Below are 72,089 nucleotides of genomic sequence, written 5' to 3' on the forward strand. Positions count from 1 at the left end.
CTGGCTCTCTAACTCGCCTGGATTGCTTACTTCTTGTATGCTTTCTGCCTTATGGAAATACAGCTAATTGACCTCCTAGTATTGTTTTTTTGGAAGTCAGTGACTACTGTCAATTGTTTGGCTACCAACATTCTTTTTTTGCTCAACAGAAGAAAAAAAAAAAATCTAAGATTGCAACAATCTTAGGTTGGGTAAAAATGATTTTGCATTTGCATTTTTGGGTGAACGATCCCTTTAAGTGTTTTTTATTTTTTTTATTTCATTCATATATTATCTGAAAGTACATTTAAAAAAAACTGATTAAAATTTTACGTACTACAAGTGGAAATTCAATACAGTTCAGCACACATCTGTTCCACAAATTTGACCACAGGGATTTGCATATGCATATGACATCAGTGCTCTCAGCCTCCTGTCACAAGCCTCTGTACATCTCTATACAAGACAGAGAAAAGCTTGACCAGCCCAGATCAGGTGGCGCTCATAATAACCCTGATGAAGGTAGTTCACCCCGTGTCCATTGCACTTCTGAATGCCCTCACACTCACCCTCCCAAACATCCTCACATCTTTCTCTTGAGAGCAGATGGGCCTTAGAGCACAGACAATTGTTCCCTGTCGCACACCAGGTTGAATCCATTAGCTGACAGATTAATCTAGAGGTCAAACTGGCCAGCAAGAGGAACATCACCTAACAGCATGCTGATTAATGATGCTGTATATCTCTGAGAATAACTTAGTGATACATCATACTGCAGGAATCAATACAGTTTTCAATTTCAACAGAACAACATGCATTTATATAGCCACGCACTTAGGTTTATTGACATGCAAAAGACAAATGACCTCCCCCAAAAAGCCTGAGAGCAAAAATAGAAAAGTAAAATTTTAAATGCTGTTCTAATGAAGCCTTCATTGTAATTTCACGAAAACATTTTATTGTTGGTTTGAAGGTTACACAGCAAATCTCTTGTTTTTTGAATACATGGATAGATTTGAAGTTTTAATGTAGGGATTGCTGATTGTTTGCTTTGAGTGTTTGGCATCTGCTTGTTGCCTCAGCACACTTCCAAGAAGACTGCAAAATGCCTTAACGTAAAAGACAAAACAAGATTTAAAATAAGCTAAAGCTCAAAATTAGTGCACAAAATGTTTATGCCTTTATTAAAAATTTGTTGTTATTAAAGGACACTTTTTATTTGACAATTTCTTTAGTGTGTAATTTAGCCATGCATGTAAACAATCTTCCAAGTTATAAAGCACAAAGTCTGCTTAAAATGGATATCTTCTCTCTAACTTGCCTGCAATCATATACTTCCCTGTTATATCATTGGTGAAAAACAGTGTGTGATTAAAAAAAGATGAGGTTGTAAATTAGCATAATATGGTCACTTTAAATATTATAATATATCCATTTGTCAAAATATGTGATCCATCAATATATTCACTTCTTGAAACACCTAGAATTATGGAATTTATGCATTTGGTATTTTAATATATTTCTAGTCTAATTTCTATACAAAAAATATGAAAGCAGTTTTGTCATTACAGCAGAAATATCTCAGTTTTCGGTTGCAAGCATTTTTGTGTGTTGGTTATTAGGTCTGTGTTAGAGCTTTGTTGTCTGTTCCAGCTATTTTCCACATGTAGGTGTCTGCAAGTATGTTGCCAGGTTGTTCTGAGTCATTGTAAGGGCACTGCTAAGTGGTTGCCATGCAGGCAGACAGACAGACCGATATAAAAAGACATGGCTTACTCAAGTCTCAACAGAGCGCAGGATCTCATCCGTTGCTTGTGTGGAATCAAAGTGTTTGCTAGATTTAGCAAGACTTTGAAGCGCTCATCCTTCAAGTACACTTCTGCAGAAGAGCTTTCAAGCAACACATCTGACATTACAACTGAAAGAAAGCAGCATTTATAAAAGCGATAGTTTATATGCAGATGATTTGTATGAGCTTCAAGTATTTATGTGTTCTAATCACCATCATGAAAATGACTCATTTGTTTTTGGGCTAATAAAGGACAATACCTATATTTATTTATTTATTTATTTATTTATTTCGGTTTGGTCATTTACAGATCATTCAATCCAATCATTCAAAACATAAACACAATGACCTGGTGCAGGCAGAAGCTAAAGCTTATTGTGCCTGCCCTTAACTTTAAAATCATAAATGCAACACATTAATGACAACATCTGTTCATAACATTAACATTAACACATTAGTGGACCAGTGTCCACCACACCAAAAGCAAGCCGCTTTAATTAATTTTCATTCTGTTGAATATTTTTCCATTGTTATTCTCTTGTAAATATTTTTAAACTGAAAAATAGACATGGCTTGTTTTAACTCATTACAGCAACTATTCCATAATTTAACTCCTTTATTTGATAAACAGTGTTCTCTTAATGTAGAATGTACTTGTGGTTGATTAAATATACATAGTCCTCTGAGATTATAATTACTTTCTCGCTGGGTAAATAATATTTGCAAGCATTTAGGAATTTTATTATGTTTAACTTGGTAAATAAACTTTGCCGTGTACAAATCAACTAAGTCATAAAACTTCAAAATTTTTGATTGAAGAAACAGTGAATTACTTGGTGAATTGTAAGGTGCATAATTAATTAATCTGATAACCTTCTTTTGTAATAGGAAAATTAAATTGGTTCTAGTTTTATATGTATTTCCCCATATTTCAATACCATACGTTAGGTATGGTGTGACAAGTGAACTATAAAGTAAATGTAGTGCATTTTTGTTCAAAATACATCGCAACTTATACAAAATTGCAATCGTTTTTGATACTTTCTTTTGAACGTTTAAAATATGCGGTTTCCATGTCATTTTACAATCAATAATTACTCCAAGAAATTTTATATGATTTACTCTTTCTAATTCATTTTCATTAATAGTGATCCTAATCTGATTATTTATCTCTTTATTACTAAATACCATAAATTTCGTTTTATCTAAATTTAGTGATAATTTGTTCAAATCAAACCAATTCTTTAATTTATATAATTCTTTCTCTACCACCAACACAAGCTCTATAAGATTTGGGCCAGAACAATAAATTGTTGTATCATCCGCGAAGAGAATAAAATTAAAAATATCCGATACTTTACAAATATCATTTATATATAACAAAAATAACTTGGGGCCCAAAACGGAGCCTTGCGGAACGCCACAATTAATTCTCTGAAAGCAGGAGGCTGCTCCATTTAAATAAACATATTGAAAACGATCTGTTAAATAATTTTCTAACCAAGAATATACATTTCCCCTAAATCCATATTTTTCCAGTTTATATAATAATATTCTGTGATCGATGGTATCAAAAGCTTTCTGTAAATCTAAAAAAACTCCGATTGTATGTAATTTTTTATCTACTGATTGTGATATATTTTCTACCATTTTAACAACTGCCATTGTTGTTGACCTATGAGCTCTGAAACCAAACTGATATTCATTCATTATATTGTTCACTTCAACATAGCTATCTAATCTTTTAACAAATAATTTCTCTAGTATTTTTGAAAATTGTGACAACAGAGAAATAGGTCGATAATTACAAAACAAATGTTTGTCGCCACCTTTATAAAATGGGAGAACTTTTGATACTTTCATTTGGTTTGGGAATATACCCGTTTTAAAGGATTGATTACAAATATATGTAAATGGATAAATAACATTTTCAATAATATTTTTAACCATAAACATATCGAACCCATCATTATCAATTGACTTTTTATTCTTGCAGTCTTTCACTATTTTCAATATTTCATCTTTATTGGTTGGGTTTAAGAAGAATGAATTTGGACTTTCATATGTAACCCCAATTTCCATTCCATTATTTGGAATGGGTACAATTTTCTTTGCTAAATTATTGCCTATGTTTACAAAATAATCATTAAACTCTTTAACCATTTCCTCTGTATGACATATTGTATCGTTGTCTTTTTTAAAGTAATTAACACTATCCATATTGCTGTGTTTTTTATGTATTAAATCATTAAGTACCTTCCATGTTCCCTGAATGTTTTGTCTATGTTGTGTCAGCAATTTTGTGTAGTAATCTTTCTTATTATTTCTAATTATATTCACTAGTTTATTCTTATACGTTTTATATTTGCTTTCAGCATCTTGAGTTCTGGAATGTATAAATTTCCTGTATAATAAATTTTTCTTCTTGCAGGACTTTATAATTCCTTTAGTAAACCACGGTTTCTGCATATTGCATTTGTATGTTATCGTTTTAATTGGACAGCATTTATTATAAATTTCTAGTAATCTCTCCAAAAAAATACCATAAGTCTCATTTGGATTTTCATAACTATAAATCTCATCCCAGTTACACTTATTTAATTCCATTTGCAGTGTTTCAATTGCTTCAGATGTTCTATGTCTCACTGTTCTTGAATATATAGTTGGACCTAATGGTGTTTTAAACACATTTTGAAAACATGCAAAGACAGGCAGGTGGTCACTAATATCAGTCATTAGAATACCTCCATCAATTTTACCAATATCATTTGAAAATATATTATCAATTAATGTTGCTGATACTGTTGTTATTCTTGTTGGCTTTGCTATTACTGGGAATAATGTACTATTATAAAAAGCATTAATAAATTCTGTGGTCTTCTTATGTCCACCTGGATTAAGCAGGTCAACATTAAAGTCACCACAGACAATATTTGTCTTATTTCCATTTGAATTGAACATGTTCCCTATAAACCCATTAAAAATATCCAATGATGAACCAGGTGTTCTATATATACAGCAAACAATTATATTCTTTTGTTTTTCCATACGAATCTCAACAGTAACACATTCTAATATATTTTCAATAGTGGTTGACATACTAGCCATTATATTACATTGGAGACTTGAGTCCACATAAAGAGCGACTCCACCTCCTCTCCTATCTTTTCTATTCATTACAAACATTTGATATCCCTCTAATTCTACATCTGCTAATTTGTCTTCGTCCAGCCATGTTTCAGAAACAGCTACAACACTAAATTTTGGCAACAGGTTCAAAAAGTCTTTGATTTTTGAAAAGTTACTCCACAAACTCCTACTATTTAAATGTATTACAGAAAAGGCATGTTTCATATTCACTCCTCTCTTAAACTGTTCTTCCGTATAATAGTGACAATTTGGCTGACTACACAAATATTTATCCGGATCAATATCTCTTTCAATGTCATACTTACTATAATTTCTATCATCTATCTTGTAATCATCCATATGTAATATATTGTCATCATCAATTTTACATACTGCCATTTATAAAAAATAGACTAATGTAACAAAAACAAACATAAACTAAGCTAAATTCTCTACAAGTCCGTAAGATAGTCCACATGTCCAACAACAAAAGAAGTAAATCTTCATAAAGTTCATCACCCATTTTTGCAGAGAGAATTGTAATCTTCTTATCTTGAAAAGTAGTCTTATCAACACTCTAAAAATGGCTGGGTTAAAAATAACCCAATTGGCAACCCAGCACTGGGTAAATATTGGACAGAACACATGCTGGGTTAAAGTAACCCAGCATGCTGGTTTACACATTTTAACCCAGCATGCTGGGTTATTGAGAAAACCCAAGATAGAGTCATTTTTACCATTTGTGGGTTTGCATTTTTATGATTCTGGGTAATTCTTGCTGGGTTATTCTCATAATTTCACTTTTGCTTAACAAAGCAATCATGGATTAATAAATAATGAAGAATACAGGTTATTTAGACTGTTAAAAATATTTTTAATGCCATCTGACATTCAAAAATTTGTACCAATGACAAACAACATGGAATTTTCCCTTTTTTTGTTTCCAGCAAATGCAAAATGAATAAATAAAAATCACAGAAATACAGTTGCAATAAATAAGAAAATTATTTCTGAATGACCTGTGTCTAGCTGTTTAACTATTACATTTTGAGATTTTTAGCTATTTAAATACACAGTGAAATGACATTGACAATTAACATTCTTTAAATTTAAATGTAAAATCATTTAAAGATGTCCTTAAATTTATATCAAGTATATAAAGACTCCTACGTAGGTAGATGTGCACTACTTAGGGTAGTTCAACATATAGTTCACCCAAAAATGAAAATTCTGTCATTTATTACTCAACTTCATGTCGTTACAAACCCGTAAGCCCTTCGTTCATCTTCAGAACACAAGTTAAGATATTTTCGTTGATATTCGAGAGCTTTCAGACCAGGGTGAATAATTAGTGACAGTTTTCATTTTTGGGTGAACTATTGTCAAACACTTAAGCTCTGAAGCAAAGATCTACACCTGAGAGCAGTGTACTCTGCTATAGAGCCTGTCAACGGAAGGACAATTTTCAAAAGGAATTGCTAATCATATTTTCAATTGCGTTTTCCACATGTGACAAATTGTGACAATCCAAACACAATTGCAAATCTTGAACAAAAACACTGTTTCAAAAACACTGAACAAAAATTACGGTTTCAGTTTTCATGACTGCACAGTGACTGCCAAATTTCAAATGGAAAAACAAAGTCAGTTTGTAGCTGTATTTTCCATGTATTATGAGTAATAAGCCTGTCATATTGATCAAATACTGCATCATAGCAGCTTTACAGTATTAAATAGGAAAATAGTGTGTAATAATGCAAAGGGACAAAAGTAAACACTCAGTTTTCAGTTAAAGTCAATTCGTCATTGATTCAGTGATGTATCGTCCCTCTGTGCGATCAAGTGGATGATATCGCTTGATATTAATTGTCCCCAACTAAAGAAAAACAAGGAACCAAAACTCCATCGGTGACAGAATGGAGAAAAATCCTTGGGAGAAACCAGGCTCAGTTGGGGGGCCAGTTCTCCTCTGACCAGACGAAACCAGTAGTTCAATTCCAGGCCGCAGCAAAGTCAGATTGTGCAGAAGAATCATCTGTTTCCTGTGGTCTTGTCCTGGTGCTCCTCTGAGACGAGGTCTTTACAGGGGATCTGTATCTGGGCTCTAGTTGTCCTGGTCTCCGCTGTCTTTCAGGGATGTAGAGGTCCTTTCTAGATGATGATCTCCATCTGGTCTGGATACGTACTGGATACGGGTGGCTACGGTGACCTTGGAATAAGAGAGAAACAGACTAATGTTAGCATAGATGCAACATAAGAACAAGTACATGAGGTTTTATGAATTACCATGTCTGTTTTTTCACTGTGTCGCACATGTTACCTGCCAAAACTCAAATGGAATCTTTAGCATCTGAATTTCCAATGCCTCACATTGAAAACTGTCAATTTTTGTCAGAGGTGGGACCATGCTATGGAGAGTGTTTGTATTGGGAGGTGACGTCACTCAAAGACAACTGTGCAAAATGCTTTGAACAATGGAGGTTAAGGCACCACTAAAGACAGCTGCCACTCCGAGAGATGTGTGATAAAGAACAGACAGTGCAACCCGGATCTCCCTATATTCTTGGCACCTCACACAATAAATAATTCTGTCATTTTTACCCCAAATGCAGCTACTATCCCCTGCTAACCGTTAGAGCCACATGGTACTATTGGTCAATATTCACCATTAACCAAATGCTTTTCACCTGAGGTATAAAATATAGGGTAAGATGCAGCTAGGTAAATAAGAGTAGAACTGCAATGTTGTTTTGCTGACGTGCATCAGAGTGCAAACAGTGAGAGATTTGGGGTAAAAACTACAAAATATCTCCCAATACAAACACGCCCCATAGTATAGTCCCACCCTTGACACAAATTGACAGCTTTCTGTCTAAGGCATCTGAAATACAAATGCTTTTCAATTGAGTTTGGACTATTTCACAATGTATATGTCCACATTTGGAAAAATACAATTAAATATACAATTTGCAATTCCTTTTGAAAATAGTGCAGAATATCCTTACCTGTCCATTAATTATGATCAATGCCTGAGAGATCTGCTGTCATTTTTAAATCGCCACAACAATTGGATGGGGTTTTGTGGACTCTGCTCAGTTAAGGAATTCCATGTTTGTTCCAACCTTTAAAATAAAGTTAAAAAAAAAGAAAAAATACAAATTGTTTTAATAACAGTGATTCAGTTCAATTAACTGTGTGAAGTTAATCATGAAATTGACCCATCATGATTATTTGTTAAATTCACCTATGAGTTGGTCTACAGAAGCAGAATTTGCTCTAGTGATTGGCTGAAAGGTGTGCTTTCAAACTGTCTAATCAATGGGATGTTCCAGTCATTATAAATCACAGTTTTATGTTAATATGCTGGCTATATCAAACACACACAGTCACTGGCACAGATAAGGGAGATCACACTGCATGCGCACACAGACATTTCTATGACAAGTCACGTAGGTAAAACAGTCCATATATAAAAACTTATAGATGTACCAAAGTGATAAGGACAAGTCAAAAACACGATCTGGAAAATTAATATATGATGTTTACGCTCATAAATTATATCAAAAATATATGTGCGTTTAAGTTACGTGAGGGTTAACGTTAGTTGATTATCACAGACAAACAATTATGTAAAATGTATAATAAACACGAACTTACCGTTAGACGCCTCAATAAGACTGCACTCGACGAGTTTTTCTCTCACAAATGTATCCATGCGCTTTTCTGACAGGAAAAAAACACATTTTGAATTATAATTTGTATGTAAAAAGACTTTATAAACCACAAAAGCATCAAATCACTTCACTAACGCGGCCAGCGTCACTCGCTGTGCGTGCGCGCACTTTGAAATGCCCTGAGACGTCGATTCTTTTCCGGGAATCACTTTGTTCGAGAATTACTGAACCGGTTTACTTGAACTGGGTCGTCGGTTCGACTATATTGTACGTAATTTGTATGATTTAAATGTCGATATGGACAACTGCAGGCGTTTACATTAGAGCAGAAAGTCGTATTCACTTTTTGAACTCATTTGACTCACTTAAATATCAAATTCGCTTTTCAGTGTCAGAAACTACTTTTTCCTCTATTTTCACAGGTATTCGCATATTTCAGCCATCAGTCACTGTCTGAAACTTAATAAAACTTTATTAATCTGTCGTCTCAGATACCTTAACACGATTATGCGAGTCGCGTAACGTAGGTTGGCCGTTTGAGGTAAACAGTTCATCATTTAACGTAAATGTTGGCCTGTAGACGTTTAACAGTATTGTTGCTGCAAAAAAAAGTTACAATTCTGCCAATTTAAAATAATTATTATTGAAAACATTAAATAAACTTACCTTAAAACAGTTGAAAGCCGTGGCTTTGCCCCGTTGTTCTTCCAAAGTGACAGTTGGGGAGCGATTTAAACATCTTCAAGGCGCGTTAAATAACCCAGCGCTGGCCTGAAACAACCCAGCGACGCAACCCAGCAGGGTTAACCCAACACCTGGTAAATTGAAACTACCCAAAAGTGTTTAAAAAGAAATTAAATAACCCAACAAAATGACCCAACAGACTCAACCCAGCATTTTGGGTTAAAAAATAACCCAGCCGTTTTTAGAGTGAACGGTATTGAATATGTATCTCATACAGTTTGCAATTAGAGTTACTTGAACTGTTCCAGGTCTTTTGTTTCCCTTACCATGATCACCTTTGATTCTTCTGGCAACCCATTTGTACGGACCAAAACACGACCATTTCTGGTCCATGTCGCCTGTATCTTCTTTTGTTTCCACAAACTCCTCGCTTGCCTCGCAATATCTGCGTTCTTTCTGGTAAGGTGTTCGTTGATGTAAACGCCACTTCCCCTTAACTTGCGTGCTTGTCGCAGTAAGTCATCCTTGCGCTTTCTGTTCGCAAAGCGAATTACTATCGCCGGATTAGCAGGCTTTTGCTTACTGGGAAGCAGGTGACAAGCCGATATATCCTTCATGTCAATGGTAATGTCCTTTTTTGCAAGAAAAGTTTCCACTTGTTGCTCCAGTGTTTGCAGCTCCTCTACCGGTGCGTTTTCCCCGTCCATAGCACGCCCAGTGCCAGCTGCAGCTACTCGGGCATAACTTCGATGCTTTGTTTCCAATCCATTAATGATTACTTCGTCTACTCGCATATACTGTTCTAGGTCATCAATTCTTCTCTCTAACCCATTTATTACCTCATCCTTCTCCGAAAGAAGTATTTTTAGATTCTTCACTTCATCCACCAGCGTCACTATCTTAGCTTGCTGCTGCGTCAGGGTGAAGATGTCTTTAGACATAAAATTTAGCGATATCTTCATTTCTTCCAACTCATGGGTTAATTCAACTTGTGGATCTATTCTCTTAGGCGGCATGTTTTGCAAGTATTGCTTCGTATAATTGCTTCGTATAATATGTGGGGTAGGATGAAAGAGTAAGCATGGAAGACGACACCAAAGAATATTGATGAACTCTGGGAGGCATGCAAGACTGCTTGCAGCATATATCCAGCATTTGTTAAGCACTGGGAAACAAATTTGAACCACCAGAAACCATTTAGCAAATATCTAAAAGAGGGGGTTTTGTTGATGTTTTCATAAGGGATGGAAAAATGTTGCTGAATGTACGTTACTGAACACAATGATGTATCTCTGATTCATGTTAAAACAAGCAAATGTTGACCAACAGAATATGACTGCAATAAATTCTCTGCATATTGGCAGCTATCAAAAGGGGCTGTTGTATTAACATGGGACAAGGAACAACAGACGGATAGTGATTTCAGGGTTTCTGGCATGATGAGGCCTATACAGGCAAAAGTAGTCTTCAGTTTTTGAAGTGCAGCAGCAGTTCTTCAGCCTGGATTGAGATATGTAAAGGATGTGGACATGGCTGGAGCAATGTTCTCAGCACAAGGATAAGCACTTGATATGAGCACCATGATTGAGTTTCTGTGAGCCGAGGAGGATCCAGAAGCTGAAGTGAGGAGAACAGACACCACATTCCTCCTCTTGTTATCTTCTGAAAAGGTATCTTTAATGTTTTTGTTGATTGCATGATGAATTCGGAAATGAGTGGTGCCTTGTTGTCCATTTGGATCCAATACAGGATCTAAAACTAGGGCTTCAACAAAACATGAGGTATTTCGGAGTACTAGTATTACACTGACGACACGACACCATCTGCTGGTGATGAATACAAACTTAGACTGCTGCTTCAGGAGCCAATCAGTTGCTTAATGGAGCCTCTAAATGTGACTCAAGTTATTTTCAGAGAGATAAACCATGATGTCTGAAAATCAACACATTGGTACTATAAGCTAAAACATATGAAATACCTAAAATTGTAGCTAATATCTAGGTACACACTGTAATTGTGCTAGTAAAGCTTTTTTTCCTGAATGAAGCATTGTTTTTGAATGAATCATTAGAATGAATGATTCAATGACTCACACGTCACCACCTACTGACTTTTTTATTCCTGAATGAATCGTCTGAATATTGACTCACTCATAAGACTCACTTGTTGTCACCATAATTATGACTTTTCAATTTACCAAAGCCTTTTTTTCCCTTATGTGGAGGCAGTTGGCCTCCATAGTCAAATAACCTACTGAATTGAATGCTTCAATCTTCTGACAATGGCAGTCTCATGTGCAGTCTCTCTCTCTCTCTCTCTCTCTCTCTCTCTCTGTTCACTACATGTTTTTCTATCCTGGTGGGGACTTAAACCTTGATACATACATAACTCATGGGGACTTTAGTTTTTATATTAATAATTTCATCATAATTGTACATTTTTATATCAATCACTATTTCCCCAATTATTTTAATGTTTTGCTTTCTTCTGGTGTTACATGGTTTATCAAAATAACAATAATAAAGGCTAATTATAATAACAACTTGCCTAAAATTAGTTGCAAATACAGATTCAATTTGACTAAGGATACTGAGCTCATCTCTGATCGAACACAAATCAACATGCTTTTGCTCCGCTCAGCCAATAAATCATCATTCACCATCATTACTCACATGTATTATTATCAGCGCATCTCATCACCAGATGTGGGAGGAAACCACAGGAGTTCACTTTCAAAGCATTTCAACACACAGCATCTTTCAGTTCGGTCTGAGGAACCATTCAGTTCTTTGTTCTTGATGATTTCGGTGGTCTCTACAAAAATGGATATTTATCCAAGCAAACATCTACATGCACTTGTGTAATTATTTGGATCTGAACTGAACTGAACTGAAAAGTATCCTGAGTTTCGCAGCATCTTTAAGGAACGTCATCTCCCAGCAGTCAAGCATTAATCAGCAGATTGACTTCACCTGTGCTCCTGTTTAAAGGCCGTTGAGAGTCCATGCAGGAAGCTTAGCTGTTGACCAATGGGAATTGTGCTTGCTCTCTGGAGGACTGCAGCACACAAGTTGGTGGTTGAAGTGTTGCTGAACAGGAAGTTGCAGTGTAAACTTGACAGAGCTTCAACAGACATGAGGGTCTCTTATCAGACTCTAGTCTTGCTTTTCTTAGCAGGCTTATGCTCACTCGGTAAGACCGTTTTATTTGCTTTTCCTTCAATTCTTTTTTCTTTTTGGTAGATATAGATGTTTACTTTTGTGTGTGTTCTTGTGAAGATGTACTGCAGGGTCATGGCTAAGATGTAGTCAATCCAGTTGAGTAGTTCAGAGTTGGGTGTTCACTTGCTATCTAAGGAACCCTGTTTGCATTTGTCTTTGGCATCAGAGAGCTATCCGGTTCACACATTCTTCAGCAGACCGATCCCAGGGACTCTCCAGAACGTCAGTAAGAATGACACTGGGGTGAAGGAGGCCGTCCTGACTGGAACCGACTCCTTTAATAATAAATCCAACGATGCCTTCCTGTTCAGAGCATCGGCTGTTGATGACGCAAAGAGACAGGTATAACTCAATCTTTCCATACGTCTCACTGTGTGCTGTATACATGCGTTATCCGGTCTTTGCTCTGCCGTAGATAGATAGTTAAAGGAATCCGCTATATTCTGGAAGTGGAGATCTCACGGACCGTGTGCAGGAAGAGGGGCAACACTGACCTCGACAACTGTCCCTTCCAGACAGACCGTCTCTTACAACAGGTGTGTGGGTGTGTGTGTGCTTTTTCTATTGAGCTAGAGAAGTTAAAATGGCTTTCTGGTTCTAAAGTAAAGCCACATCTTGTGCCATCATCAATGTGTCACATCTTCCTCCGTGATTCACTGTGATCAATGCATTTATCACTGTATTCTCTTTAAAGACATTGCTCTGGAGCATCACCATGCATCTCATGATTAATCATTTCACTCAACTCCGAATCAAACCTCCCATATTCTGACAAAAAACTCATTCTGTCTTTGTTTTTCTGAAAGAATGGCTGGTTCGGGGGAACATCTGTTTAATTCAAACTTCCTTTCCTTCGTAATTTGTAGTTAAGATCATTAAAAGCTTGGTATACATTTCTGTGGGGGGAAAAGTGAAGGTGTTATATTGAACATTTTATTATTCAATCTGTTTCCAATATTGAGCATCAATAATAAGAGTAGCAAATCGCATATTAAAATGATTTTTTGAAGGATCATGTGACTCTAAAGATGCTGAAAATTCAGCTTTGCATCACTTCCCAAATTTCAAGTTTTTTTTTTTATGACCATGTAAAATATCAATCCGGAAAATTACATTAAGATTCTTGCGTCAAACTGTCCTGAAGTTATAAGTGAACACTCACTGTTTATTTTGTGTGTGTGTGTGTGTGTGTGTATATATATTACACATTTATTTATTTTTTTCTCTTCTAGACATTCTTCTGTCACTTTGATGTCTGGTCCATTCCATGGATGAAGAAAATGTCAACAACCGATTTTGAATGTCGTTCAAATGAGATCTTCTGAAAATAGTATTTCACCTGAAATGTCATGCTTAATTGAATCGCAAACTGGCTGTGAAAATAAAGTGAGGTGCAGTGAACCGTGCAGTGATTGGATCTCATGTACAGTGACCTTCAGTTCATCAGATGCTGAGCTTGTGTTGACTCTGTGTGTTAATTATTCAGTGAGCTTCTCTGATGTGCAGAAGCAGCTTTGTGCACCTACCGTAGATCAGGAGCCATCGCCTCAATCTCCCTGGCCTCTTTTCTTTTGAGCAAACTGGCTCTAGAAAGACACCAGCATTGATCAAACACACACCTATCAGGCTTGTATGAACCGAATTGGGGTTTTCTATTGATTTTTACGGGGTTTTTTTTTTTGACTACTCCTTTACTATGTGTTATTGGAAGTGTGCATGATTTGTCCTAGATTCATCGCTCCATATGGCCATTAGGTGTTCTCAACCGGACTGGTTTCAGAAGCCAGATTTGGATTGGACATGAAGCCATAATCAGACAGAAGTGTCAAAATTGTCCTTCAAAATAAAACATTACATGCTTCTATATTAAACCAGTCATCTATGTATATTTGAAAATGTAATTTTTAGAATACACTTTAATGTTTAATAAAACACGAGTCTGAACTTTAGTTTAGTTTAAGCATTATATTTTATGTAACGCATCCAAATGTTTATCCTCAACAAATTAGTTTGAGATCAAACAACCAACAAGTTCAAGACACAAAATCTTACTTTAATCATTAGTTTTAATTCCGTGCAACTTCCACTGACTCCAGTTCATGGCATCAACTTTGTTGCTAACATCATGCTTTGTTTAAACCACAGAAAATGTACTCAACCTCAGGCTATCCAAGACATAAGAGTTTGTTTCTTCATCAGATTTGTAGTTATTTTAGCATTGCTACATTTCCTTACTGGTGGATCTTCTGCAGTGAATGGGTGCCGTCATAATGAGAGTCCAAACAGCTGATAAAAACATCCACCATGAAGGCATTTTAACTTCAAACCAATGTTTGTAGCCAAAAGAACAATCCATAATCACGCTCCTGTTGTCATGTCACATTAAAATCATCCCACATATTTGTTTTAAACTGGGTTTTTTTGTAATCGCTTGATCTGTGCAGATTTCTCTTCTGATTCAGGCAAAACTTTTTCACTGGAGAAAACATATGGATCAATGACTACTTTAGCCAGAAGCAACAATTTGATGTTTGAACGTCATAATGGATTTGCTTCTTACAGTTTTTCACTTCCCAATACATTAATTAACAGACTAGAGTCGTGTGGATTATAGTGGTGTTTTTTTTATCAGCTCTCAATCTGACGGCACCCATTGACTGCAGAGGATCCATTGATGAGCAAGTAATGAGATGCTACATTTCTCCAAATCTGTTCTTTAGAAACAAACTAATCTACATCCTTGATGTCCTGTCGGTGAATTATCAGAAAATTTCAATGAACTACTCCTTTAATCCAATTTATTTTGCTTTCCCAACTAGGCAATACTCCATTTATTTTTCCATTTAACACGGTTCTTTTTGTCCTCAATGTTGTCCCACAAAGTGAGCTGTAATCCACCAGTTGAGATCCACTGTTACTGTATATGACATTATTGCTGATAATTCTTATAGACATCATATAAATATGAATGGAAAACACACAGATACTTATGTAAAGGTGTGGTAAATCCTATAAAGCCAGCAGCATTTATCTCATTTCAGCAACATATACAAATAATAATGATGACACATAAGAACAAAATGAATTCTTTCAACCATTCAATTGAAAATAAACCAAAACATTTTTAAAGCCAGAGATAATTATAGCTGTGTGTTTCAGGAGATTCATTTTATAATGAAATGAAAATACCCTTTCACTTCCCCAAAACTGCCACCCACAGAAATTATTATTGTTTTTACCACTTTCATATCACAGATGATGGCAGCTCTATTTTAAGAGCCAGACGACGACTTTCGGTGCAAATTAAACAAGGACAAAACCTGCAGAAATTCTGTCACAAGGGGAAAAAACAAAAATAGCAATGGCACATCTTTTGATTTCAAAAACAGCCAGTCAGAGAGATTATTATGCTAAAAAAAGAGAGTCGCCTACATGGGTTAATGGAACAAAAATAGAGGCATCTGTCAGAGCTAAATGAAGAGAATGGTGATCAAATGAAGGGACTGTGTTTGTTCAGTGCTGACTGTGACATGGAAGATGTTAATATGTGTTCTTGTAGATGTTTGCCAACGGTAATTGCTTGGAAATCTGTTAGTTTGGAAGCCAGAGTGAAATGACTCAAGTGGAGCATCTGTTAGACTGGTGACGTGTTCACACTTTGCTCAGATCCAGCTTGCACAGATACGGCGAGCGGAAGGAGCCCAGGTACAGGTGGCCGTTGTACTCGTGTGCCTCGCTGATGTACGCCGCCACCATGCCGTGTGGGTCGTGGAAGCTGCGCACGCATGTCCCGCCATCCTGCAGCTCCACCACCAGACTGTAGCGCGGCACGAACTTCAACAGAGTGTCCTGACTGAAGAGCTGAAAAACACACAACACGTGGAGAAGCACATTCAGTTTAGAAACATATATGCAGTAGGAAAGAGTAAAAACACACTGAATTAAGAAAAACAGCTGCATCAAAATGACAAAACGTGAAACGTTTTATTTTTTAAATCTCTGTTTGTCAATTTGAAAAGTGATTTACTTTTCACGTAGGGCCAGGCAGGTTTGGACAGCTTTTTTCCCTTAAAGTGACAGTCCACCCCAACATTAATCACTTACCGTATTTTTCGGACTATAAGTCGCACCTAAGTATAAGTTGCATCAGTCCAAAAATATGTCATGATGAGGAAAAAAACATAAGTTGCATGTATTTAGAACCAAGAACCAAGAGAAAACATTACTGTCTCCAGCCTCGGGAGGGCGCTATATATCTTCAGTGTAGACTACAGGAGCATTGAGTAGCATAGGACGGTAATGTTTTCTCTTGGTTCATTTCGAATCAATTTTAATAAAAAAAAGTCGCACCTGATTATAAGTCGCAGGACCAGCCAAACTATGAAAAAAAGAGTGACTTATAGACTGGAAAATACGGTACTCCCATGTCGTTCCAAACCCGTAAAAGCTTTGTTTGTCATCGGAACATAATTTAAGATATTTTGGATGAAAACCGGGAGGCTTGTGACTGTCCCAAAGATTGCCAAGTAAAATACACTGTCATGGTCCAGAAAAGTATGAAAGACATAATCAGAACAGTCCAACAGCCATCAGTAGTTCAACCGTAACGTTATGAAGCAACGAGAATACTGTACTGTACGTGAAGAAAGCAAAAATAATGACTTTATTCAACAATTCCTTTGTCAACAGTCTCCTCTGTGTCTCTCTGCATCAGTGTATGCTGCATGCTAGAGTCCAGCATGGGTTCGATGGGTGACCCGCAAATTTGGCTGAAACGGGTGAAAAATATCCAATGGTATTGAAACGTCTGTTTACTCCATTAATAAAGGAGTCCAGACATTGGAAAAATATCAGTCCACATGCGTTTTATATTTAATAAGAGGGAAATAGACATGCATGCATGACACAAAAAATATTTAACTTTTAGGTAACAAAATATTTTTTAGTAATTCTGTCAATTACACTAAGGTTATTACATTGTCTGCTATATATTTGCTTCTTATTTATTAAATATGGGCAATTGATTTATAAAACATTGATCAGAATTAAGATAAAATGTATAAAAAATGAATATCTTTTAAAAAGAGTTTTCCATAAATAACTTCTGTATGACCTGGCAATAAAATTCGAAAAAAGTGTGTCTAATGTGATTGGCTTAACTGATATTATTTCGGGTGGGGGTCGGGTGTCGGTTCTATTTTAAGCGGGTACGGCGGGTGCGGATTTACAAAATCGGACCCGTGTAGCTCTCTGCTGCATATGCTCTTCTGTATCAGCCACGGCACTAGGATACGCGGTTTCTACATGTATTTAACTTTGATTTGAAAGAAAACAGCGCATCCTTGTGGCGCGGCTGACACAGAAGAGCGTATGCAGCATACACAGATGCAGAGAGACACAGAGGAGACTGTTGAAAGGAAAAGTAGAATAAAGTCATTATTTTGTTGCTATTTTTCTCACATTTTGTTCCCGCCGCTTCATATAAACCAGATTGACAGTGTGATTTACTTGGCACTACACTCTTCTCTTTATTTGTCTATTGGAAAATTGATTCATTTTGCTCATACATTTAACTGCATTTTAAACAAAGCTGAAATAAACAGCTATAAATGTCTATTTATTTGTCCATTTGAAGTGATTTATTTATTTATTATTTTAGTGTTACATTTAACTACATTTTTAAGCAATTTAAATAAATGGCTGTAAATTTTAATTTAGTTCTCTATTTAAAAATGTATGTATTGTTTTATTTAAGAGTTATTTCTAAACATTTAACTACATTTTAAACAATTTAAATAAACAGCTATAAACGTCTTTTTGAAGTGTGATTTATTTCACGGTTACATTTAACTCAATTTAAATAATTATCCATATATTATTGTATTTTACTGTTACATTTACACCAATTTTAAACTGTACATTTCAATAAACATCTACTGTATAAATGTCTATTTATTTGTCTATTCAAGGTGATTTATTATTTTATTGTTACATTTTAAAAAAATGGAAAAATCTCTTTAAAAAACTGTAAATATTTTTAAGATTTACATTTAATCTGGCCTTTGAAAAGTTATTATATAATGTTTTTAAAAATTAGAAAAATAAATCAAATAATGGTCATTAATAATTCTACCTTAAATATGAGTTTCTTTAACCAGGGTCTTTGAGACAGGAAGTCCAGCATGGAGAAGCCAGGGTTGGGTCTCACAGCAGACATGGAGACCCAGTATCCACCGGAAGAACTGCGCCGAATGTTGTCCGGAAACCCCGGGAGGTTGTCAATGAATGTATCCATACCTCCTTTATTAAGACCAGACACATGCACTCTGTGAACAGATACAGAACACATATTCAATATGCAGCAGTGATGAACTGATATTTCAGCTAAACCCATAAATCAGTCGGTGTTTGTTGTTTATGAGACCATCAACTCTCGAGTTATTTGCAACGTGACAATTTTGGTTCTAATTCATAAGCAACCTTCAGTTCATCAATGAGAAGAGCCAGAGTCAACATAAAAGTCCTGCCGTACCCCGATGAGCACGGACTTACAGTGCATTGATATTACACAGACCACACACGCAGTCAGAGAAACACGCTATGCATCTCTCCACACAGGAAGCTTAATGATGGAGCCTGCTGCCTTGGCAACTGCATGCACTCATCATTTATCCAGGTAAGAGAGCGGCCTGTGCCTCGAGCAGACATGAGCCCTCAAGAGCAGTGAAAGAGCACTGCGTGATTCAAGAATTCAGCGGTGAGAGGCGGGAGAACTGATAACAAATCAGCCCAAACACAGGGACAGAATGTTTCGAGTTCACTGATGCACACAACAGAAATGAATCCGTCAGATCTGTATCAGAGAGCAACACGAGCATCTCTTGCCTTGAGGGATGGAAATATACTAGTGCTCAAAAGCTTGGGGGGATTTTCTGATGCTTGTAAATCTCTTATTCTCCCCAAAGGCAGCATTTATTTGATTAAAAATACAGTAAAATCAGTAATGGTAAGAATTATTATTACAATTTAAAATAACAGCTTTCTTAATGAATAAATTGTCAAATGTAATTTATTGCTGTGATGCAAAGCTGAATTTTCAGCATCATTACTCCAGTCTTCAAGTGTTACATATGACGATTTGCTGATCAAGAAACATTTATTATTATTATTATTATCAATGTTTTAAACAGTTGTAGTGCTTATTAATATTTTTGTGGAAACCGTGATCAACTACCATTTAAAAGTTTGATATAAGAACAAAAATAAATAATAATAATTTATGTATTCCACATATTTCAATTCTACAAGGATACATTAAATTGATCAAAAGTGATGGTATATACATGTATAATGTTAGTTATATAATATATAGTTATATAATGTTTTTAAAGAACAGTAAAAAAAAATTATCACAGCTCCCAAAAAATATAACACATTTTTCCATTGGTGGACTAGATCCTTCAATTGTTTTCAACATTGATAATAATAAAGTTTCTTGAAATTTCTTAAAATAGAAAATGTTTCTTTTAAATAATAATAATAATGATAAAAATTCACAATATTTCAGTTTTTTGACCAAATGAATAGTTATGGGATAATAACATCCTGTTTTGAGTAAAATTTATATAAAAAAAGGAAGTTTATTCTTTCCCTTTCTAGCTACAAACGCCTGAAACTTGGTATTACAAGCACTTCCTGTGTCTCTTTGCCTCTTTAAGAAGAATCGTGTTATGTATTCCCCAGTTGTAAGTCGCTTTGGATAAAAGCGTCTGCAAAATGACTAAATGTAAGTGTAAGCAGCCGAATGTGAACAGGTGAGTGAGCATCACCTCCGTATTCTGGCCATTGTGGTCTCAGCCACCAGGACAGACACCTCATCAGGGAAGAGCTGGATGCCGTTTGGAAACCTCAGGTTATCCATCACCACAGTCACTTCCTTAGTCTCCATATCATACTCTAAAACACTGGAACAACCACATGAACCACATCAGTCACTGTACCAAAACATCTTTACCTGTGAAAACATTCACACAATGCACAATGATCCAAATAATAAAGCTGTAAAGTGCAAACACCCCAGTTACCGTCCGTCTGCCGTGGCTTCCATGATCAGGTGCATGAAGTCCCTGCGCTGCCATCTGCTGCTGGAGTCCGTGAAGTACAGCTTCTTCCCATCCTGAGTTACATCCAGATCATTGACAAAACCCAGACGCCGACCACCGATCATCTTCTCCGTGCTCACCAGAGACTTCACCTCACCTTAAAGCCAAAAGAGACAAATGTGGACACGATGAACTATTGCTGGATGACTGATGTAAAGAACTAAACACATACAGGTTTTGGGAAAACATGCATGTGAATGATCAACGACAGAATTTTTTTTTCTGAATGATTTATTCCTTTAAATGAGTATTGATGGTTTAAAGCAGAATATGTGATATATGTGTACCTGTGACAGGATTGACCTCAAACAGTCCCAAATAGGCATCAGCTACAAACAAGGTGCCGTTGGGCCCCAGCCGGATTCCCAGAGGACGTCCACAAGTGTGCTCATACTCTCGAGAGCCTTCGAATCAGACGGATATTCAACACTAATGACACTAGCATTTGATACGGGAGTTATTTGAATTATTTTAACTTTATGCATCTGATGGAACAAAAGCTGAGCTAGTCAACACATTAGACATTTAAAACTCTAAGCACTTTTTCTGTTAGTTTTTTTTTGTGTGTCAGCAGTTTACAACACAGCCAGGCTAAAGGAACAAGCATATACACTGAATCAAATGCTTTACTGTCATATTTTCATAAAACTATACTCTATACTATCATAAAACAATCAAAAATCTCTATGCAGGGCTTTAATGTGTTACTTTACATTTATGCACATCCACTTTACATGCATTAATGTAATGCACCAGTGAAATGAACAAAATAAATTTAAAACAAAACTAATCTATATATCTATATATATATCTATATATCTATATATACACATATACATATATATATATATATATATATATATATATATATATAAAAAGTATCACATGTTCTGAAAAAATATTAAGCAGCAGAACGGTTTCCAACTTTGATAATGAATCATCATATTAAAATGATTTCTAAAGGATCATGTGATAATGATCCTAAAAATTCAGCTTTGAATCACAGAAATAAATTATAATTTAAAGTATAATAAATTTAAAAACAATTATTTAAAATTTTAATAATATATCACAATATTACATTTTTTTCTGTTTTTTTTTTATCTAATAAATCCAGGCTTGATGAACAGAAGAAACTTATTTTAAAAACATTAAAAATAGTAATGTTTCCAAACTTTTGGTCTGTACATATATATATGTGTGTGTGTGTGTGTGTGTGTGTGTATGCTTGTATGTGAGTGGAAAACATAAAATTAGTCAAAACACGAATAAATACTATAATAGTAAATAAACAATGGCTAATAAATAAAACATAAATTTTATATAATTTTTATTTTATATATGCACACACTCCAGTTATAATTCATTATGGTGGTCATAATTCCAATATTTATAAATACATATGAAACAAAGTAGCTGGAAATGGTAAAAACGACCACAAAAAAAGTAATATCTTTAAAAAAAATAATTAAATAAAAAAACATTGTTAGATTTCATGTTTTGTTTTACAAACGTTAATGTTACAGCTTCCTAAAAGCGACACAGATTCATGACTTGTGCAACAAAACCATGGAGCCGAGCATTTCAAACACCAAGGTCACTCATGTTGAAATCCCACATTACGAAATCAATCAAATAATCCGGTATTTCTGGGTCTCTTACCACACGGTGGCTTGCCAAGTGTTGCTAAGACATGCATGTTCCTTCCCTCGATTTTGACGATCTTTCCATCAGCCGTCCCAGTGTAGAAAACATCTGCAAAACAAGAATAATTCAGAAACATGCCAACCATAGATACACATTTTTAATGATTACATTTTCTAAATTAACCATTCTTGTTTTGTTAAGTTGTTCTGTTTTAAATATGTTTCTATCTTAGATCACACAGTCTTTCATCTGGTTTGGCCTGTCTATTCCTCAGAGCACACTGCCAAACAGCTGGGACAAACTGGGTCAAAGGTCACGCTTGACTGCACTGCATCATAGACACTGACCTCCAATGTTAGCGAGGGACTCTGGGCCGATTAGCCGATCCTCAAACAGTCGCTCTGCCTGTCTGAGTTTAAGGTTGGGCTCGTAACAGCCAGTCATCAGAGGGGGGTCACCGAGACTGATTATTAAACACAAAGAAAGACATCCGTCAAGTCTCATGTTCAGATGTTCACGAGAACTGAAGGGTGTTTTTACGGGAGAAGTCTGCAGGAGATGAAATGCCCTACATATCAACTGCAGAGGCATCAATTATTAACTAAAAGAGAAAAGAGCACTGTGGGATTTGGCTTGAGATGAATATTTATACCGGATTTTGTCAAGAACATTGTGGCAGCAGATCAGAACCAAAATCATTACATTGGAAAATAATTATTAAAGAGGTTTTCCATCAGCATTAAAGAAACAGTGCATGCAGATATAAGAACTTGTGTCTTCATTTCCTCTCACTCGTATTATTCCTTTGCATCTTCTGTGAAACACAAAAGCAGATCTTTAGCAGAAAACACATACAAACGCAGTTCATACGACGCATGCATCATATTCTAAGTCTTTTTAAATCCTCGGTCTTGGTAATGTCAATTAAATTCTGCTTTTTTTTGTAATCTTGTGTAGGGGAATTTACAGTTAAAACCCAAGGACCAGATTTGTCGCAATGAAGACCAGGACTCAGAGATGAGTTCAATTAATAATAATAATTTTACTTGAAGAAAATAGTTTGCAATTTCATCAGCAGAAGTCAGCTTCAACACTCTCGAAGGAGTTTGCAGGCCGCCCCCCAGTACAATACAAAATCAACCACAGTTATACCCTGACAGAGGATACTAATTGCGTCAATACATGAGTCAACAAAATTCTGATTGGTTCCAAAACCTAGATAAAACTCTCCAAAGACGTATATCTGATATGCTGGACACTGGCAGTTGATCGTTTGTCCTGGGACTGTCTGAGCTTCTCCCTGTACAGACAGATACTAACACACGTACACAGAGAACTTATCTAAAATTCAAGGCTTTCTAGCACTGGCGAGTGTCTTATCATTACGGTTGGATACACACACATAATATGTGGACATTAATCTTGAGGAAAAGAAATACAGCACACATAAGGTTACACATTTCACTCTTGCTATAACTTGATTAATAGTCAAACAAGAAATCATGTAATAAAATAATTAATATCAGTATGAAGGATATGGCAAATCGGCATCCACTCCTTCAGTCCCCCGTTTTAGATCAATGTGGGGTCTAATACCCCACATCTGGTCTAATAAATGAGGTCAGGTGTAGTTGTGATGCATGCTAAGAATGCAGGCTGTTGGTCAACTTAAGCAGGTGCATATACTTAAGATCTCTGGTACTGGCTGACATTTCTAGTAATAAACACATTATTTTGTACAAAATACTTCCCATAATCATTCTTACTTCCCATATACATTCATCTACTTACTTAATCCCACAATATCGTCACTTGCACTAGTCTTTCTTCACATAATGTCTTTTCCAGTGAATTATTCTGTGTGTCCCTCTACCTGGAAAAGTGTCCTCCATCCATATATACTTTCATCAACATATCTTTGTAAATACCTCTCTTCCTACTACAGCTACTTCACACTTACCCTCTAAAACAAAACATTTATCCAACAGCCTTAAGACTAAATCTGCATATTCATTAACCAGATTTAACAAATCATTAAAGAAAAACGCATACACTATAACCAATTCAAAAAAAAAATTAACCCTTAAGAAGGATATTTGTCTTATTTGTTTTTTTTTGTTGTTTTTTTTTTTAACATGTCTTATACAACTATGATGAATTTTAGTTAATTTGGTCATATCGTAAAATAAACTCATTACAATAAACATATATATATTATTCTCTGGAAGCCGGGCTAAATGAATAACCACTGTTATTGCATTCCTGACATATGTCAGACCCTCAGTCACCTCACAGATACCAAATATAGACATTGCTTATAACCTAAATCCCAGTAAAGATACCCTTATTTTATGAAAATCTATAATTTTCCCCATCAATGGTACAATTATAGAGATTGATTATCTATTTTACCCTTTCATTCCAAACTTGGTGTTAAAAACACAAAAATAAACAAACCAAAAATAAGTAAGATCAATATTGAGCCATCTTAAAAAAATAAAAATAATCATAATCATAATCATTATTTCCTCGAAAACCTAGAGCAGTTCCTAGTTTATTACTTAATAGCCCTTTTATTAAGTTTTACTTTCACCCCGAATCCAGTTGCAGTCATCATAGTTCACATGCTGGTTAAACATACATGAACCATTAACCTTGTCATTGTTAACACATTTGATCAAAATTACATTTTAAGTATCGAAGTGTCTAACTTTCTAAAATACAACTAACCTATCCACTTATTGTCATGCATGTATTTATTTTACTGTTAACCATACTCATTGCCTTATTGTTACCTTTTTTTTAAATGCAAATCTTGTCAATTATCATACCATATTACTGTACTCAGATTATATTAATGACACATTCAGAAGCAAATCCTCAATACCTCGTATTAAGTCAATTTAGTTCTCACTGTTTTGTCAGTGATAAATGCTTACACATCAGCTACGTGATCAATGTCTTAAAAACCCTCGTTCATGTTTGTCATTTGGCAGTGATATTAATTTACTCAAAATTATTATAAACTGAAAAAGAGCAGACAGATTTCCCGATATTATTACTAAATGAACAATACTATTACTTAGTTCTAAACGCCCAAATATTTATTAAAGAGACAGCCTCAGTTTCTGTAAATCTGTATTGAAACAGTATACATTATCAAAAAGCCCTGTCAGTGTTCACAATATTAATTTGATTTGACCTGACAGGTGTTCATAAGCAGCTCCATAGAGCCTATTACAATTGTTTTGTTCAAACTAAATTTATTATTATAATTTTTTTTTTTGCTGTGCTATTTCAATTAATTCAAACCTCTTGTTATGGATTTGCTCCATTAAGGGGCTATCCACACGTTTTTGTTCAACTTATCTCTGTTCTACATAAACCACTACATAAAGCTTTTGCACTATATTACACAAGCAGGATTCACTCCTTTGTTTTCCCACCAGGCTTCTTTATGTGAGGGTGCTCTCTGGATAATTTGGTTAGTGACGTAGCCAATCTGTCACTGTTTTTCTGCCGTCAAGTCTAAAATATTTACCTTTACCATTCAAACAACAAAGTGTTAACTTGTTAAAATTTAGACCCTCATTTAAATTTAGGCATGGATTTTAAACCCATTTTGGACGGCAAACTTAAATTTCACAAATCCAATCATATAAACACTCTTTAACATATTAATCCAGAGAGTGATTTAAATCAGTATTATAAAAGACAAAACAAGTCATTATTACCAGTAGCAGACAGAGCTGGATAACCAATCCACTTAAAGCTCGTCCCATGTTCGGCATTGTCTTTTCATTAGTTTCACTCAGAATTATCGACTTCTGTAAACTTTCACTTAACACATCTGTAATGATAAAACACTCATTCCAGAGGTTAGTGACTCAATTGAAACAAAACAGGAACAGAATTGTCCCCCAATAATATATATATAGCCATCCTCGTGCATGCACATACTTAACACATTTATATTTTAACAGCTCATATTTAAGGTTTTCCTTTTGGTATTAAATCGGAAGGATTTAAACTCAAACATTGTCTGTGCATTTTACCAAGTTTGTACCTAATCTCTTATCTAATCTCAAAGTTTGCCTGTTCATTAATGATTTTTATTTTGAGAAAAATCAGCTGGGTTGTTTTGGTCTTAAAATTATTGCTCTGTTTTGGTTACTCTTTCTTAGCAGGCCAATAATAGAAGAAGAGCACTATCCCTGCCTCCACTCAAGCACTCTCTCTCTCTCTCTCTCTTACTGTGCAAAATATTATTTATTTATTTATTTTGACAATTTTTGCCAAACTTTAACTTAGACTATAATATAAAATTCATTACAACATATAACCCTAAATTATTCAAATAAGTTAAAAATGTCAAAGTTTCTAGATCTAAAATCTCAGTTTAAACTGTTTAAAATACATAATGCTAGGAACATTTCTTTAAAATTATTTTTACCTTACATGCTTAATTCCCTTAACCTTTGTTATCTAAACCATCTCTTGATTAAGCAGAAGCAGTCTTCATTTTTAGCCACCACCATATCTTGTTATCATCTTGTGTCATGCCTAATGACCTGCACGAGTAAAGACTATGATATAGACATATTAGTTCAATATCATTTTAGCCTCATAAGAAATTTTTGTCTCAAAATAATGGCTGTCATCACATGGTCTCAGATGGTTCTTGAAAGCCCATTGCCATTAACTTTTTATAAATAAGCTCCTTGTCCTCAGGGTGTGATCCACTGGCATAGTTGCATCAAGTTGTGGACGCTTGTCACAACAATCAGTCAAGGAATGCGGTTGCTGGTGATCAGGTCTGGAGGAGCTCACATTTTTAGGCAGATTGCTGTACTTCATACAGTTCCCCTCTTAATGATGCTCTAGGCCTATCAAGCATCCGCTCAACTCCACTACCATCTCACATATAACACCTCCCTTCAGGGCAGGTGCCCAGTGGCGGTGACCCCCTGCCTTAGGTTGTCCCCTATTGGCCAGAAGAGGATCTTACCCGTCATTGAGAAATCACCTCATGCACACTGGTAACCACTCTTTCCCGTTGCAACATCCTCGACAGTCTTCTTCCAGAATCCAGTATTTCCTGCAGCTTAGGAAAGGTGCACTCAAGAACCATGAGAGCCATTGACAGCACTTACTAGTGTTAAAACATTGAAAAAGGTTAATCAAACTAATATTTAATTGCTAAACTCAATTGGATACCTCCAAACTATCATGCTGAGATTACTCAGTGAATTTATTTTTCACACCCGTCCATTCATTGTAATTTTCTGTTGCTTCTGTAGCTGCAGCCATCAGGCCCTGTATGATGGTGGAGACTAAAAATAAGACAGATAAGTTACTGGTCATAGAACAAATAGCAATACAACTGTTTAACTATTCAAAATTATTACATCTATAGCTCAGGGTCTGTATTATGATTTTAAAGACCTCATGTCTCTTCAACAATTGCTCCTAAATTGTTATTCATTATTTTTATAATCTCTTATTTCTTACATGCATTGGGCAGTTGAACATTTAACTACCAATTGCCCTCTTAATGCATTAAATCTGAACTCTTTTTAGCATGTCCTTTAGCATCTCTGCCTATGATTTGACTGAAACACTGTGCTGTACTATAAATATCTTATCACTTAAACACAGGCTCAGATAACGGCATTTTAGCTTACTTTGAATGAGAGAGAGAGAACTCTGAGGGATTCAGGACTCGTAACAATGCATTTTCATTCATTTTTAACATAATTTCATCGTACTATCATTTTACTCTAGCCCAGTTTAAAACTTGTCAGAAATTATATGCATTTTAAAAATAAACATCTTTATATTTGTATTTTTACTTTATTTTCGCAACTCAAATGTTTCTCAAAGTTCTTTGCAGTCATTGTCATTACTTTTACATCAACTTGTATTTATCCATTCACTTAATTCTGGCCATGGCTTCTGAATTTCAACATTGGTTTTAAATCTGTCAGAGGTTATCTGACCCAGGTATGTTACTTTGGGTCTTGCTAGCATGCTGTCTTCAAAGTTACTTTGAAACCCCCGTTTATGTTACTTGTTTACAACTTTATCATCTCATAAACAAAAAATAATTTTCTTTTCTCTTCTTTTTTTCTTTTTTTATGATGCTGCGTGACTACAATTTTGCAATCCAACAATAAAATTACTCTTTTGGCCAAACATTAGTAAATATAGGAATTACATTTTTTTTTTTTTTTACTCAGAACATGTCTCTGGTACTTTCAAAGCTTAAGCCAGAGTCATGGTGGGGGCCAGCATGAGATAAAACAACGGCTTCATTGTAGTCAAAGTAATTTTATCTTTTTTAACAAAACATAAGCTTCTAAGTTTTTCCAAAATGCCACTGCCAATTTGTGTGCCTACAGTTTTTTTTTCACTAACCCAGAATTCTGTTCAGTATTCCTTGTCAGGACTTTCAACAATTATATAGGAACTGGAACAGGTCTTATGATATTATTCTTTGTCATTTAAACCTTCTATGCACAGAGAATCAGATTAAATCATCACTCAGTTACTTCTGGGATTATTTTTAACAAATCGGCACATACATTTATAAATGTTTGTTTCTCAGGTTCTTTCTAAGTTTAAAGCCAATCAAGTTTTTGTTTTAACATTACAATCAGAATTAAAGCTCAGACTGATCATTCTTTAAATGAATTCAGAGAATATATATATTTTTTTAAAGTCAGAGCTTCAGAGCCAAACTGTTTACAGCATTTGCTCTCTTCTGTTTCATTATTTCTATCAGGGCTGACCAGGTTACCTAATTTGTCAGTCATATTTCTATCATAAACCAAAAACATATTGAGGCGGCGATCTTACCAACAGCACTTGACTTCTGCGTGATGAAATTGCAAAGTATATTCCAGAATTTCCATATACTGGTCCAATCCAATCAGGGTCATGAAAACTACATTTTAGCTCTTTTGGGGTTGTTCCTGAGGCATCCCAGATCAATCAATACTTTCCCTTTGCATATATCCCTATATTTTTATAGGTGCACATATGAATTATCACTATTTATTTTTAAACACTAATTTTGGATACTCTTTTCCCTAACCACTGACCTGGCCTATTTCTAAGCTCGGGGCGCCCCTGTCTGTAATGGTGGGTGATCGAGAGTTGGAAGAGCGAGATACGACTAGAACCCCCGTCTAGCGTCTTACATTCTTCTCGGGATTTCCCATACCCCTACTTTGGCTTCCCTGGCCGTAAATGCACTGCCCTTTATGGCCTCTCGTGCTTTTCGGCTTTCTGTGCTTGACCCAGCACTGCCTATTTACGGCTCTATGTGTCCCTTGTCCCTCGGTGCTTGACCCAGCACTGCCCTTTACGGGTTCACATGCCTGTTAAGAATGCGTTTTTGTCCCCCCCTGGACTGTGCACACCTAGAAAATTTTTACGTCTCTCTCTAAGACCTATAGGTGTGCACCTGTTCCCTCTGTAACTGTACACATCTCTAAATATCTTATATCAAGACCTACCGATGTGTACTTGTACCCCTTATACTCACAAGGTTACTTATTTACAGGTATATTGTGACACCAATTTACCTTACTCCACCCTGGAGCTGGTGTCTACCCCCTCACGTCTGAGTGAGTCTATCGTTCCTCCTTCTCTCGACCCCCTCCACTTACAGACAGTCCCTAACCAATAATATTAAATCTAAAATCTTTCCTACCTTGGTTTGATGATTGATCAGGGATGTCAACAAAGAACTATTGCCCGCCGATCCTCCACCATTAACTGTAGGGGAATTTACAGTTAAAACCCAAGGACCAGATTTGTCGCAATGAAGACCAGGACTCAGAGATGAGTTCAATTAATAATAATAATTTTACTTGAAGAAAATAGTTTGCAATTTCATCAGCAGAAGTCAGCTTCAACACTCTCGAAGGAGTTTGCAGGCCGCCCCCCAGTACAATACAAAATCAACCACAGTTATACCCTGACAGAGGATACTAATTGCGTCAATACATGAGTCAACAAAATTCTGATTGGTTCCAAAACCTAGATAAAACTCTCCAAAGACGTATATCTGATATGCTGGACACTGGCAGTTGATCGTTTGTCCTGGGACTGTCTGAGCTTCTCCCTGTACAGACAGATACTAACACACGTACACAGAGAACTTATCTAAAATTCAAGGCTTTCTAGCACTGGCGAGTGTCTTATCATTACGGTTGGATACACACACATAATATGTGGACATTAATCTTGAGGAAAAGAAATACAGCACACATAAGGTTACACATTTCACTCTTGCTATAACTTGATTAATAGTCAAACAAGAAATCATGTAATAAAATAATTAATATCAGTATGAAGGATATGGCAAATCGGCATCCACTCCTTCACTTGTGTAACACCATCTTTTCAAACCAGCATCCTAGGGTTAACATCATTTATATCAACTACCTCTAGTCTAAAAATAGTTTTCTGTGATTGAAATAAGTCTGAAATGAAGTATTAATATTAGACACGAGACTCCAACAGCGACAACAAAAAAACTAATGACAGCTTCCGTCAACAAGCTTAACTTATTTAGTACTTCAGTCCTAAATGTAAAACTGAAAGAAGTACATTATTATAACTGTAAACATACAAATGAAAGCCAATTCAACATAAAATGAATACTATATTTGTTCATAATACTAAACATGTTTAAGATATAGGCGAACACTATACAGAGCACAGGTTACTTTTAATGTGTATAAATCACCACACACTTCATCTCGGCGGAGAGCAGAAGCTTGAATGTTCTGCTTAAGGTCCTTGTGTAAACAATAAAAGGTTGGAATCACATTTATTAAAAGATATCCCTTTTGAAAGAATTTTTTTTTAACCATATAACTTCAGAAACAGGGCTTTTTTTGGGGATTGCAACATTTCCAGCTTGGCAACAGAATTTCACAGGAAGCTGTTTTGGTGTTTTGTAATAAGATACACAACCGTCATTTGGACCTAAGTCATGGTATTGAAGGTGGAGAGAGAGCTGTAGTGCATGAACAGCTCTCTCTCCACCTTCAATACCACGACTTAGGTGCCCTTGAGCAAGGCATCGAACCCCCAACTGCTCCCCGGGCGCCGCAGCATAAATGGCTGCCCACTGCTCCGGGTGTGTGTTCACAGTGTGTGTGTGTGTGTGTGTTCACTGCTCTGTGTGTGTGCACTTTGGATGGGTTAAATGCAGAGCACAAATTCTGAGTATGGGTCACCATACTTGGCTGAATGTCACGTCACTTTCACTTTCACTTTCATTTAGCAATGAAACACCACAGAGCAGGACCAGCGCGATTATATCTCACGTACCTGAGTAATGCTGTGTGACACAACTGTATCCTCACACACACACACATACACACACACACACACACACACACACATTCACGCTTCTTACTGCAGGAGTGATATTCTTTAATGCATTGCTTTACTCCACAAATTAATCATTTATTCATTTCTATCCGAGCAGAGCAAAGTCTAACTGTATCATTTACGCTCCCCGTAAACATTTTCATGACTTTTCAAAGACTGATACATTTTGGATTTTTTTTAAAACCCTGAATATCTGAAATACTGTGTGTCTTGTGTGTTCTCCATTTGAAGCCGGTCCGTGGTCAAGGTGTAGATCTTTATGAGAGGAGGCTCACCTGAAGAGCTCTGGTTGAATGGGAGACTCCAGCAGGAATGTGACCACCAGCAGAGGGAAGAGCAGGAAAGCCACTAATGTCAGTAAAGTGACACGAAACACCTTCCCACTGTAAGTGCTGCAACACACAGATAACACGGGAGGCAGGTAGATTCATTTAAATGGCACACATTTTACTTTACACCATTTAAATTGAATAAAGTTCAAATGCATATGTGAACCTGGAGCACTATTTATTTGTTCTGGTCCAGGGTCACATATGAATGTGTTCAGAAGCTGACTTACCTTGTGGTTTTGTTCTGTGGTTCATGGGTTTCGTCTGTAATTATTTGAGGTCTGTTCAGCCTCCTGAAGCGCAGTCCCTCTGACTCATTCATTCTGCTGTTATTGTGTCGACTTTCTCTCTTTATTGGCTTACACGGATACCTTTAGTAAAGACGTAAGGCTAAATAAACGCTGCTCCAACAAACGACGCGTTTGTTCACTACACCCCTAAGCCAGTGCGCGGTTCATAATACTGATGTTCAGTTCGTGAGCGAATCGTTCTTTTGAGTCGGTTCTCAAGAAGGAACCGGTCGAGTCGGTTCACAAATCGAAATGAATCGAACTCTAGTTCCGGGTTGATGACGCAGAGTTATCACGTCCTTGGATTTATATGAAAATTTTATTTCTTTTGACCCTGATTAAGCTGAGATAGCTTTCCTTTATTGCTATTATGTTTTTATTGTTATTATATTTTTCCCTTGATTGTGAGCCAAATACCCCCTCATTGTGTTTAATTTCTCCTCTTCTTTTTTTCTTACTTCTATCTTCTTTTGTTTGTTAATGTTCTCCTGAAGGCGATTGTATATTTTCATCCAATTTCTTGAATAATAATTTAAAAAGTTATCAAAATCCTTTATATATTGATTTTAAAAGAGAGATTCAACAGTATATCCAAACTATTTAATCTTCCAAAAAATCTTAAAGCTTTTAAAACAGTTAATTTATTTAATCTTTTTAATTTATTTTGTAAAAGATTTTTTATTAATTGTCAAATGTGTCTATAAATGGTGCTCTGCATGTAATGTCACATCTTTGTACGCAATGTTAATATTCTCTGTACTTTAATCTTCGGTACCTTGGCATGCATGCATGCATAAATAAATAAATAAATAAATAAATGAGTCCGTTCAACCAACTGTTGACGTAAGTTGTTTACATTTTATTAAAACCTGCAAAAACCTTTCTGTCGAGGGATGTTTAAATACATTTTACAATAGTTTATTGTCCATGCATATTATATTCAGGGGCAGATTTAGTGATTTGGGGGGCCCCAGGCAAAACACAGGAATGGGGCCCTATATAATTTCACGCAAGGCTGTCTAATTCTAAATTGTAAAATATACATTTGTTTTCTGTTTATTTTAATGACACATTTAAATTAAACTGGAAAAGTATACATGAATAAATATGGAAATTATACATTTACACACATAAGGGTTATTTCAACCAAACATGAAGTGTGACTGTGAGAGCCATTAAAAACATTTAAACAGGCCCTATATAATATGCACTGTTGCTTAGTATTAAATTATAGCTTCAGATGCATGATATTTGTAGGGCCCTATGAAATCTGTTTCGTTTTTCCCAAATTAACCAATTATTATTTTTTCCCAAATTTTCTAGATTCATTTTTTTTTTTCATTTTAAAGTTTCTGGATGATTATATTAAATCTGAAAAAAAAACATGTCTGATTAATTAAAATCATTAAACTTGTTTAATTTAACTGCAATTTAGGCCTATTTATAAGTTGAACCAAATTTACATTCTCAGGGTCCTGTGCTTTCCATTTGAAGTTTTCTGTATTCCATTTTAATGGTTTAATTAAAAACATCTAATTAACTGAATTCATAAAAATAACTTATTATTAAAAGTACTTATTATTTAGAAATTCTGTGTTGTGTAAGACAAAAAAAAAACATTAATCTATATTTTATTCCAATGAATTAAACAAACCTTTTAATATTTGTACATTTCAAAGAGCTACACAAAAGAAGTTTACTGTGTAATGAGCAATGTCACGGAATTCTAAGTCAAATATTGAATGAATTAATCAGATGCAACACAGTACACTTCAATCAAACCATCTCACTGCTATTTAGCTACTAGACAACATCGCGAGCGTTGCGCGTGCGCCATTCGTTCCGTCACATTCAGCACCGCGTGTTCGTCCGAAATGAAAGCGCATCACGCATATTAAAAGCATTTTAGGGGGCCCTTGGCTTTTGGGGGCCCTTAGGCTTGCCTAATGGTTAAATCCGTCTCTGATTATATTAAAGTTGCTTTAGTGAAATCTCAGTTTATATGACTGGTTTGTTCATTCTTTACACTGTAGACATGTAGAACATATCCGTGTTTGTGAATGAAACTGTCCACAAACACCAATATCTTAAGTGAATTATATTCACACAAATTACTTTATTTTTTTAACTTTTCAATATGTGTTGACACAAAGGACTTATTTAAATTTTTGATTGATACAACATTGTACTGAGTTGTTAGAAAATAAATGCGTAGAGACGTTTTCACTCGATACCGATGAATCGTCTTTTTGAACCGGTTCACTGAGCCGATCTGTCTGAAAAGAACCGGTTCGCTGAAATGAATCGGAATAGTTCATAACGTTGACGCTTGGATCGTTGTTTTTCAAATTAAAGGTCTTGCTTAAACATTTTTAGCAAACAAAATGATTTAAATAGCTTACATAGCTTAATTTGTGCTAATAAACAAACATGTAAGTAAACACAAACCCTTAAAATGTACATTATATGTACAGATAAAACGGCTAAATCAAGAAATTTTAAACAAAACCTGAACTTTATGATGCACTTGTGCAAATTAAAGCCTTTATATGTTGCTTTACTGGAACAAAAGCATAAATAATATTCTAGCAACAAAAACAACGCAATCTTGTAATACATAAATAATTCATAAAACAAATCATTGCTTTGTTTTTTTTTACTTCTGTGTTGTTGCTCAGTCAGTTTCACTTTTTCTGTTTGTGCACTTTAGTTTTTTTGTAATCTTTATGTAAATCCTCAATAAATTGTTATTAATTTATTTTCATTTTTTTTTTTTTTATTGTTCAAAGGACCTTGAACTTTGGTGTGCAGATTTTTTTCCCTTGCTTTTTGTATTTTTCTCTGTTGAAATCTACGCACTCATTATAAACATATACTTTTTTATTTTACTTAATTGGCACAGAATTTTTCATATTTTAAAACTCATCAGTACATTGTTACTGACTTTTGTACTGTTAATCTGTGCTTCATTTCTCTATTCTAGTTGTCCTACGAATCCCTTTATCGTAATAAAGCAATTTTTCACATTTTCAATTCTAATTTTTTTTAAGACTTTAATTATGAAAAAGAGACTTTTATGTCGTGTTATGGTTTCTGTCTTCACCCCTCCCCGCTGGATTCTGGACTGAGAGGTGTATGCGGATTCCTCCAATGGCTGTTTGTAACCCTGAAAACATTGGTGCTGCAGTCTGGATTGCCTTGAAGAGGCTTGATCTCAATGGTTGGTCTAATCTTGATACTAATCCGTCTGAATGCAGCTAGTTAAACTAGTTAACCGTGGGGTAGCATCCTGGGGTTGCCATGGCAACGTGAACAGATTTGCTGCAGAATCTCTTTCTTCTGCGTTTTTGTAACCACCTTTGTTTTTACCATTGGGAAAATGTCCTAAAATGACTGAAAAGTTATCAGCTTTGCCTTTTGGCCGCTGTTCTAAAATCAGTTGCAATATCAACAGGTGCATCTGACAGCACGAGGCAGTTACTCTTATTGTTTTGACTATGGCTTTGAATAATTGCACAGTTGTTGTGTTGACATGCAAATCACATGCAAATGTAGAAGATGTGTTATGGGTGCTGACATGAGCCGCTCTTTTGCAGACAGCAGGATCACAGCTCTCCGGGAGGTTCATATTCCCAGTGGAGCCCGAGGGACCAGCGTAAGACAAGTGTGTTTGTGACTAGATCCTGGCTTAGATTTGGAGATTTAATACAGGCGATGTATTACATGAGGATGGTCTCTCCTTACAGATACTAGCTCAGTCTTTCAGGCTTGACACTTCTCAGAGGACACTTAAGGTACTGTCCGTCACCTTCCTGTGGGGTTTGAAACCTTTACTATCTGCTCCTTATTTGTATAAAAGGAAATAATTTTGAAATCAATTTGCAGATACGAAACAATCGAGGATGCCTTATTCCCTTAAATCCCTTCATGCCGCCAAACAGCAAGCAAATGTAAGTCCTTCCTTCGTGTCAAAGGTTTAAAGTTCATGTATAAGATTTACATTTAGTCACTTAGCTTTAGAAAATCAAAAGGAATTTGCAGCATCAAAAATTTCCTTTCTTTTATTATGGGCCAATATTTGGTCCCTAGAATTAATTTTGAAGACTTTTATTTATTTATTTATTTTTACATTTATGAGAGCATATTTATTTAATAAAATATATTAAAGTAGTGTGTCACCATCTTATATCAAACACCTGAACTTGAACATTAACAACACATAAAAGGGTGACATACTATATTTTTGACTTGGTTAAAAGAAATTTTCAGCCCAAAAAGGACAAATTGCTGAAAATGACTCACTCTCAGGCCACCAAAGATGTAGGTGAGTTTTAGAGAAATGTATCATTGCATCACTAGCTCACCGGTGGATGCTCTGCAGTGAATGGGTGCCGTCAGAACGAGAGTCCAAACAGCTGATAAAAACATCACAATGATCCACACTACTCCAGTCCATCAGTTAACATCTTGGGAAGTGAAAAGCTTGTAAGAAAAAAATCCATCAATATGTTTTATCTTTTGCTTCTGGCCAAACTGCTTCAGGTCCACAATCCATGATATTTCTTCCAAGTCTATCTGTTTTAGCTTGTAAACTATGCTTGATATTTTTTTTCACTGGAGGAAGCATTAAAAATGGATTATGGACTTGTATTTTGTCCAGAAGCAACAGTTTAAAGTCAAAATGCCTTAATGCTGTATATTTGTTTCTTAGAAAAAACACAGCTTTTCACTTCACAAGACGTTAACTGATGGACTGGAGTGGTGTGGACAACTGTGATGTTGAATCAGCTGTTTAGACTCTCATTCTGACGGCACCCATTCACTTCAGAGGATTCAAAGGCGAGCAAGTGATGCAATGCTTCATTTATATAAATCTGATCTATTGAAGAAACAAACTCATCTAGATCTTGAATGGCCTGAGGGTGTGTGAATATTCAGCAAATTGTTATTTTTTGGGTGAACTGGTCCTTTAATGTCTGTCCATAGTCATATTTTCTTAGTCATATTTCTTAGGACTGACTACTTGTGTGTTGATTTGCTCGTGTTATTTGTACCCAGGCCGTACGTGCTTGAAGTGGCCAAAAACCACCAGCATGGTATGACAACTTGTGGGCTTCTTTTCCCTCTAGCTTTATTACATTAACAAAAAATGACGTCATTTTCCTTTTGAATACAGTCAATCCAAGACCCAGAAGTATTCCTGTGCCTGTTATTAATAAATCCCTAAGGTCCAGACTACAGAGCATTGTGAAAAGGGTGAGACGTTTGACTCAGTCTACAGTCTCTAATACTGAAAAACTGCTCCTCCTTTAAATGTAAAACAAAGTGACCTTGATGACCAAGTGTGCACACTGCTCTCTTATTTCAGATTGAAAGATTAGAAGAACTGTTGCCTCAAATCAAACTGAAACACCATGAAAGGTCGACAAAGGTGAACTTCTGATCCGATGCTATATTTAACTCGGCCTTCTCTCCTGCTTTGATGTTTTTCCCGTTGAAACTGAACGTTGCTCTTTCATTTTGAAGTATAAGAGGCTTTAGTTACGTCACAGATGAACATGATTTGCTGCTTGCTATTAAGCCTAGGCTGAGAGCATTTGACTGGACATACATCAGTCATCACATTTTATATACAAATGCTTATAACAAAACTCGAAATTAAATCACGGTAAATAATTGCATGACTTTTATTGCAGGATATTGAGTTACTGAATCAAAAGCTGGTATTTCTTCACAAACGAATGCAGGTAAACTTATTCCTCATTTGTAGCTATGCAATCTATTTCACATATAAGAGAATGTCCTGTGATTATAATGTGTCATGATAATGTAATCTCAGTGTCTGTTGGTTTGAGATGGCGGAGTCGTACAGCTGGGAGGGGATGCTGAGAAGAGCTCCTCTGTGGTGAAGTCTGCTCGAACCCTGACTGACATCACCAGTGACATCACAGAGAGTCGAATCAGGCTGTTCAGTCTGTGTTCTGGATCTAATCTGAATCATGTGTTTTATCCGAGTTCAAATGCATGAATGGGAGATTTTCTTTTGATTAAACTTTACTCTTCTGAGCCTTTTTTTTTACTCTTCTGAGTTGGTGTTTTAGGGATTTTTAGTGGATGTATGACATCGGGTCTCCAGAGATTCACACAAGTGTCACGCAGCATAGTTATGATCCGCTAACATTTCATAATACAGTAAAGATGTAGATGAGTTTGATTTGGAGAAATTCAGCATCACATCACTTGCTCACCAGAGGATCCTCTGCAGTGAATGGGTGCCGTCAGAATGAGAGTCCAGACAATTCATGGAAAGATGGCTAAATTGAAATGTATTGAACACATATTTCATATAAACAAAACAAAAAAGATTAAGATCTGTAAAATATTGACTTATTGAATTCCAGAGGTCCATAGTTTGTAAATAAGGGCTCTGGAAAAGACTAAATGAGTTTATTGCACTGAAGGTAGTTCACCTCTGCATGTTGCATCTTAATGTTGTGAGAACTTGCTCTTTTAATATGATTTTTTGGTATTCTGGTAATTACTCATCATGAAATCAAAGCTTAAAGGCCTGATTTTACCAAGGGATATTTTTACAAGTTCATTCATTATTTTTATTTTCACACTTCTCCTTGAAAAAGCCTCCTGCCACTGCTGCTCTTTTACACGCTCTGTTGATCAGAAATGGCCTTTGAACAGAACATGCTCATTTAGTTACTTAGTTTTATTTTGTAACTTTCAGGAATATGAACTCATTTCTGAATAATTTTGACATTTCTCTGGTGATTGATCAAGCAGACTGTAACAGGATCATTGCATCTCCCAAGAACCCCAATATGTGCAATGTGTAATTAGATGTACTGGTTTAAAAATACATCAACATGTCCATTCTTCTAATCGTTTAAATATCAATGTAATACGTATAAATTGGTGTTTTGTGCCAAATGCTGTGACTGGTCATAGTTTATTTTTGCTAGTTTTATGAACAGACCTCAGCCGAAAAAATAAAACTTGGATCAATCTTTGACGTTCAGACAACTACACAGAAGCCAGCAGGACAGACATTACCTTGCCGCTTGAACAAACCCAGATCCCCCCAAGAAAAACAGCATTTCAGTACTTGTCTCCACTTGTTTATTGGTACAGAAAACGTTGTAGTTCTGAGCAATGACTTCTCCGTACAACCCACCAAGATGTTCTGAAAAAGTACCAAAATATATATTCCAAAATACGCTGTATATAAACCTTAATGAATCCGCTAGACGCTTCAGGACAATGAGAAAACCGTTTCGCAGTGAGGACTTCCATAAGGCATTGATCCCAACGCCAGCCTTCTGAGCAAAAAGCAGCAAGCCGATTTATTACACACATCAGGATCGGTGACACTGCAAACAGAAAACGGTTCTGAATCACGAACAAGAAACAAGGGAGAAAGGAATGTCATGAATGTGTAACTCAGCATTTCCAGAGGATTATAGTCAGCGATGGCTTCATCAGGAAAAAAAAAAAATATTCATCACGTTTAAAAAAAAAAAAAAAAAATGTATTTGATTTCAATTACATACTGGTGTTCAGAAAACAAGCGGTCACAAATACTGACACAATGATCCACTACTGAAAATAAGAAAAGAGAGCGTTCAAATCAAGCTGACAGATACTGGAAAAACACTATGTACAGAAACGAGGGTACGATACATCAGGAGGACACAGACTCGTGTCATCTCTTCTGCTATCATACTGCGTTTCGTTCGTTCAGTTACAGACGTCGTCGTCGACGGGAATAAACAAATCAGAACAAAAAACAAAAAGGTCTGGGTTAACAGTTCTAGGTGCTTGCGTCTTTGAATCATTTAAAACTAAAACGCTCTTTCGGCTATCCTTAAAATCTTCCCAGTGGTCTGAATTCAAAGGGGAAAGTGTCCTCGAAATAATCAGCCCCTTCAGGAACAGCTCTTCTATTCAGTTTTGGATTTTTTGCTGTCGTTGCCGTTTTCCTCCTCCGGCTTTCGCTTCTTGCTGCTCTCGTCCTTGCTGCTCCCAAGGTGTGGGGGGAAGGTGATGATTATACAGGTCATGTTGTCACATCCTGTGCCGTCTCCTGAGGTGTCTGGTGCTAAACAGTGATCCAGCAGCTAGATGGGATTTAAAATAAATAAAACTTAGCAAGTTGATTTATTTTTTTCTTTTTCTTTATGGTTCTAAAGACTACAAGACTATTAGTGACAAATAATAACGAATCAATGCCAATGGTAATTTTTTTTAAATGCATATTTCATGCATATTTCAAAACTGCAGCAAAACAAATGTAAAGGGCATGTAATCTTGTAGTATTATTAAATTAAGCAAACACTGCATCACATTTTAGAAAGTAATAATTCAAGTAAAAACTAAAAAAAACAACTGTACAAAACACTATTTAAAGTCACTTAAAACACATCTGACTCTGTCTGGATATTTAACAGGAATTTTTAAATCAAGAGCACATCTCAGATTCACAGAGCTGCATTACAAAAAAAAAAAAAAATAAATATTTCCACACAAACAGACTTCCCCCCCCCCCAGAACAACACTTTCCAACACTTACCTCTTCAATAATGGCAGACAGGGGTCTGTTTTTACCAGGCTCAGTTTTCAATCTCTCATCTACAAAGTCCACCACTTCTTGACTGCTCATCACGTTCCTTTAAAAACACCAAGACAAATATAAACACACAGACCATTTAATCCGCTCTTGACAACGCATTTCTGATGAAGGGCACATACACTGATCACAGCTGACAGAGAAACTGAATAATTCTAGAAATTACAAATGAGCGTTTTTGAATTTGTCCAGAAGTGATTTTTACCCTAATTAGAGGAATAATAATATCAACTAAAACTGCTGCTTCAGCCAATTACATGCATGAAGGTAGATCTAAGAACTCAGCTAAATGCAATGAAAAAAGACCAAGGCACGACAAGGAAGTATGATCTTGAATCATTCACATATAATTTTAGACTACATGATGAACAAATATATTACGAATACAACATTCTCAACTGAAAATTCAAAAGATAACACAGCCCAACTAACTCACTCATGTTAATGATATCGAGTCATTACTCTTACCAGATGCCATCACAGGCAATAACCATAAACTCGTGGTCTTCATTGAGAGTCAGCACTTTAACATCAGGTAGAGCCGAGATCATCTGTTCCTCCGGGGGAAGAGCCTTGTTCCTTTTATAAAAGTGATCACCTGCGAGAAAATACAAGGTTTACATTTTCTGCAGTTCTTCAACGAAAAAGGAAATGTGCAAAATCAGACATTAGCACAGATAAATGAGCCAGGAAGCAGCAGTGTTACCAATGGCTCTGGAGAGGTTCAGGCCTCCGTTGACGCGGCCGTCCATCGTCACCTTCCCTCCAGCATTCTTGATCCTGCTCAGCTCCAGCTCGTCCTCGGGCTTGTGGTCATAGGACATGTCCACCGCCTTTCCCTTTTCAGACACCACACATCTGGAGTCTCCAGCGTTGGCCACGATGAGCTGCTTCCCACGGATTAGAGCAACTACAGCTGTGGTGCCACTGTCTGAACCTGGCTGAATGACCAAGAAAACAAGCACATAAAACACTTATTTCAAGTTTTCAAAAGCAGTAGCAAACAGGTTTCAGAAGAACAGGAACAACGTGAAGGCATCACAAACTTCAGAAACATCATCACATACTTCATTTCAGAAATAGACACTACATTTTCCACAATTAAATCACATCTCAGAGGCCGTGCGACGTATGCTAACCTCCTCTTTTCCGTCCATGCCCGGCAAGCACACATCCTCCTCTTCATCACTATCATCTTCCTCTCCCTCTTCGGTGTCATCCTCTTCATCGTTCTCACTGCTGTTCTCACCGTCCTCCTCGCTGCAGTCCTATTGGCCGCAACAAAAATAATCATTAGAATGATAAATACTTGTGTGCAAAGTAGCACTTTTTGAAATTAACATTGCAAAGACGCTAGTATTTTTGAAAATAGCATTCAGTTCACAGTATATACTGTGCCATATTTTGAATGGACACTGCAGAAAAAAATTTGGGGTTGAAAAAAAAAAAAAAAGTAATATGGTGTTAACATTAAAACTTACAAAGGTGCAATATGTAAGATTTCACCGATAGAGTGAGTGTATTCAAAACAAACAAAGGCGTAGTTCGAGGGACTCATGGATGATCTAATAATGTATTAATGTCGTAGCATGAAGCAGAGTGAGAATCAAAGCAGTTAAAGCGAAAAGAGGGCACTGAACAAGCGTAACACACGGCTTGAAAGCAGCAGAGCTTTTATTATGCCACAGTCGATTGTTTCCCCTCCTTCTGGTCATGCGTATGTTGGGAAAAGCACCGCTGTTTTATCATACTAGATACTTTTTTTTCCTTCTGAAATCATTTTAATATACCATTTTGCTTCTCAAGAAACATTTCTCTTTAAGCAGCAAAAAACGGTTTTCAGCATTGATTTTTTTGTACCTTGACGCATTTTTCCCCCCAGGATTCTTAGATGAACAAAGTTTAAAATATTTATTCGAGAAAAAAAAAATAAAACCTTCTGTAACATGGTTCTGTAACTTCAGTAAGTGTTTTCTTTATCAATTTAACAAACTTGATAAATACAGAGTATATATTTTTAAAAACAACTAAAATACTAATGACCTCAAACTTTTGAATGATCGAGTTGTTTTTATTTTTTTTTGCCATATCAGCTTCTTGAATGGAAGTGTAATAGGATAGAAAGCGATGGTAATCCATTCATTTTGTGCAAAGCGGTTTTAAAATGCGTATTTGTGAAAAGCACTACACAAAAACTTGACCTGACCATTTCAAACAACACTTCCTCTCCATTTACCAGGTCAACTGTGTTTGAGACTGAACCTGCAGTGCAAGCGGTTACACAAACCTAGTGCTGAACCGTCAAACACGCTCGACTCATCTCCTCACCTCTTCCTCACTGCCGTCCTCTTCATCTTCTCCCTCCTCCGACTCTTCACTGTCCTCGAAGAACTTGGACTTGGCACTTCCTGGAGCGGGATCTGCAGACGAGGAGCAGGAAGGTCCAGCATCCCCAGTCTTCTCAGCGGATCCATCAGAGGCAGAGCCCCCAGCGGACGCAGACGCAGACACAGCCGCCCGTCTGCAGGCCCTCATCTTACAGCCTGCGGACGCATCTCCAGCAGCGGACGCCTTCTTCTCACTGCTGTCGGCTTCAGAAGCACCGCTCTCCATCTCACCGTTGATTCCCTTCTCAGCAGGAGATTTCTCTCCCTCCTCAGACTCTTTAGAGGCACCTGGACATGGCTTTTTGGCATTTTTGTTCTGTCCGAAGCGGTGAAGCAGCTCCTCAATTGTCATGGTGGCCTCTTCATGCAGCAGAGCTGCTTCTTCATTATCAACTGAAAAGAAAGGTTAACGTTAATTTGTAACAGTCACAACCCAGGAGCCAGTTGCTCAAATCTGGATTTGGAAATCCTATATTTTGCTACCCAGGATATCTTAATTTAATGCTGGTTTTTCTAAGCAAAACTGAATTGCATCACCCTGGTCCAGATACACTCTTTTTCTGATTTTTAAATCTGTATTACTAATGCTCTACAGAGCCTCTACATTTTTTTTTTTTGTATTTTAATCAAGGATACTCAATTTAAATGGAAACAAAGAGTGTTTTGGAACACTGTTATGGACTGTAGGGGCCGGGGGCCTTGTTGTCCAAAGGTTAGAGAAACATCAGTACGTCATATATATATATATATATATATATATATATAAACAACAACACTAACCATCATCTTCATCTGCTACTTTTTCTGTTTCTTCCTGAGGACGCCCAGCTATCTGAACAAGCTCCTTGATGACTTCCTCTGTGGTGATTCGGGCATCTATAGCCAGGAAGGCATCTTCCAGAGCCTGGGAATATGAACACAAGCAGCACAAACACAGTGATGACGTCAGGCACTAGGACCATTTTCAGAGAAGATATCATCTAATTAGAGAGTCACACGACAGACATTAACAACAATAAAACAGAGCGGTTTTCTGCTAAATCCTGCTGTCTTCTAATCACTTCTTAATGATCGTACTGAATGAATGAATTACCAGAGTTGGGGTCATTTGTCAATTAAAGGTTTATAGTAGGCACAAACTGATAAGGGTCATAAGACGAGCACAGCAAACAACTATAAGAGAGAGGTGCAGCAAGGTTACCTTTTGCAGTTTGCCATCCTTGTACGCCTTTTGCTCTTTAATGATGTCAGGTAAGTACTTGGAGCAATACAAAGCAACCTCTTCACCTGGAGAAACACATTATCAGTTGGATTCGTGAATATTATACTCCATTTTCAGCTCATTCTGGAGTAGGTCACCTAAAAATGATTTTACCTTCTGACTGTACATCAGAACAAAGGGAGATTTATGAACGACTTTGAAGGGAAGGGGATATTTTGGTAGCCATCAGCTTCCATATTACTATTTATTTTCCATACAATTGAAGACAATGGCTACCGTCAAATGTTTTGTAACCAATATTCTTCAAAATATGTTATTTTGTCCAGTAAAACAAAGAAATGGACACAGATTTGGAACAACTTGAAGCTGAGTAAATTATGAGTACCATTTTCATTTTTGGCTGTGCTATACCTTTAAAAAAAAAAAAAGCAGTTCACCCCAAAAAGAAAATAATTTAAAATCACCAATCCTCTACATGTGACTAAATCATCACTCTGAGTGAATAAATGTTTAATATCAGCCACACAACCAGATTTTTTTTTTTGGTGACCACTGAATTTCAACATATGGACAAAGAAAACAAGACTTTTCAAAATATATTTTATTTTCCACAGGAGGTCTCGCTGATGAGAAATGTCGAAAAAAAAAAGTTTTTGGGGTGAACTGTCACAATAATATGTCGTCTATTTGTATGGTTCATTTTGGGGGCTTGATATGCTTTACTAAAATGAAAGCGAAAAAACAAAACCTTTGTTGTCCAAGTAAAAAGTAGCAGTTCGAATGAAGTGATAAATATAATTTTAGGGTGAATTCTCAATTTAAAGTCTCTTATACACACGTAGTGGGCTATAAAGGTTCCCATCTTACCTCCATGTCCATCATAGACCGCGAACATCGCAGTTTCATCATCCAGCTCCGGGATGCAGTTGTGCGCGTCCTGGAAACAAAACAAGATAAAACAGGAGCTAGAGGCGGGAGTCACGCGGACCTCACTGGCGCCAAAACCACTCCTGACAAACAAAACACACATACTACAGAACCACTGGCTTCAATTACACCGGCTAAAGGTCATTTACTCGTGTTTGTGTTCAGATAGAGTGACTGAAGCGGTGTTGTACCTCCATGGACACCCTCCAGCCCTGCATGGCCGCGAAGCCGAAGCGCACGCTCTCGTTCCCGCCGTTGCTCGCGCTCTTCTCCGTATTGGGTTGAGACAAGTAAGCCCCCATGATGTCTGCGAGGAGGTTTCGTGAAAGAAAAGCGCGTAATACCAAATTAATCCGGGTTGCTGATTTCAAAGACAGGTGAAACGTGTGTGCACACTAGGTACTTGTCGCATCTCAGTGTGCAGTGGCCCTTAAACGAGAGACCGGTGTGTTACTGCTAGCTGACGGGCTGCTAGCGCCGCTGGAGCTTATAAATCAACAAAAACAGAGGAAAGAGTCTATCAGAAACTGAGCGAACTCACTTTGAACACGGAGCTGGTGAATGCGGATTCGAATTGAGTCGCTTTTAAAACACAGAAAAGCCCTTAACACGTGTGAGTCAACATAATCGACAGTACACCAGCAAACCCATTTCACAGAGGGCGGACTTTAGGCACACCGGAAGCGGAAGTCAGAACACAGGGGTGTCACGTGACAAAAGACCGAACCAGCGAAATGACTTGAGTGAGGATTCGTTCATCTGGTGGAACCTTTTACTGTCTATGGGTGGAACGAGATTCAGAGATCCGAGTCAGTAATGATTCGATCTTCCCATCAGATCACGCATGCGCATGGTTCAGTGGCGGGATTTTGACTCGAATCTTTTGAATCGTGCTAGCTAAAAAGATTCATTTTTATTTACCCGCTTTCATAAAATAATAAAAAAAATGTACCCGCTTTCATTTAATTCACTGAGGATATGTTTAACCGACTGGAAAAATGTCGTTTAAAATGACTTAATTTCTTTAATATCTTTATTCTCCATTATTTAACAGAGAGATAAGTGTAGATGGTTTAAATCTAAACCCATCTTTATTCAATGGTATAATGAGGCAAACTCTTATACAAATCTTTAAAATTTGTTAAGAACAAGAAAGCCCTAAAGTTGACTTCTCTCTTGATTTTGTATAATTTAATTTAAAAGTCAATTTTGTTATATTTATTTTTTGAAGCATCTTTTGTATTTATTTTATTTTTGGTTAAGTTTCGTTTTATTCTGACAATTTAATTTTTAACATGTTTTACTCCCCTGTTTTTGGTTATGCTCAATCAAGGCTGAATAAGAGGTGTTCGATTTTGGAATGTGATTTTGTACCTTGTTTGGTTGATGCAATTATTAAACAAACAAACTCAAGAATCAACTCAACTCTGAATCAATTGCTTCGTAAAATGATTCACTGTTTCCAAGCGCTCGAAACGCCACATGTTGCCGGCACCTGCTGGTCAAAATGGTGTAAATGCAACGTAAACTTGTAAAAAAAAAACAAAAAAAACATGTATAAATGTCACCTTTTACAAACCAATTACCAATAGTTCTCATAAAAATGTAATCTATTAAATGTAATCTACAGTTATGTAATGCCACTGTGCAGCATCCACCGGGATGATGCGACGGAGCACCAGAAAGCCCACCAAACTCCAGCTTGACTGGTGAGGGCAGACAGAGAGATGAAGCCAGTTAGTAGATATGGGGATTGATTGTTAGGAGGCCATGATGATCAGAGACCAATGGGCCAATTTGGCCAGGATGCTGATTTCACGCCTCTACTCTTTTTGAAAGAGTCTTTAGCTGTACACGTGCATTTGTCTCCCAGAAAGTAATTAAATTCAATTTCTTTATTATTTTTATTTTATTTTATTATTATTATTTGCCAAATTTCATAATGCTTATCAAACTTACATACTCCGTCAACGGAAGTTTGTGGAGAGTATGAAAAAGAAACTGAAGCCTTTCGTCATTATTAGGATGATTTTGAAACTGATATTTCAAAGTAAAAAAAAGTCTATATTTGTCTATAAATTGAAGTCCACAAATGTTTTTATGTGGACGCCTGAAGTTCTTCATACATTTTAGAGTTATGAGTAAAAAATCCAAACTGAGCACTAATTTATTATCTAAAAACCAAACTCAGACTGAAGAGAAACTTGCATTTTATGAAGATCAGCTTTGTGTGTACATGACAGTGTGATCAGCATAGAGTTAAATACAACAGTCACTAAAAATATCTGGAACATTATTTACATAAACAAAAAAGAGAAGTGGCCCCGATGTTGAACCCTGGGGCACACCTCTTTCTTAGATTTAAAAGATTAGATTTATTCCCGTTTAGGACTACACATTGTTTTCACTTATGCAGGTAAGAATTAAACTAGAAGGCATTTTCAGAAGGCATGGAATTAATCTAAAAACATAAGGCAGATTCTTATTAATTATATGTAATTTAATGTCACTGTATTTTAACATTTTCATGTGTATGCTACCAAAAAGTTTAGAAGATTTTTTTTTACCAAAAAAAATATATATCCCAGACTTTCAATGTGGTCTTAGATTAATTGTCTCCACAATAAATAAATAAATAAATAAATGAATGAATAAATAAATTATTGATTTGTGATTGCATTCAAAAATTTGATAATTAAGGGAATTAAAACAATTCATACTGCATACAATTATGTTTTTATTTTTTTTTTTTTTATTTTTTTTTTATGTGGTTTAATTCTAATTGTATATCAGAAAAAAATGAAGTTGTACACATTTTTTTAATTGCATTAGTATGGCCACAAGAGTGAGTGTCACATCAGGATTTTATGGACAGAGGGCGCTCAAACACAAAACATCACACATATTTCAGTGACGTTTTATAAAGCCATTGGATGGCTTCTATTTATTACTGTTTGTTGATGCTTGTGAAATTGCAGAACAGCCACTTTAGTCTTTAGTTTAGTCTTTAAATTATAGCACTTTTATATGATTTTGACTCATCAGCCCTGAATGCATGGAAGTAATTTTATTTATTTATTTATTTTTGCAACACAATATAAAAGAACATCACTTCCAAAAAATGAATGACTTTTATGGACTTTCTGCAGCTCCAGGCGAGATTAAGCAGACTTCTAAGCAATAATCTCCCAAAAGTCCCGAGCTGAAATCAACAATCTCACTGACTTTTCACCAAATCTCCCAGAGAGGGTCATCCCCCAAAGCTGACTGAAAAATGGGAGTCCCTGCTGTGATTGACATTTCGAAAGAAGCCCGTCCAGATGGAGAGGTGTGAGAAAGTCTCTCCGCAATAGAGCCTGAGGGGGGAGGAACATTATTCCCTCAACTGCTGAGTCACATGAGACTCTTTGTTTGACCCACAGCAGCTGATATGTACAAACACACGCACATGGCTGTAGCGTGGGACTGATGCGCCACTCAACCACCTAAACAAACAATAAAGAAAATCAGCAGGCATCTAAGAAACAAATGACAGTCGGGCCACTAAATGAGTTTGGAGATCCAACTGAGCCTCGTTCATCTCGATAAACCACTGAGGTCCTGTTAACACACTCTGTCTGCTTTTTTTAATTAGCCAGCATCATTATTCATGAGGCTTTCCAATATCCCCAGACTAATGAGATGATCGACACCTTATCAGGCTTACGTCTCTACTGAAGTGGCCTGAGATGTATTTGTTTTCTCTGGGAGGGGGAGAACGAGCGTTCCCCTTTCTCTCTGTCTTGCGCTCTCCCCTTTTTTCTCCTTGATGTGAACAACTGATGACCCGGGAATGCGCGATCCCCCGGGGATTAGGGTTTGCTTGAGTCTATGGGTATGAAACACTGCCATCTGCCACCGGGCACATTCATATACTCGGCAGAAGGCCACATCGTTTGTTGATTTAAATGGAGAACTAAACTTTCCCAGGACAGTATGACCCTAATGCCCCCACCTCCCATGCAATACTGTCTGTGTGAACTAACGGGAACGAGGCGTATTTTAAGGGAATCCCGTTACCACTTGATGATGGATCTCCTCCGTTCAATATGGCAGTGTGTCTGTGGATTCGAGGGGTGTGGGAGCATCTCCTCAGTTGATTGGTGGAATGCTTCATCCGAGCTGTCAGAGCTGGAGCACCTAAGCTGCTGCTGCAGACACAAAGTCAGGCTTTGGCCATTGTGGGACCAGATGCAAGGGAGGAACATCAGACCATTAGACTGAATGCTGGCACTAAGTGTATAATTAGCCAAAATAACTGATCTCAACTAGTCATTATCAATCTTTGCAAGTAACTAGCTGAGAGATTTAACCACATTTTTCATTTGTTACAGTAGCTCAGCTGTGGTGAAGCGTGATAAAACTATATATATATATATATTATGTGCACATGACAGTGTTATCAGCATAGAGTTAAATACAACAGTCATAAAAAACTATTAAAGAGAAGTGGCCCCAATGTTGACCCTTGGGGCACACCAATCAGATTTATTCCTATATAGGACTACACTTTGTTTTCTATTATGTAGGTATGAATGAAACCACAAGACTGCATTTTCAGATAGCCAATAGCATGTAATATAGCAGACAGCAGTTATGAAAAACACAAAATATTGTCAGTGGAATGGGGAAAAATGAAAGGTCTAGATAACTAAGCTGAAGTTTTATTAACTTGAGCGCCGTGTTTTTAGAATGCTGTGTCACAAGTGAGATGCTGCAAAAGATGTGATTGCAGGTGTCAAACACATACAGCAAATCCATTTTTACCCAGAAAAACGATGGAAAAATAGACAGTGGAATAAAAAAAACGCGTTCTGTGTGAACGGCCCCTTAATCACGGGACACACCAAGCTGTCAGGCAACATCATGTGGTTTTGAACCATTTGTCAGCTTTAGTTTTTTGTTCCACTTCGTTGGATCTAGTTGGACAGTGTCACCTGTTTTTGCCCGATTCTGCATGTCGAATCAGTGGTGGAGCTCGTTGGCGAGAAAAAGAGCTCAGACTATTCATCTTAGAGAATGAATGCACAAGAAAAAAAAGAAAAAAACCCGGGAACTGACAAAACAAACTAATGATGGATTAAAGATAGATTAATAATTGTCATTCTCTTCGTTTCTTTGTTTGTTTCTTTCTTTCTCAATTTCTTTCCTTCTTTTTCTTTGTCCACAAGAAGACGACCAAAGGCAGAGCTACACAAATCCCTGCCCTTACAGCTGAGAAAACTAAAGCTGCAAAGATTTATTTTAGTGATGATCATCAAAGATGATCACTCATTCAATCATTCAGTTCCAGTTCAGATAGTCTATGTTTTTGACTCATTTGGTTTTAGTTCTGTTTAGAGTAAATGTGTCTATTCAGTTTAATACTAATTGAGACCCATTTTATTGTGGGCAAAATACATTTTTTTTTTTAATCTAAAAATAAACTATATGATCCGATTTATATATTTAATAAAACATTAAATTGGTCTTAAATTTTTTTCAGTATACACTACCTTCAGTCCATTTCATTTTAATATGCTGATTTGGTGCTTGAGAAACAAGTTGTTGCTTAATATAACTGCTTAATATTTTGTGGATATCAACCCCCCTAGGATTCTTTGATTAATAGATTGTTTAAAACGAAAACGACTTTTTATTATAAAATTTAAAATTAAAATAGTTATCAAACTGTTAAAAATGTATGAATTAATGATAGTGTCTTTAGCAGTAATTTATATAACATGTAGTGAAGCTAAGTAAAACATTTTAAAAAGTGTATTTTAACTACTTATGGAACATTCTGAAGTTGAAGATTTGTTAAAGTTTGAAAATAGCTTCCTAACTCTTCTTGCAATCCAGTGACTGTACTATTCAGATTATTCTTGTATGGGCTGGAAACACTGGTACTTGTTGCCAAAAAATCATGTTGAAAGTAAATGTCACATACTAACACGATCTTACCACCAGCATTCCCACGAGAGTAACACTGGTCAGCCAGTACAATAATCCCCACTGTGATATAACAAATACTGGTCATTTAGTCCACACAATCAGATTGCCTTTAGAACAGTTCATTTTGTAGAGGAAACCACAAACCATGAGATTTTTGCTTTGTAGTTAGCCATGAACACTTGATCGCATGAAATCTGCAACCGCGAAATTCAGCAGAATTGAACTGCATGGCTTTCACATAGTTCAACACATCTTCAAGCTCACGCATGCATTATTAACATTTTTATTTTGCTTTTGCTTTCCAGCTTCTCTCCATTAAACACATTTTAAGCAAATCCTTTAGGCAAATTTCTGCTAGTTTTCCCAAAAAAACAACACTAGAAAAGTCCTATCAGTCATGGCTCTGAATGGCATCAATTATTACACACACACACACACACACACATTTTGTTAGGACAGCAATCAGTTCGACACCTGTGCTTTGTTTAGTGTTGCTACTGTCACAGGACTGCTTCAGTTATCACACACCGTCACTCTCTTACAGGAAAACAGTTATTCTTTCTCTTATTCAACATCTCAGCTGTTTTCTCTTTCACTTTATTACGAGATTAGGGGTAAGAACACACTCATGGTTCGGCACTCTTCTCATCAAACCTTCACAATAATGTCTGCCATTATCTTCCAGAATAAGTCCACATTCTCACTTTGTGGAAGAAGAGCGGATGATAAAGCAAATAACTGATAGAGGGGTGTTGCATGAGGTGCGTCTTAAGGAGGATTATCCAGTGGCGGGAATTCAAGAACAGGAATGCTGGAAAGCAAGAGTGAGGTCACACTGAAACGACACCTTTACAATTCTGCCAGTTTTAACCTGACTTCATGCATGTTTGTTTGCAAAATACTTCAGTTATTTGCTCAGTTTTTATTAATGCTTTCAGCAACCGATAAACTCAACCCAGGCTCACTGGAAAAACCTGGTGACATTTCTGCAAACTGATCTCATGTTGCTTCTTGCTAATTTTGTGACACTTTCAAAGTGAACGTCCAGTGAATGTTATTAAAAGCGTTTTCAGTTTTATCTGAAACAGATGGATGTGAATCTGACAATGTCTGGCAGTTTAGAAATGAAATGTCCGGTGAGTGGCACTAACTAACAAGTAAATGGACTATCATGTTGAAAAATAACGTCCCACCTACACTAAAACCTAACATAAACCCTGGAACTCCTTTATTGAGACTCAATAAAAATACCGGGTGAGCTACTGAGCAAGTTTACTGTCAGAAAAGCCATACATATGGAGCTGATTATGTGACGCAAACATCAGAATGTAGTAGTTTACTAATCATGCACTATGGTAAAAGATGTCATAACACAGTATTTTGCAAGGAACCACATAACTATTAATGTAAGAAAAATAATTCTGTAAAATAAAAATAAAAGTTTTATGATCATTTCAGTTGAAAACTGCAGTGAAACATATGAAAGGGGGAAAAAAGCTCAGCAGGTTTTGTCTGAGATACACTGTTGGGCCTGTGTTCAGCTGTATTTGTTCTTCCCAAGTGTCACTGTTTTGCTAAAATCTGCCAAATGAGGATTTTTGATGGGGTGTGAGCACCATTTGGGCCAGAGCGAGTGTGGTTTATATGCTAGAATGGAGACACTTAGTTTGGTCCCAATAAATTGGCTTTCTCACCTCCGTAGGTTGTGTTACTGTGGGAAAGGAGCCAGTGAAAGTGCTGTTTATCCTCAATCCTGAACTAAACCATCTGTCACAGGCACCATCAGCGTCCCCAGCACCTTCCTCCACTGTCCCAGCGCCAACATTGAGCTTTCTCTGATAGCTGTTCGACCGAGATGCTTTCACAGCGTTAATATGTTTGTATCACACACTATATAAGGGAATATTACTATGATGGTGGAGATATGAATGGTTGGCCTGTGGCCCACTATCTGCAGCCTGGGAAACACCAGAGGCGACGGGAGCGATTAAAAGAGGGGGAGGGACATGAACACAAAGTCTGAGGCTCATTTCCATTCCTCTTATTGTTTTGTTGGTTTTTGTCTTAGGTTTTAATGCAGTCTGGGTTGTGTTTCAATTTTGTCCGTGTTTTTTGAGGTTGAGGGAATGCCAGTCTCACGTCAGATTTGACTTGCTTGAGCCAAGTGGCAGATTACAGAAGAGTTTGATTGGACCTAAAAAACGAAGTCAATGTTTTATTTAGTTTATTTAAACTCAGAAAGACGTACATGTTAATTGTGATGCACTTTCTTTAGTGTATCCATGACCCTGTCAGAGCAGATCTTGAACCGATTTTATCTCCACTTGAGAAACGCTGGTCTGAAGGACCCTGAAGGATTTAGAAATTAAATCAAATGAACACCATCCATCTTCCTTTTACCATTCAAGGGCGTCTCACGCTTCACAATAATGTGTTGATATTAAATTAGTTCTTCAGAGTTTGCGATGAAGTGGTTGAGTTGCTTTGAATAATGAACTCCCTCAGTCAAATATTCAGAGCTTTTAGTATTATTGCATTTCATTGGGCTGCAAATGTCTAAAATTAACTTTATAAGAAAGAAATAACCATCCAATGCAAAATATGTTACCATAGTACAGTGTCAGTATGAGAAGGTAATACCTTGATATTTCAATGAAACACCTCAAAACGCCATAAAAATATGAAAAGTATAAACATGCAGTGATGATATGGTAATAACATAATAATTTGATATATACTATTGTATTGAATACACTTACAAAAAGTACCAATACAAATTTTCTGGAAATTAAAGTAATTTTTTGTAACGTGGAGCACCATGTTAATAGCATGGTACAATTTTGGTTTTGTAAATATCATGATATTTGCATGATAAGAATATCCAAAAACACAGTAATATGTCAATGTCAAACATATGAATGAATAAATAAATAATGTGAAATGTTAATATCTATATTTTATGCTTGATTTGGCAGAATTTGCCTAGGAGTTTTATTATTATTATTATTTAAAGTTTTGGTCTTTGATATGGATGTGTATTAGAATTTCACTATTGATATCATTAAATATATCAAAAAGTTAATAAATAATTTACCACAAAATTGCAGCCATGGCTTCCAGCATCAAACTCTTAATTCCTCCTAAAGAGTAATAACAGTTAGTCACTAAAGCCCCTTTCACACTGCACGTCGGACCCGGCATATTGCCGGAACATTGCCGGGTCGCCTTCTGTGTGAAAGCAACCACGTCCCGGGATTGATTCCGGTATTGAACCCGGGTCGGGGACCTAGTAACATTGCTGGGTTCAACCCAAGACGAGCGCTGTGTGAACAAAAGCCAGATCTAATGTCGTGTCGAAGAGATGTTGCTGTTTTGAAGGAAGATCAACGTTCACGACGAAAAAATCTGTGCAAACTATAATGAAGCACTTCAGTTTCCATGCTGACACCGAGATAATTCGCTTGCTTCAGTGAAAGTATTACGTGCCTAACGTTTTCGACTCGTACATTACACGTCATGCCCTGATGTCACGTATCGTTACGGGATCTTCAAGGGTTGTGTGTGAAAGCACGCACATATCCCGGGTCATCACTGGCAGTGTGAAAGTGCCAAATCTAGCGACCTGGGAACAATTGCCGGAACACTTTACCCGTGTATTTGCCGGAATGGCAGTGTGAAAGGGGCTTAATTCAGTTCAAACTCTTGAAGATGCTTTGATCTGCATCTGTACTGAGCTGTTTAACACCTTGCCTTTCTAAGAGCAGGCAGCTGATGTGTGGAGGGGGGTGAGGAGCATCTCAGCGGTGTGTTTGCTGCTATCAGAGCTTCAGTACACACTACAGAGCAGGAGCGGTTCATGTTCACACACTGCTGCTAACCGACTCAGCTTCTGCTCCAGCCACTGACTTCATTCACTTGCTTTTATTGTTTCGTTTATACAGCAAAGTTTATTGGAATATGTTTTACAAGAAAACACTATTTTACACAATTTTTCAGGTTCCTAAATAATATTTTAGTTTTGTTTTTTTTGAGTACAATATTCAAAAATCTTTAAAACAAGATAGAGAAGCATAATTAGACTACTTTAGATTATACAGTTATACAGACGTTTCACATGAGGAAAATCATAATTAGTATAATAATAAAATAAAATAAAAACATAAAATAAAATAATATTATATATATATATATATATATACAGTATTGTTCAAAATAATAGCAGTACAATGTGACTAACCAGAATAATCAAGGTTTTTCGTATATTTTTTTATTGCTACGTGGCAAACAAGTTACCAGTAGGTTCAGTAGATTCTCAGAAAACAAATGAGACCCAGCATTCATGATATGCACGCTCTTAAGGCTGTGCAATTGGGCAATTAGTTGAATTAGTTGAAAGGGGTGTGTTCAAAAAAATAGCAGTGTGGCATTCAATCACTGAGGTCATCAATTTTGTGAAGAAACAGGTGTGAATCAGGTGGCCCCTATTTAAGGATGAAGCCAACACTTGTTGAACATGCATTTGAAAGCTGAGGAAAATGGGTCGTTCAAGACATTGTTCAGAAGAACAGCGTACTTTGATTAAAAAGTTGATTAGAGAGGGGAAAACTTATAAAGAGGTGCAAAAAATGATAGGCTGTTCAGCTAAAATGATGTCCAATGCCTTAAAATGGAGAGCAAAACCAGAGAGACGTGGAAGAAAACGGAAGACAACCATCAAAATGGATAGAAGAATAACCAGAATGGCAAAGGCTCAGCCAATGATCACCTCCAGGATGATCAAAGACAGTCTGGAGTTACCTGTAAGTACTGTGACAGTTAGAAGACGTCTGTGTGAAGCTAATCTATTTTCAAGAATCCCCCGCAAAGTCCCTCTGTTAAAAAAAAGGCATGTGCAGAAGAGGTTACAATTTGCCAAAGAACACATCAACTGGCCTAAAGAGAAATGGAGGAACATTTTGTGGACTGATGAGAGTAAAATTGTTCTTTTTGGGTCCAAGGGCCACAGGCAGTTTGTGAGACGACCCCCAAACTCTGAATTCAAGCCACAGTACACAGTGAAGACAGTGAAGCATGGAGGTGCAAGCATCATGATATGGGCATGTTTCTCCTACTATGGTGTTGGGCCTATTTATCGCATACCAGGAATCATGGATCAGTTTGCATATGTTAAAATACTTGAAGAGGTCATGTTGCCCTATGCTGAAGAGGACATGCCCTTGAAATGGTTGTTTCAACAAGACAATGACCCAAAACACACTAGTAAACGGGCAAAGTCTTGGTTCCAAACCAACAAAATTAATGTTATGGAGTGGCCAGCCCAATCTCCAGACCTTAATCCAATTGAGAACTTGTGGGGTGATATCAAAAATGCTGTTTCTGAAGCAAAACCAAGAAATGTGAATGAATTGTGGAATGTTGTTAAAGAATCATGGAGTGGAATAACAGCTGAGAGGTGCCACAAGTTGGTTGACTCCATGCCACACAGATGTCAAGCAGTTTTAAAAAACTGTGGTCGTACAACTAAATATTAGTTTAGTGATTCACAGGATTGCTAAATCCCAGAAAAAAAAAATGTTTGTACAAAATAGTTTTGAGTTTGTACAGTCAAAGGTAGACACTGCTATTTTTTTGAACACACCCCTTTCAACTAATTGCCCAATTGCACAGCCTTAAGAGCGTGCATATCATGAATGCTGGGTCTTGTTTGTTTTCTGAGAATCTACTGAACCTACTGGTAACTTGTTTGCCACGTAGCAATAAAAAATATACTAAAAACCTTGATTATTCTGGTTAGTCACATTGTACTGCTATTATTTTGAACAAAACTGTATATATATATATATATATATATATATATATATTTTTTTTTATTATTATTATTATATTTTTTATTTTTTATAATTATGTACCTTTATGTACCCTTTAGGTGTACATAAGGTACAAAGATAAGAGTTTGTATCTTGTTCCTGAATGTGTACAGTCTCTTCTACACAACATATCACATGCCTTTACCTCATAAACCACAATGAACTTCCCAAAAACATTCTCTAGACAAAGAATGCCAAAGGTTTGTTGTTGTTTGTTTGATTTTGTCTGGATGGCTTGTCTAAATCAGTCTTTACAGCAAACCTGCTTAAAATATGTCATACTTTTTATAGCGTTTTCTTCTGAGGGGTAATTAAAGACTCTGTCTTTTACCACCAAAATCCTCTGATCAGGTTTTTGGTGACAAAGCAGTTTGCGAGGGGATGCAGGCCACCAATAGAGGGCGTGAGATTCAGTCCATCCATCCCCTCATCCACATGACTTTAACACACGCACAAAGACACATAAGCCATGGTTGGGCTGTTTAGTGAAGCCCTCTCTGTGTCTTTACATGCAGTCAGACTTTTGCATTATGCAGCCGCTGGCTATGGAGTAAAATTGAATTACATGTTACAATGCACACTACACACTGCAAACAGGATGGCTTTTTTTCCCACAGAGGGAGGGGTGTCAAGGGTAGAAAACAGACACCAGCTTGTGGGAAAGAGATATAATTCAAACAGATCACAAAATGGCCAAGACCCGTTTTGTTGTCATGACGTGCTGCACTGAATTCAAAGTAGCCGGTGTGTTAGTAAAAGGCAGATGGATACACTCATTAGGTTAACACACTCTTACCAAGTCCAAGTTAACAAATGCACACCAATAATACGACAATCCACTTCCTTTGTTGGGAAAAAAACCTTACTGAAAAAAATAATGTGACTTTTTCCCAAAATGTTTTTGCACATGCACTAACATCACGGTATTCTTTGACAACACCATGTCAAATACCATCATATTAGAATCAATATACAATTGTTCAGTATGGTATATGAAACATTCATAGTTTTTGTGCATGCACAATGATATTGTTTTCAACGGTATATTAATTTAGTAATGAAGATATAAAGAAGATCATTCATTATCATGGTATTACCATGTTTTCACACATGCACTATATTGTTATACTATGTAATACCATTGTGTGATTATGGAAAATGTGAAAGTGCTATAGAAATACCATATTTTTTGTACATTAATTATATTATATTATTCAACAATTATTTGGAATAATATGTAAAAACTATGGTATACGAATATAGTAATAATTTTTATCATAGTATTACCATGCTTTTTCACATGCACCATTGTATCCTTGACATGTCCATGCAAAATGCATGAAAACTAAAATGCATGAAAATATCAACTGAAAATGAGCATGCATTTATTCAGTACTATATTATATGTGAAATTACCATAGTAATACCATGTTTTTGGATATGAATCATAGTATTCTTTGGGTAACACTTTTATTTCAAGGTGTCCATTACATGTTGCATGTACTTACTATTATAATTACAGTTAATTATGCGTAATTACATGCAAGTCACCCTTATCCCAACCCTATAGTAAGTAGTTAATTAATATTACTCAGTACGTAAATGTATAATTAGACTGCAACAAAGACACTTTACAATAAAGTGTAACCATTCTTTGCAATGTCGTAGAATACTATGTTAATAAAATGTTATTTGAATACTCATTCTGTACCATGTTATTACCATGATTTTGCACTTGCACTATTGTAATACTATGACTTTCTTCTTAATGCCATGCAAATATCATCATATGAATTTGAAAATATTCAGTACTATAGTATATGTGAAATTACATATAACATGCTTTTTGTACATGCATTATGGTTCTTTAAAATGCCATGTTAATACCAGGGTATAACTATGTTTTCTTGCACATGCACATTAATTATTTAAAAATACAGTGCAAATATCATTGTATGATTATTATGCAACCATTCAGTACCATAGTATATATCAAAGTACAGTAAATCTAATGACAAATCTGAGAAGTGAGAGAGAAAGTGAGTGAGAGTGAGAGAGAGAGGGAGAGAGAGAGAGTATCTGATATGGCACAGCAGGAGACTGTGAGATACACATAGCCCTGATAGTGAAACATCTCCTCTGCCCTTCTTCTCACATCAGCTTCCGCTCTCTTATCAGCCTCTCACATGACTAATTATTAGCTCATTATTAGTGCTCTCTAAAGCATGGCCCTGGCCTCACTGCAGCCGTCTGAGTGACAGAGTTATCAGCGAGGGAAGAGGTGGAGCAGAGGCAGGATGGTCAGTTTCTAAAAGCAGCCGCTAATCATGTGATGTGAGATAACCGTGCGCTAAAGCTTCCTCTCTGACAGCATCTCAGAGCGCGCTATCTGCTCCGCCAGGCCTGCCCTGACTCGTCTCTGGGATTTGTTTATTGTAGAAACTCTGACAGTTGAAGTTGAAAGCACTATTTTAAGAGATAGTGATTTCACACGAATTTGTATGATGCAATTCACACAGAAACATACGGTTTTAGGGGAAGAAGAAGCAAACACACGAATGTCATGAACGTGAATCACTAAACATCACCAAATTAAGATGAAAACATGCACATTTCTACAAATTAGCCACCAATTCACTAAAACATAAAATAGTAATACACTATGATCTTCTTGATTCCACTCTTTGACATAAAGAATAACATATACAGTAAACTGTCAAAACTAATAGCATTAATATTACTTTTACTTTCTTGCACGTATTTATACCATGGTATAATATTACTGTTTTCTTTACAATACAAGTACCTTGTATTTCTACTGTATGCAAAAATAGTATATAAACATGATTCTACTCAAATATAAAGTAGTACTCTTTTATTAATTTTTTTTTTACTGAACTTTTTTTTTTTTTCATTTAAAAGTGAAAGTAAAAAAGTGAAAGTGATGTGACATTCAGCCAAGTATGGTGACCCATACTCAGAATTTGTGCTCTGAGTTTAACCCATCCGAAGTGCACACACACAGAGCAGTGAACACACACACACACACTGTGAACACACACACACCCGGAGCAGTGGGCAGCCATTTATGCTGCGGCGCCCGGGGAGCAGTTGGGGGTTCGATGCCTTGCTCAAGGGCACATAAGTCATGGTATTGAAGGTGGAGAGAGAACTGTACATGCACTCCCCCCACCCACAATTCCTGCCGGCCCGGGACTAGAACTCACAACCTTTCGATTGGGAGTCCGACTCTCTTCACTCAAATGAATCAGACATAAAATAAAAGGGAACATTTAATGACAAACTGGATATTTTAGTATATGATTATACTAGTATATGAATTTTAGTACTATCATTTTCATGTCACAGTGCTATGTGCTAGATAAAGTAACTAATTTTCGATTATTAGTTACACTTTCATATTCACATACATATATATAGTAGAAAACTGTAGAAATGATATTGAGGGGGAAGCTAGCTGTCTAGCTCAGGATTGTGTGAAATGACAATGAAATGTAATGTAACTGGAGGGGGATTGTGTTGGGTTCCTGTCTGCAAAGCCGATCCGCGAATCTTTCTCAAGTCCCTGTGAGGTAACAGGCCATTCGTATGTACAGTAAGGCGTGAGTGAGGGGAGAATGGAGCTCATTCACACCTGATGGGCAACAGGGACTGTCTTAATGATTTCCTCAAATCAGCCTGAGGGTTAATGGATCATTACAGCCATCCACCTTCACAACCACACATGTCAGCTCTCACCCCACACAAACAAGAAATACACACACACACACACACACACACACACACACACACGCACACACACACACACGCACGCACGCACACACACACACACACACACACACACACAAACACAAACAAAACCACACAAACAAAACAAAACCAACAAGCAAACACACACACAATCAAAACACATAAACAAAAAGGAAAACAAATACACACACAAACAAACAAACAAAAAACACACACACACACACACACACACAAACAGTACGTTATATTTTACTTTAGGAAAATGAAGCCTTATGACTATTTATCTTTTGTCCCTTACTTTTTACTCTAATTTCAGTAATATTTTTTAAACACACACTTATTTAAAATTTAAATTGTAACCCATATGTTATTTATTTTTGAGTATTTCCTCATTGGTTAACAGTATTTGTACTGAATTTATTTGTTATATTACACTGTATTGTATTATTAATAAAATCTAGTTACAACCACATATATTATTATTATTGCATTATTACTTATTATATGTATGCATTATTAATCAAAACCTGCATCTCCCCATTATATTGTAAATTGGTATCTAAAAAACAAAAATTAAACAAACCATGCTTTACAGTAATGCCAATTTGATGGAAATTAGCATAAATCAAAATAATACCAGAAGACTATCTTTTTAAATGCTCATAAAATAGACTTTATTTTCCTAATATTAAATATATTTTTTTCAAAGCTCAAATTCTCCTTGTTTTACCAAACATGTACAGTAAACATGATCGATTTATGATTTCTATTTAAACTGATTGGATTACAGTATTTTTACTGAATATTTATTACTAAAAATATTAAATATACTGAATTCATGTATTACTAACCACTATCTACTTTCCCCTTTTCTCTGTTAAAGTAGGACTATATATATTTTTTATTTAGATCTATTTATTTTGTATTAATTAAAATTATATATAAATAATATTAGATCTTTTAAAAAAAAGATCTAAAAAAAAAACATGTTTTACAGCAATGAGAATCTGGTGGTAAATTACCATAAATAAGATAAATAAAACAAATAAATGTTTTTTTTGTGTTCTTTTTTGTGAACTGTAACACGTTTTGACAAGCAACATTGTCTTGTCTGATAGTCATGCTAATATTGTCCGGCCTGTGGTGGGTTTCTCATGGCATCTTCTTGCTGAATGAGCAGAATTGTCATGATAAGAGAACGAAAGAAAACAGGACCCTTTGGGCTGCTGTGCTAGATTATCACCTGTCTGTTTAATTAGAACCTGTATTAGGAAGACTTAAAGAAGGTCTGAAGCACCTCCTCAGGAATGTGAAAGAGCCACTGTTTGACACAAGCCTGTGAAGAGGAAGCTGTGTCGCTTATCAAAGCCAGCGCCGTCATGTCACTTACCTGTCTACAGCGCAGGGAGTCTAATTTACTGCTCAATTAGCCTCGTTGTCATGATCCTGCAGGAGTTACTGTGCTTGAGAAGAGCTCTAACCTGGTTTCAATATTTTAACCCCACTGAGACAGTCACGCTCTGTAAAAGATCTGAACATCCGGGGTCATGGCACGGAAGATCAGCACCTCTTCCTGAAGATTGACTGTTAACATACCTTCCTCTTCACGTGCTTTGTGAAAAGATGGGGTTTAAAAAAGGGTAGTTTTGAAAGACGTAACTTTATGGATGTTTCACTTGAGCTATTTTCATTCCCACTATCATTACACAGAAAATAAAACATACAGATTATTTAACAAATATTGATGTCCCAATGCAACCTGCCTTTGTTCATTTTAATGCATTCAAAAACTCTTGCAATCCCGGGTCATTTTTGACCCAGTGGAACGTGAGCTTATAATCGAGCTTTAACTTAATATTTTGGCAGGTAAAACCATATTTTGTTTGATCAGTAACTTCTCATGAATAAATAAATGCACAAAATGTCAAATTTTTGTTTATGTTATTGTGTTATTACTTGGAATGTGAGCTTATAAAACAGTCATTACTTACTTAAAACCATATTTTGTTTGATTAATAACTTCTCATGAATGGTTAAATGTGCAAAAATTTCAAAGTTTGGGATGTTTCTTGGTTTATTACTTGGAGCGTGAGCCTATAAAATGGTCTTAACATAAAATATTTTATATATATATATATATATATATATATATATATATATATATATATATATATATATATATATATATATATATATATATACATATATAAATTTTTTTTAACTAAAACCATATTTTGTCTGAAAAGTAATTTCCCATGAATAAATAAATTCACAAAAATGTCAAAGTTTTGTATTTTACTACTTTGAACGTAACCTTATAAAGAAATCATAACTAAAACCATATTTTGTCTGATCAATGTCTTCTCATTACCAAGTAAATGCACAAAAAAGTTAACACTTTGGATGTGGCCATATTAATACTTTGTTATAACTATAATTGCAGAAATTCCTTGAAATAAACTGCATCAAAACCACTTTAATGCAATAAAAATTAAAAAGTTCAATATTCAAGATAAATTATATTTGTATATGTCATATGAAATTCAGAAGAATGTAATGATCTGTATTGCAATTAAAAACAAGAAATTAAATTATTCAAATTAAAAATGCAATATACAAATATCAAAACTTCCTTTTGGTCAACAAATACTTTTTCATTAAAAATCAAACTTAATATATAAAGTCAATCAAATGTATTATATACAGTATTGTTCAAAATAATAGCAGTACAATGTGACTAACCAGAATAATCAAGGTTTTTAGTATATTTTTTATTGCTACGTGGCAAACAAGTTACCAGTAGGTTCAGTAGATTGTCAGAAAACAAACAAGACCCAGCATTCATGATATGCACGCTCTTAAGGCTGTGCAATTGGGCAATTAGTTGAAAGGGGTGTGTTCAAAAAAATAGCAGTGTCTACCTTTGACTGTACAAACTCAAAACTATTTTGTACAAACATTTTTTTTTTTCTGGGATTTAGCAATCCTGTGAATCACTAAACTAATATTTAGTTGTATGACCACAGTTTTTTTAAAACTGCTTGACATCTGTGTGGCATGGAGTCAACCAACTTGTGGCACCTCTCAGCTGTTATTCCACTCCATGATTCTTTAACAACATTCCACAATTCATTCACATTTCTTGGTTTTGCTTCAGAAACAGCATTTTTGAAATCACCCCACAAGTTCTCAATTGGATTAAGGTCTGGAGATTGGGCTGGCCACTCCATAACATTAATTTTGTTGGTTTGGAACCAAGACTTTGCCCGTTTACTAGTGTGTTTTGGGTCATTGTCTTGTTGAAACAACCATTTCAAGGGCATGTCCTCTTCAGCATAGGGCAACATGACCTCTTCAAGTATTTTAACATATGCAAACTGATCCATGATCCCTGGTATGCGATAAATAGGCCCAACACCATAGTAGGAGAAACATGCCCATATCATGATGCTTGCACCTCCATGCTTCACTGTCTTCACTGTGTACTGTGGCTTGAATTCAGAGTTTGGGGGTCGTCTCACAAACTGCCTGTGGCCCTTGGACCCAAAAAGAACAATTTTACTCTCATCAGTCCACAAAATGTTCCTCCATTTCTCTTTAGGCCAGTTGATGTGTTCTTTGGCAAATTGTAACCTCTTCTGCACATGCCTTTTTTTTAACAGAGGGACTTTGCGGGGGATTCTTGAAAATAGATTAGCTTCACACAGACGTCTTCTAACTGTCACAGTACTTACAGGTAACTCCAGACTGTCTTTGATCATCCTGGAGGTGATCATTGGCTGAGCCTTTGCCATTCTGGTTATTCTTCTATCCATTTTGATGGTTGTCTTCCGTTTTCTTCCACGTCTCTCTGGTTTTGCTCTCCATTTTAAGGCATTGGAGATCATTTTAGCTGAACAGCCTATCATTTTTTGCACCTCTTTATAGGTTTTCCCCTCTCTAATCAACTTTTTAATCAAAGTACACTGTTCTTCTGAACAATGTCTTGAACAACCCATTTTCCTCAGCTTTCAAATGCATGTTCAACAAGTGTTGGCTTCATCCTTAAATAGGGGCCACCTGATTCACACCTGTTTCTTCACAAAATTGATGACCTCAGTGATTGAATGCCACACTGCTATTTTTTTGAACACAGCCCTTTCAACTAATTCAACTAATTGCCCAATTGCACAGCCTTAAGAGCGTGTATATCATGAATGCTGGGTCTCATTTGTTTTCTGAGAATCTACTGAACCTACTGGTAACTTGTTTGCCACGTAGCAATAAAAAAATCTACGAAAAACCTTGATTATTCTGGTTAGTCACATTGTACTGCTATTATTTTGAACAATACTGTAGATGACTCTATATAAAAATGTATCTGTGTGATTTTGATGATACTATCTTTTTAAAGATTTTGCAAGGGGTGCCCAAAACTTTTGAGCCCCACTGTATATGATAATGTTATGTGATGATACATAGATCTTATTTTATCCCAAACTTTTGAACAGCAGCGTACATGAAAACAGAAATGTGGGTTACGAAATGAGGATTAGTGTAGGTTCTTTTGAAGTGCTGGGATCTAGACAGGCGTCTGCCTTTGCATTGAGAGCCAAAATGTGCAAGTGAAATTAGCATGACTGTTGAAGAAAGAGAGAGGAAACTCTTGCCTGGGCTGCTCACACTTTCCTCTCTCACCTCTCACCATCCGTCCCTTTAGGATCAAGGTAACACTTTCTATTCAAGCCAGAGCCGTAGAGAGCGACTATGTGAATCAGGGATGATGCTAATGTGCCATCAAAGCAGATTCAAAGGCAGTAACAGCCATGACTTCCACCATGAATCATCTCACCTGAGAGCGTCTTTAGAGACGGGGCCGAGGGGTCACCGAGGAGCAGACGAGGAACGTAACCTCTGCTCCTGTGCTTTAACCGTAAAGGCCGTTCAAGCTGTGTGGAATCAGAGCGTTCGCAGCTAAGCGTCGAAGCTAAGCCGTTTCCATCGGGGGTCATAGGAAGCCCGATCGTCCCGCTTGGGGACGCACATGTAATTTGCAGTTCTTGAACGGGACGGGTACGAGCATGACTCTTGCTCAGGAGGGGGTGACTCCTGTGCTACGAGGGTCCGTCTAGCTCCTGCTAAACGATCACAGTTGGACCCGCGCATGCTGTTGTGATGAACGCGCCGCGCTTCCTATTGGCCCACTTGCGAGAAACATAATAAGGGGTAATGATTGAGGGGAAAGACCACCAGTCCCTATTTTGGATTGCATAAATCTTTGGCAGATCAAAGCAGCAGGATTTTATCATCTGCCCTGTGTCATTATGGGTAATTGGGGCTTCAGGGTGGAAGAGAGGTCACATTCCTCGCCTCAATGCAAATGTTTTGTAAAAGAACTGTGGTGTTGGAGATTTTTAGTACGTTTTCTGTTTTATCCTGTTTACTGACCTTCCAGAAGTGAAGAGATTCAGATTGTTTAGTCTGTCATAACAAGAATGAAATGCAGAAAACTTGCTCTAAACATATCAGAAACTATCCATTTAACACCAAGCTTATGCCAAGCTGCTTTCATTCGGTGATGATTAGCGTCCTCTTACCTGGATTTAGTAAATCAGTCTGCTGGACAAGCTTTCTGTCAGCTTCTTAATATTTACAAGCCACTTCATCCCTGATCACACATTCATGTCAAAGAGTCTCTACACATGCGTAGAAAAAGACACATCTGCTGTCAACACTTTTCTTGCAAGAAGCTATGCTAATCTTGAAGCAGTCATGCTTATTTAAAGCAGCAGGGTTTGAGTCTGTTCCAGAGTATTCACAAATATCAAGAGGGGTGCTGCTGAAAAGAAACGATAATAAGAGGCTGTCCAAAGCTCTGTGGGGCTTTGTCCTCTTTTATTGTCCTTTATTGCACCATTGGTTACCCTGAGAGTCTCACCCTTACATATATTTGACTCATCACCAACAAAATTGCTCAAATGTGGGGGAAAGTCAAGCTGGTTTGGCTGTGTTTGCTGCTGGACGCTGGGGAGGGGCTGACCACCGCATGCAATCTGTGGGGTTTTCTTCTCCTCCTTTTGTTTTGTGACATGAGGTTTTGCAGCAACGACTGGACGAACAGGCTCCAGTAATCACAACTGAGCTAAATTTAATGCTCAGTTTGTCTGGGGACGCATGTGTGCCCGAGTAAGACTGTTTTCCTGAAGGGAAAAATAAAACCAAGAGAGAGAAAAGTGTGTGTGAGTTTGTGTGTGTGTGTGCGCCAGAGAAATCCACAAACGCATGCTCATTAGTTATAATACTATTAAAAGAAACATCTAACATCTCTGACTCCTCAGAAATACAATCATACATTCTCCTGTGATAAAGAAGTAGGGCCTACACTTCCACTAGTATAACTCTTAAATAAGTCCTTATTATGGTAAATACATATTTAAGTGTGAACTGAATGTGCTCTTAAATGTATGCAATCAATAATTAAATAAGAATGTATTACACTGCAATGCATCACATTCGCTTAATAATCTATTACTTGTGCAATAGGCCTACTTACTAAATTTGAGGTGCTGATAAAGTGGCACAATGCACTTTCTCACAAAATATGTGAATTTCATAGCATTTGTGAGGTGAAAAAGTCTTGTATTACTCCGTGGTCAGCAGAAAGATCTTCATCAATCACAGCTCTATATAAAGTGAACACCTATCAGACATAAATCAGTGTGCTACTAGGACATTATGTACAATGAAACAATCTATCCTTTTCTACTGAGTTTTCCACTTTGAGAATATTGTCAAAATGTAAAAAAAAAAGATGTTTTGGTTCTCTACAAAATAAGCCTGTTCAAATGTTCTTAGTTTTATTTTTAGAAAATATCTTTTTTTTTTCACTCAGTAGCGGTTTTCAGTTAGCTAGTTCCTTTAATGCAACAAAAAAGGACTTGTTAAGTCTGTGTCCCATCTCAGATGCCATGGAGAACCGTTGCAGTTGAGCTGTTGAGTCCTGATTACTGATAAACTTCTCAAAACATTCCCGGTAGACTTGTACAGCTTTAGTATCACGCCTTATAAAGACTGACATATGGCTTACAGGTCCTCAACGGTCCTGCATGTGTGTGTGTGTGTGTCCTGCTCAGGTATTATCAGTTGAGTTGTAAAGCAGCAGAAAGGTTGCGACCCAAGTCAGCGAGGTTCAGTTTCAGCGCTCACTAACTTCTCTCTATTGTGTGGGTTTGTTTTGCTCCTCCTCTGGGTATGGTCATCAGACACCGTCAGCGTCTGTGCTGTAGACAGTAGCTTTACACAGAGCCCCTCATTGAGGAAGGCCTTCTTTACAATCACGGGCCGTTGGTCTGTGCACCTGGGAGTCATGGGAGTACAGTGATGTCATAAACTTACGACAGGAACAGCACAGATGCACAGTGTTCGGAACAACCCTTACAAAAAATTTTTATTCAAGTATACTTATTTTAAACTTAAAATATGAAAGTATTCTTTTAGTTAACTTTTTATGTACTTCTCAGAAATATACTAAAAAAGACATTTTACTTTACTTAACTTATACTTACAAAAAAGTCTTAATGTATTTGAGCTATACTGCCCTACAAAGCAAAAAGGCAGTAACTGCATTTTTGGTCAAAAATTAGTTATTGTCATTTTCATGACATTCAAGGGATCCTTTGTTATGCGACAAAACCTCTTATCTGAAATGTGTGTCGTTTTGGAGAAAAATGGTAGTTGTTTGTACAGTAACTATTTAGGCTGGATGACAGGATAACTTTTAAGTAATTTTTCTCAGTTTTGCACTCTGCGTAGTTACTGCCTTTTTGCTTTGTAGGGCAGTATAGCTATCCTAGAATCTGTGTTTTCATTATTATGTGGTAGAGGATGCTAGTATACATCTTCTGTTCAGAATCCCCCCCCCCAAAAAAAAACGAGTGAAGAAGAAAAAATGAATCAAGTAACGTTATGGAATAAAATATCGACCGATGAAGATGTAATAATTACAGTCACGCTTTGGGGTGATGATCGCCTCCTTCTACGTTTTTATTATCATTCTGAATCCAATTCATTATCATTCTTTTTTTTTGCTTTTTGTTCAAAATGTTATTTCTTTATTTTTCATGAAACTTACCCACATTAAAGTGTTTAAAAAATGAATGCATGAAGCTGGAATAAAATGTTTTTGTTTACAAGCAAAAACCCTGTTCTTTCTTTGGATGTTTTGTGTGTTTAGATATTCATATAACAAAATATAAAACCTAAATAGGGACATAGTAGCATACTTAAAGTATGATGTAAAGTTCACTTTAAAAAAAACTTATGAGTATACTTGCAGTATAAACTACTAAACTAGTAGTTTACTGCGATTAATGTCAGATGTCGTTATATGACCACACACAAGATAATATAATGAAACTCAATGTTGTCTTGGACCCCACTGAATTTTATTTTCAAAGTATGGACATATATTGCCTCTGTGCATGCATTCTTTTAAGAATGAATGAACAAATGAGGAAGGGATTTTGTCAGGAGATTTGCAAATGAAATAATGTTTTAAAAAGGCTGCTGCAGAATCGAAACATCTTATGTTGTTTGTGCGGCTGCCTGAAGAGCTGCTTGTGATCGACTCAAGAGGAGTCAGTCGGATTGGCACAGCGCACACAGGTCAACAACAACAAACCTTTATGTGACCCTGTGGTGAGACGCGTTCCTCTGCACACACATGAAGAGGGAAAAGGAAACTCTTTCCAGGGTATGTTCCCTGAATGGGTTGATCTCCGAGGCAACAGGATCACTTCATCAGTGGATGTGAACAGATGGTGGGTGTGCAACAGGCAACATATGCTCCAATGAGCCCAGGCCATTACTACAGATGGAGGGTGGGAAGGAGGCCGGCTCTGAAACATAACCTGACATTTCCTCCTCGTTTGGCAGCGCATTGTTACGTATTACAAAGAGAGATTAGCCCGAAGCAGTGAATAGCAGCGCAAAATCTCTTTAAAGGCAAAATACTAAAAGTCCCTCGCATTTCTTCACACGCTTTCCTTAACCAGGCGAATGGGCCGTATTTCATGGGGTGCTGTGGGACAGAGGAGGGCTGGCTGTTCATAGTGACTGATATACAGCCCTCTTGTTCCCCTTGAGAGATTTTATGCCACTTCTGAGGAGCTGGGGATGCTTCTGCATGTCTTGGCTTGACATGCCTCCACAGACAGCAACAGCAGCATCTAAAACACCAAACTGACCCTAAGTATCCTTTAAAGGGATAATTCAGACAAAAATGAAAATTTTGCACACTCATATCATTAAACCTGTACGACTTTCTTCTGCAGAACACGCGTTTTTGAAGGATGATGCTGAATGTTACCACAAACCAATCCAGTTCCAGCTAAATTTTCAAACAATGTATCTCAGTAATCAAACAGACAAATAAACAAAATTGTGAACATATTTGCAGGCAAAGAATTGTCTAGTCCATGGTCAAGAGTGTAGCAATGTCTGAGATGTATCTCACACAGAAGTCACTATCAAACCAAGCCACTTTTAATTGGTTGATGCGACAAATCCATGTGACCAACACTGACATCTACAGAGGAAATCCTCACCCTCGCGCAAAATTTCTGATCAGACAGAAATACGCCATGATTGTACCCAAAAAATGTTCCCTGACCTTACCCTAATGTAACACTGTATAATATATATTGACAAAAACATAAACAGTAATGTTATAAAGTTCTTAAAAATGTCTGTATAACTAATTGGATATTGTAAGGTCTCTCTTTATAGCTTTTACCGCTAGGTCTGCTATTAAATTTTTTTTTTCTAAGTTAAAGAATGAAGGTCAAATCACAGTAACTTTTTTATTTATTGCCACAACTAACTGTTCTCTACATTGGCATGTTGATAAAATACATGTCAGTAAGAAACAAACAGAGACTTTGAAAGTTTGTGAGCATTAGTCATGAGATTCGCATGCACGCAGAGTTTTGTACCTAGTCCAAAAACAAAATAACTAACAACACCAAAAATAAAAAAAGTTATTTTTTTCCCCAGTAGTTGTGTTGGTTTGTATCTTGGTGTGAGTGCACATACAATTACGGCGAGAGTAAATCTGGGGCCAGTTCCTGAGTTTTACAGTCCTCTATTCATAGCTGCTGCCGTAAATATCAGCGGCTGTGTATGTGTTCAGTACACCTCAGTATTTTTAGACTCATGCAAAGCCATTTTCAAGCAGTGGTCTCCTAAGAAAGTTATGTTCCCACAGTAATTCATAACACTACCTGATGCTGAAGTAATATTAGACTGCTGTTCTTATTTTTTGGGTCAGGAAGCAATTATAGATCTCCGGAGACAGTGACAGTGGGTCATTTTTAAGTATGGAACAACTTTATGTTTTGACTCCGAAACCGCGGGAGGGTGGTTATTACAGAAAACAGATCGAACAATCTGTAATTATCATCATTACCACCATCATAAAGCAAACATGTCTATGTCCTTGTGGTGTACGGTTACATTATTATCATGAAACACAACAGGTTTGGTTTGGGGTTCTGGCTCCCCCAGTTGAAACTTGAGTCCAAAACATACGGTTTAGAGTCATAATAAATACTTGTTATACACTACTATTCAAAAGTTTTTTTAAATACTTTTATTCATCAAGGATGCATTAAATTGATCAAAAGAGACAGTAAAAATCTATTTGAAATAAATGCTGTTGTTTTAAACTTTCTATTCATCAAAGAATCCTGAAAAATAAAAGAAAATCACTATTTCCACAAAAATGGTGGAAATAGTGCAACAACTTTTTTTTTTACATTAATAATAATAATTAGGGCTGCACGATTAATCGCATGCGACTGTCATGCGTCTCTTTAGTAAAGCTGGTTCTGTAAATAGTATCATAATCATAATCACAGATGAATCGTATTCGGTTATAAACGCGACATTGCGTAGCTTGTCAGCAAACTACGACTCTGTGTAGTAAGTGCCGCTCCATTCGAAAGCAGGTGA

The 72,089-nt window shown here is 36.5% G+C and overlaps 4 protein-coding genes and 3 long non-coding RNA genes across 9 annotated transcripts; 3 read left to right on the forward strand and 4 right to left on the reverse strand.

Moving 5' to 3' along the window:
- Positions 1–5,473: 5,473 nt before the first annotated feature.
- Positions 5,474–8,823, reverse strand: LOC127970725 (uncharacterized). Its single transcript, XR_008156672.1, has 3 exons — positions 8,555–8,823; positions 7,903–8,019; positions 5,474–7,106 (listed from the first exon to the last, which is right to left on the reverse strand). It is a non-coding gene; the product is annotated as an uncharacterized LOC127970725 (long non-coding RNA).
- Positions 8,824–12,260: 3,437 nt separating this feature from the next.
- On the forward strand, positions 12,261–13,877 carry LOC127970724 (cystatin-F-like). The gene is made up of 4 exons (XM_052573416.1): positions 12,261–12,447; positions 12,643–12,818; positions 12,896–13,012; positions 13,709–13,877. The coding sequence occupies exons 1-4, from the start codon at positions 12,285–12,287 to the stop codon at positions 13,799–13,801; spliced, it is 549 nt and encodes a 182-aa protein (XP_052429376.1). The 5' UTR covers positions 12,261–12,284; the 3' UTR covers positions 13,802–13,877.
- A 631-nt stretch (positions 13,878–14,508) lies between these two features.
- Positions 14,509–32,499, reverse strand: apmap (adipocyte plasma membrane associated protein). Its single transcript, XM_052573415.1, has 9 exons — positions 32,256–32,499; positions 31,972–32,088; positions 22,633–22,748; positions 22,301–22,393; positions 20,926–21,042; positions 20,561–20,735; positions 20,306–20,440; positions 18,610–18,802; positions 14,509–16,337 (listed from the first exon to the last, which is right to left on the reverse strand). The coding sequence occupies exons 1-9, from the start codon at positions 32,345–32,347 to the stop codon at positions 16,128–16,130; spliced, it is 1,248 nt and encodes a 415-aa protein (XP_052429375.1). The 5' UTR covers positions 32,348–32,499; the 3' UTR covers positions 14,509–16,127.
- LOC127970726 (uncharacterized) lies at positions 23,304–30,245 on the reverse strand. Its single transcript, XR_008156673.1, has 2 exons — positions 30,163–30,245; positions 23,304–30,067 (listed from the first exon to the last, which is right to left on the reverse strand). It is a non-coding gene; the product is annotated as an uncharacterized LOC127970726 (long non-coding RNA).
- Positions 23,304–30,536, forward strand: LOC127970727 (uncharacterized). The gene is made up of 2 exons (XR_008156674.1): positions 23,304–23,408; positions 30,241–30,536. It is a non-coding gene; the product is annotated as an uncharacterized LOC127970727 (long non-coding RNA).
- Positions 32,500–35,090: 2,591 nt separating the features above from the next.
- Positions 35,091–38,381, forward strand: si:zfos-1056e6.1 (uncharacterized protein LOC107988029 homolog). 3 transcript variants are annotated; one of them, XM_052573421.1, is made up of 9 exons: positions 35,091–35,535; positions 35,912–35,979; positions 36,062–36,109; positions 36,201–36,265; positions 37,374–37,411; positions 37,492–37,571; positions 37,684–37,746; positions 38,012–38,062; positions 38,155–38,381. In XM_052573421.1, exons 1-9 carry the CDS (start codon positions 35,451–35,453, stop codon positions 38,167–38,169), a joined length of 513 nt encoding a protein of 170 aa, XP_052429381.1. In that variant the 5' UTR covers positions 35,091–35,450; the 3' UTR covers positions 38,170–38,381. The 3 variants fall into 3 exon arrangements, with proteins under 3 accessions (XP_052429381.1, XP_052429379.1, XP_052429380.1); XM_052573419.1 differs by having other exon boundaries at positions 38,171–38,381; XM_052573420.1 differs by having other exon boundaries at positions 35,912–35,970; positions 38,171–38,381.
- A 1,051-nt stretch (positions 38,382–39,432) lies between these two features.
- On the reverse strand, positions 39,433–46,194 carry ppm1g (protein phosphatase, Mg2+/Mn2+ dependent, 1G). Its single transcript, XM_052573418.1, has 10 exons — positions 45,681–46,194; positions 45,430–45,499; positions 44,542–44,627; positions 44,121–44,244; positions 43,282–43,733; positions 42,093–42,221; positions 41,660–41,894; positions 41,422–41,551; positions 40,897–40,993; positions 39,433–40,444 (listed from the first exon to the last, which is right to left on the reverse strand). The coding sequence occupies exons 1-10, from the start codon at positions 45,789–45,791 to the stop codon at positions 40,268–40,270; spliced, it is 1,611 nt and encodes a 536-aa protein (XP_052429378.1). The 5' UTR covers positions 45,792–46,194; the 3' UTR covers positions 39,433–40,267.
- Positions 46,195–72,089: the final 25,895 nt, after the last annotated feature.

Source organism: Carassius gibelio, chromosome B13 (assembly GCF_023724105.1).
Source record: "Carassius gibelio isolate Cgi1373 ecotype wild population from Czech Republic chromosome B13, carGib1.2-hapl.c, whole genome shotgun sequence".
Lineage (NCBI taxonomy): Eukaryota > Metazoa > Chordata > Actinopteri > Cypriniformes > Cyprinidae > Carassius > Carassius gibelio.

What these genes read in the sequence shown, in the direction of transcription:
- LOC127970724 (XM_052573416.1), top strand. Translation starts at nt 12,285, where the DNA reads ATGGGAATTGTGCTTGCTCTCTGGAGGACTGCAGCACACAAGTTGGTG. An exon ending in AGCAGGCTTATGCTCACTCG is followed by an intron (nt 12,448 to 12,642) that starts GTAAGACCGTTT and finishes CTTTGGCATCAG; the next exon opens with AGAGCTATCCGGTTCACACA. An exon ending in TTGATGACGCAAAGAGACAG is followed by an intron (nt 12,819 to 12,895) that starts GTATAACTCAAT and finishes TGCCGTAGATAG; the next exon opens with ATAGTTAAAGGAATCCGCTA.
- apmap (XM_052573415.1), bottom strand. Translation starts at nt 32,347, where the DNA reads ATGAATGAGTCAGAGGGACTGCGCTTCAGGAGGCTGAACAGACCTCAA. An exon ending in CCACAGAACAAAACCACAAG is followed by an intron (nt 32,089 to 32,255) that starts GTAAGTCAGCTT and finishes TGTGTGTTGCAG; the next exon opens with CACTTACAGTGGGAAGGTGT. An exon ending in TAAAGAAACTCATATTTAAG is followed by an intron (nt 16,338 to 18,609) that starts GTAGAATTATTA and finishes TGTGTTTTTCAG; the next exon opens with CTCTTCAGTCAGGACACTCT.
- si:zfos-1056e6.1 (XM_052573419.1), top strand. Translation starts at nt 35,451, where the DNA reads ATGCGGATTCCTCCAATGGCTGTTTGTAACCCTGAAAACATTGGTGCT. An exon ending in TACAGAGCATTGTGAAAAGG is followed by an intron (nt 37,572 to 37,683) that starts GTGAGACGTTTG and finishes CTCTTATTTCAG; the next exon opens with ATTGAAAGATTAGAAGAACT. An exon ending in ACCATGAAAGGTCGACAAAG is followed by an intron (nt 37,747 to 38,011) that starts GTGAACTTCTGA and finishes CTTTTATTGCAG; the next exon opens with GATATTGAGTTACTGAATCA.
- ppm1g (XM_052573418.1), bottom strand. Translation starts at nt 45,791, where the DNA reads ATGGGGGCTTACTTGTCTCAACCCAATACGGAGAAGAGCGCGAGCAAC. An exon ending in GCATGGACGGAAAAGAGGAG is followed by an intron (nt 41,895 to 42,092) that starts GTTAGCATACGT and finishes TTGGTCATTCAG; the next exon opens with CCAGGTTCAGACAGTGGCAC. An exon ending in ATTGCCTGTGATGGCATCTG is followed by an intron (nt 40,994 to 41,421) that starts GTAAGAGTAATG and finishes GTGTTTTTAAAG; the next exon opens with GAACGTGATGAGCAGTCAAG.